Source organism: Miscanthus floridulus, chromosome 4, assembly GCF_019320115.1.
Source record: "Miscanthus floridulus cultivar M001 chromosome 4, ASM1932011v1, whole genome shotgun sequence".
Classification (NCBI taxonomy): domain Eukaryota; kingdom Viridiplantae; phylum Streptophyta; class Magnoliopsida; order Poales; family Poaceae; genus Miscanthus; species Miscanthus floridulus.
The window spans coordinates 30,348,104-30,420,192 of record NC_089583.1 but is presented as its reverse complement, the minus strand read 5'-3'; the positions used below and the strand labels follow the sequence as shown (position 1 = coordinate 30,420,192).

At 44.0% G+C, this 72,089-nt stretch overlaps 3 protein-coding genes across 5 annotated transcripts; 2 read left to right on the top strand and 1 right to left on the bottom strand.

The window, feature by feature from the left end:
* The first annotated feature begins 5,325 nt into the window (after window positions 1-5,325).
* On the top strand, window positions 5,326-12,639 carry LOC136549572 (pentatricopeptide repeat-containing protein At3g29230-like). Of its 3 annotated transcripts, none has more exons than XM_066540897.1 (4): window positions 5,326-7,564; window positions 9,407-9,608; window positions 9,687-12,088; window positions 12,166-12,639. In XM_066540897.1, the coding sequence occupies exon 1, from the start codon at window positions 5,333-5,335 to the stop codon at window positions 7,238-7,240; it is 1,908 nt and encodes a 635-aa protein (XP_066396994.1). In that variant the 5' UTR covers window positions 5,326-5,332; the 3' UTR covers window positions 7,241-7,564; window positions 9,407-9,608; window positions 9,687-12,088; window positions 12,166-12,639. The 3 variants fall into 3 exon arrangements, with proteins under 3 accessions (XP_066396994.1, XP_066396993.1, XP_066396992.1); XM_066540896.1 differs by having other exon boundaries at window positions 5,326-9,608; window positions 9,687-10,460; window positions 11,632-12,088; XM_066540895.1 differs by having other exon boundaries at window positions 5,326-9,608.
* Window positions 12,640-19,242: 6,603 nt separating this feature from the next.
* On the top strand, window positions 19,243-23,496 carry LOC136549571 (BTB/POZ domain-containing protein At2g13690-like). Its single transcript, XM_066540894.1, has 2 exons — window positions 19,243-20,205; window positions 22,365-23,496. The coding sequence occupies exons 1-2, from the start codon at window positions 19,438-19,440 to the stop codon at window positions 23,292-23,294; spliced, it is 1,698 nt and encodes a 565-aa protein (XP_066396991.1). The 5' UTR covers window positions 19,243-19,437; the 3' UTR covers window positions 23,295-23,496.
* A 29,288-nt stretch (window positions 23,497-52,784) lies between these two features.
* LOC136548330 (uncharacterized) lies at window positions 52,785-53,444 on the bottom strand. The gene has a single exon (XM_066539898.1). It carries the CDS (start codon window positions 53,442-53,444, stop codon window positions 52,785-52,787), a length of 660 nt encoding a protein of 219 aa, XP_066395995.1.
* Between the last annotated feature and the right edge of the window lie 18,645 nt (window positions 53,445-72,089).

Sequence of the window (72,089 nt, the reverse complement as noted above, 5' to 3'; positions counted from 1 at the left end):
TCGCTCGGTGCACCTGGTGCGCCATAGACCAAAGGAAGGAGGGAGAAAGGGTGGATGTGGTCCACCATGGACCATGCCTGCGGTCCATGGACCCGCATGGCATAGTCCACCATGAGCCACGCCTGTGGGCGTGAGCCCATTAGTAGCCCGCCAGCGCCATGTGGCTGGCCTAGATGAGTGACACGTGTAGGGCCTGGCCCAGCCCAGATCAACCCAACCTAGCCCAAAATCTAGCCCGCTAGGCCCAGTCTGAGCCCAGTCAACATTGACTGTTGATCGGTCACCGCTGACCGTTGACCGACCCCACCTGTCAATGACTCATCCGCCTCACCAATCAAAGCGCGCCACATGTCAAGCCTTGGAATTTACAGCCCTTTTTCTTTTTTTGAGAAATTGATTTAAACTTATAAATTCATAGTAAATTCATCCGACCTTAGAAAAATATGAAACCACTGTCTAAAATTTTCTAAAAATAAGCTCTACATCATAGGCTTATGTTTGAGTGCATTTGGATCTTTTGAATTTCTGTTGCTTCTTGGTGATCTTCTATAGGAGTCGCTTATCGTGGCTATATGCCTGGTTTCACAACCCCTAAAGAGCAGAATCCTGAGGAGGACGACTATGACTACACAGAGGAGTTGCGAGACAACTTGCCTGTAGGTGCCATGTCCCACCCAACCTCGTAGAATCCTACTAGACATGCAATAATGTAGTTGCTAGTGCTCTATTTTTATGCAAATTAACTGTGATAGGTTGCATGGTAGAATTGCTTGAAGCCTTTACCTTGACACAACCATTACCCATGCACACCCACTGTTAGGCTAGATGCTCGCTTCCTGCTTACTACTTGCTTCTACTATGCATTATATCTGTGATGTGATGCTTGGTGGAGGATTGTTTGTGAGTGGATAAGGCACTTGGTGCCGATAATGTGGAAATAATGTGATAACAACTTGGGAAGATCTTGGCGTGCGTCTTGGGTGTGTGGTGAGGGTTGAATCGACCGAGTAGGATCTATGACGAGCTGTTGAGCGAGTCTTGCCAGAGTGTGACTTGAGCTCTCCTTGAGAGTTGTACCTATGATGGGTACCGATTTGAGGTATAGACTCTAGGGAGGAGTGTTCTTCATGGGACGAATCCCCAGAGTAGAGGTGTTGTTGAAGCATAGGGTGCCGGAACCCCTTTTGTGAAGATGTCTTGTTCGGTCACCCTAAGGACTTATACGTTCTGGGAACCGGTTCATAGGAATCCTTGCACCCCATCCGTTCCTCTCTAGGGAGGAGATGGTTGTGGACTAATCTGGGCGATGCCATTACTGCTAGGTTGTAAGTTGATAGTGTGGGGGTGAGGATGTTAGATTCTCAAACCCTTATAGGTGCGTATTACCACTTGTGGGGGAGGTATTTACGTTTCATAGTCACAGCGTGTCGGAGAAATCCGGGGTGCCTCAAGGCTGAGTGGTAGGATGGTATCGTTCCAAACTAGAAAGAAGCCAGAATTAGCCTAGATGACGACGGTCGTCGATGACGGAGGATCTGATGGTAGTGTAAACCTCTGCAGAGTGTATGGTTGATCGATCGATACATATGTCGTCTTTTCGACTATGGATCTTTCCTATGTTACTATTTCACTTGACTAGTGAGCAGAGTCCTTTCTTCTCTCCCCCTGGGTTTGTTGGATTTTGACTTTTAGCCGATAACGCAAGGTATGAGAGGGAGTTGTCCTTGTAGCCTAGAGAGTGAGAGTGTGGTGAGATGTGTGTGATGGGATGGGTAAACGTGTGGATGAGATGGGTTAAAAATTGATGAATTATTATAAAACTTTGATTATACTCGCATAGGAAACCACAACCATAAATAGGTCTTTTGCTCTACCCTTGCATTCCACCTACCACAAAGCAAATGCAAAGCATAGGGTGGGAGCCGGTGGCCAGTACAAATTGTACTGATAATTGTTTGGAAGGTCCCGAGTCTGAGTACGACTACCAGGGAGATGGTTGGGAGGATTAGAAGTCTTGTCCTTCGCTCAAGTTCGGTTCGGAAGATGAAGTCTACGCCCGTTGCCGTTCTACATGATGTTGTTCCAGATGTTGTGTGCTCTGAGTGATTCCGCCAAGTGGCGATGTAATAATGAGTAAAACTTGCTATTTGTACTATCTCTAAGACATGTATTCGATGTATGACTGTGATATCGACTGTTATTTGATAATGTGATGGGATGATCAACTGGGACTATCATGTTATACTTCGAATCTGTAGATTTCCCTTCGTGGAAATCGGGATCGTTTCGGTCATAATCCATAAGCACATAAGGGAAGGCGAACAATGTATACACATATAGCCCCGTGTCTCCTAACAATCTTAATTCTTACTGTTGTCGGGGGGCTTCACAAAATAGCTCTGAACATATTTTGATGCAAAGTGCAACCATGATTATGAATTAACGACACTTTTTAAATTATCAACCATTTGTTGTCCTTCCATGTTAGAAAGATTGCTCAACTATATTGTCACTTAAGTTTTTAACACATGCAAAGCCCTACATTTCTAACTCCAGGAATCAACATCCTAACAAGCGCAATAGAATTACCGCAGCAACGCGCTGGTTCCACTGACTTTCAACTTCTTAATACAAGCTACCCAAATCGTCATCTTCACTAAATGTAATTACTACTTTAATATAGCTAATCCTCACTACAAAGTTTTATTTCAGCATGCAAGACATGCGCATCATCTCCAACTAACAATCCACATTAGCCATATCATATTTCACTAACTTTTAACCTCTTAATGCCAGCTATCCATGTCATCACCATTAAGCGCAATTACTAGTTTTAATATATTAGAAATATATAAGGCTATTTGTTTTACCATATTACAACATCATCCTATAAATCTATCTAATTCTATTACTCCCTCCATCTAAAACAATTAAATTATAGAATTCGTGCAAGTCATATTAGCTTAACTTTGACTAAATTTATAGTAGATAGTATTAATATCTATGTATCCAACTAAGTTTATTATGAAAATGTATTTTGTAATTAATTTCATGATAATTTGTTGTATCATAAATATTAGTACTTTTTATATGAATTTAGTCCAACTTTAAATCGTCTTACTCCTCGAAATGTAAGAATTGGATTAATTTTTTGGACCAATGGAGTAGTCTTTTATTGGTTTCTTTCATTGCCTTGCCCAATTTTAATGGGAGCGATGTAACAATATGTAAGTTTAACTTATATATACTACGGTTTTACTTCTAAAAAAATCCCGCGGCAATATATATATATATATATAAATAAATAAATAAATAAACCTAGTGCAAAAGATGTCTAACTGGACACATAAAGCGACCTCTAAAAATACTAATTGCGTTGTCTTCTTTCTTTGATAGTCCATAACTCGATAGAGCTTGAAAACACATTGAAAAGATGGCAAATGAAAGGGATGCATACAAAGAACCTCGCCATTCAAAAGTTTAAAGACCCCAAAAATCACTCGCCCACTAGCAACATGATCTATACCGAAAAAGCATCGTCCCAAGGAACACAAGCTTACAAACATTCACCACTAGAACAGAGTTTCGGAGAAACCGGATCTTTGTCGTAGAATAAACTAAAAGAAGAGATCAAAATCGCTATATCGAAAGCCAACCAACCGCTTCCTTTATAAATACACCAACTGCCAAGATTTGTAGGGAGCTAACAGATGTAACAGAATATACTCTCGCTGGCCCTTTGCTGTTATTGTCACCACCTTGTAAATGACGCTACAAACTTAACCCAAGATGAAACAAGAAATAAAGAAAGAAAGAAAATAAATCTATTAAGAGAACGAGTCCCTACTCCTTTGGCCACCCACGAGGTCATCGGTAGAGAGAGAGGAGGGGACCCTGGCGATGGTGGCGAGAGGGCCTAAGCTGTAATGATCGAATGAGCAAGGTTTTTTGTTTGGAGGAATCCTACTTAAAAAGTTTGTATTGTGTACCTTGTCCAACCACCTTGCACTTTGGGCGCTATCCTTCCATTCGATCGAATGCTGCTAGTCAGTACTGTTGTTATCAATGGATCTTAGTGATGATATATTTCCATGCATTGATAGTACGACTACACACACTTAATCATCATAAGATAAGATCTAGAAATGATTATAGGCAACACTGTGAGACTTTGAAAGGATCGAATGGCTTAGGAGGACGGTTGAATTAGGTTTAAAAAATTAAAGCAATAATAAAAACTTCAACATATGCAAATCTATTTCACATACTTGCACCACCGAGGCACCTAATGCTAAAAGTATCACACTAGGAAGTCCTAGGTCCGTAGCTTCCATTGCGGAGATGGGGAATGAGAAGAGCCTTCGGGTTGGACTTGGCAGAGCAACAGTGTCAGGGACGACGGTTGTTATGAGTTGAGATGCGGTGTTGCCCTTTACCAAGACACCGTCAGGAACAAATGAGGATAAGAGTATGACAAACTCGGTCGGTGGCAAAGTGGAAGTTTAGGTCCTTATTTGTGAAGAAAATATTTAAATGTCAAAGAAAAAGCCTCAAAAGGCATTCCAACACATGTTTAATAGAAACACGTGGCATTTTAGCGAAACCCAACTTTTATAGTGGCAGATTCCTAAGTTTCTCTCCCCACATCTTGGGAGATAAAATTTGACGAGCCTAATTCTCTTACCCTTTAGAGAATCTGGAGCAGGAGGAGCTCTACCAAATTGTCGTGACGAGCCTAATTCTCTCACCCTTTTAGAACATCTTCAAGAGTATTCAAAACTCACTCTCGATCTTGACTTTTTAGCAAGATTCAAAAATATCTCTCCAACAACTCATTATCTCAACTTACAATCTTTCCGCAGTTAGGAAAATTGATCCAATTGCGTAGAAATACACGCTCATATCCATCGGTCCATTTTCCAATGCAAATAAAAGATAGAGAAAGTATAAAAATGACTACTGTGATTTGAAAATAGTTCGGAATTTCTGATACAAAATTCCCTTCTAAATGAGACAGTAGAAGTAGTTGGAGAAAGATAAGAAATAATATATTTCCTACTTTTTTAACGACTTAAAAAACTTATTGATTTACCAACTGGTTTTCCAGGAACTATCGGAGATGCCTTTAGTGCTTGTTTGGAATTAGTTAACCCAAGAAAATTTCTATAAACCGATGATGTTAACATTAACTATATGCTAATGAAAACGTTGAGCCAATGTTCAGTTTAATGGCGCCGTATTTTTTCAGTTAAAAATTAAGAAAAAAGAAAGACGGCAGACGGGAAGATCAGGGACATTCAAAAATCGCCTCCTCCAACACACCGAGTCACCAATGGAGCAGGAGCTGCTGAAGATCCTGCGCGGCCTCAACCTCAAGTCCCCGCGCCACCTGCTGCAGACCCACGCCCAGCTCCTCGCCCGCGGCCTCTCCGCGAGTCCACGCCTCCTCCCGGCCCTCGTCTCCGCCGCGTTCTCCATCTCCTCCTCGTCCCCGCGCCAGGCAGCCGCCGCGGCGATCCTTCGCGCTGCCGGCGCCAGCGCCTCCACCGTAGCGCACAACACCCTCATCGAGCGCCTCGCCGGGCGCGGCGGCGGCGGCGGCCGGGACTGCTCCGCGGCGGACGCGTTCGCGGCCTACGCCGCGATGCGTGCGGCAGGGGTGTCCCCCAACGGGTTCACCTTCACCTTCCTGCTTCGCGCGTGCGAATCACTGAGGCGGCTGCCGCTGTGCCGGTGCGTCCATGGACAGGTCTTGAGGTGTGGGTTCGGCTCCGACGTTGTCGTGCAGAACGCTCTCCTCAACGTGTACTACAAATGCAGCGACCGGGGTGATGTTGGGGTCGCTCGCAAGGTGTTCGATGAAATGGCTGAAAGGGACGTGGTTTCATGGAACTCCATAGTTGGTGTGTACATGTCGAGCGGAGATGCGACAGGGGCCATGGAGTTGTTTGAGGCGATGCCGGAGAGGAACGTTGTCTCCTGGAACACCGTTGTCGCTGCATTTACGAGGGTGGGGGACATGGTGTCGGCACGTGCTGTGTTTGATAGGATGCCGATCAGGGATGCCATTTCTTGGAATCTCATGATCTCAGGGTATGCAGCAAGTGGCAATGTTGAGTCTGCAAGGTCACTTTTTGATCTAATGGATCGGAAGGATGTGGTTTCGTGGACAGCTATGGTCTCTGCCTATGCAAAGATTGGGGATCTAGATTCAGCTAGAGTGCTGTTTGATCACATGCCTGATAAGAACTTGGTTTCGTGGAATGCAATGATAACAGGGTACAACCACAACTCAAGGTATGATGAGGCACTGCGCACGTTTCAGCAGATGATGCTTGAGGGAAGATTCATGCCTGATGAAGCAACATTAGTAAGTGTCGTCTCAGCCTGCGCTCAGCTGGGCAGTGTTGAATACTGCAACTGGATCAGTTCTTACATTAGTAAAAACAACAGTCATATAACTGTTGCATTAGGAAATGCTCTCATGGACATGTCTGCAAAATGTGGAGATGTAGGAAGGGCACGGTTAGTTTTTAATAAAATGAAAACAAGATGTGTCATTACATGGACAACAATGATATCTGGTTTTGCTTATAATGGACAGTTTAGAGAAGCTCTGTTGATCTACCATGATATGTGCAGAGAAGGAGTCACACTGGATGATACAGTCTTTGTTGCTGCACTTGCTGCTTGTGCTCATGGAGGTTTGTTGCAAGAAGGTTGGAGCATCTTTAAGCAAATGGTTGAGCACTATGGGATTGTGCCAAGAATGGAGCATTATGGATGCATAGTGGATCTACTTGGTCGAGCTGGTAAGTTACAGGAGGCAGTTCGATTTATTGAAAGCATGCCTCTTAAGCCTGCGGTTGTCATTTGGGTAACTTTGCTTAGTTCTTGCATTACACATGGTGATGCAGAGTTGACAGAGTATGTCAGTGCAAGGGTAGTTGAAATAGAACCTTTTAATTCTAGTTATCAAGTGTTGGTTTCCAATTGTAGCGCCCTAGAGGGAAGGTGGGGCAGTGTGATGGATGCACGCAGAACAATGCGTGACCGGGGAGTTGAGAAAACACCTGGTAGTAGCTTGATTCAGGTAGGAAATGAGGTACATGAGTTTTTGGCTAAAGACACAAGGCACAAGAAAAGGAAAGAGGTATATGAAACTTTGGATGGTTTAATAGCCCTCATCAGACATACAGAGCACACCCCTTGGATAAGTTATTGCAGCACACTTGAGTAACAGAGAGTTCTTTGAGTAGTTGCAACCTTACTAAGTCAACAATAAGTTCCAGGCTAATTCCTGTGGGAGGCCTTTTGTCTAATAGGCAATCAAGGGCTGATGAGCTTTGTAGCCAAGATTGTGATTAGATCAACAATTTATGCCATCATTGACACCAGCTGAGCATGTGCCAATCTTAAAGAGGAAGTACCTACTTTGCATCTCAGATGTTTCATTGAACTAAGTTACTGACTCAAAGTTGTCTTCTTAATTATAAATTCATGTATGCAGAGACCCAGTTTCAAGCTTTTCTAGTTACTTTTGGCCCCTGGGATCCCTGCGCAGGTAAGCAGCTAGCTTACCAGCACACACACACTCAATTTGGCTAGAGGTAGAAGAAGGGGTTGAGCACAGCACACACGCAGCTGAGCAGCAGCTTTGCTGCTCTGAATGTTGCTTCAGCTGAACTGAGTATTGCATTGCCTAAGGTGTAGTATATATACAACTCTTGTACCAACTATAAGGTACACAAGAGTATGGCTGGGTACAGCCCCATCTACTCCTAGTACAGCAGGTACCTTGCTTAGATCAGCCCACTACCAACATGGCTGATGTAGTTTCTACCAACTACTAGTACTAGATGGCCTATTGCCTTACAAGCTACAGCACTAGAGAATGGACAGCCATGCTGACCAGTTCCAACTCCTAATCTGCAGCAAAGAGAGATTTGGGGAGCAGCAGATTATGTCTTACAGTTACAATAAAAAAATTGTTGAGGATTATTTTCCACTGATGATCTACCTGGCTCATTGCATCTTGTTGAATCTTGTATCCTCGTTCCATCAAATTGATGAGATGTCTTGCTTTCAACATCTTAATACCTTTTAAAACAAGAACAAAAATGCTAAAACATAACCATTCAAAGAGTTTACTGATGATGTAATTTTAGTCCATTTAGTGCTAACACAAGTTACCATGTTCATATTGAAATGGAGTTCTATCCTGTTGCTTCTACACCTACATTACTATGTAGAGTAAAACTATCTTATCATTTTAGGTATATTCACATGGTTTTCATCTCAGGGTTTACAACGAATTTGCATATTGTTGTCATTATTGCTCCAGTTTTGTATTAGTTTCACACTTTATGTGATGTTTCTAGTTTTGCGCCTTAAGGGCAGCTGTCGGTGGTTGGGCCTTGATAATTTTGCTCTTTTTTCTACTCCCAGTTGTTTTTTATTTGATTTCCTAGAATCCTTGGTGTCAAACTTTATAAGGTTTGACCATTGATAGGTCTGAAAATATCAATATTGATTAAATGAGAATGATATAGCTTATGGTTAGATTTGTCTTCAGGAATGCTTTCAAATGTTTAGATTTATTAGAATATATATAGTAATATAGTGATCAAAAGAAACTAGTCAGAGTGATGTCTCAAAAAACAATAAAAAACCACAAGATAGAGATAAAGGTCAAATAAGAAACCAGAAAGTATTTTGTGAACTTGAATTTCTCCCTCTAGTGAAAATGCATTTTAAGAGTAAAAGGTTGGTCCAGTGTTGAATCTTCATTCTGGATGTAGGCTCCCCTGTCTTTCCTATTTTTTGTGACCAAACTTCGATAAATCAACCTCAACTCATCGTTTGTTATGCTGCTGTGGTTCCAGAAGGTTCAGAGTGCTTTGGTATCATGGTTTTTTTTTATCTTTAGAGGAAAGGAAACCAATACTGGATGTCTGGATCATCCTGTTTCATCAGTTTCTTACTGTCCAGCCTTTTTCATTTTGCTCCTCTGTTGCCTCAAATTTTTATATTGTATACTGCAGTAGAACTGGCTATCCTTGAATTTGTTCCACAATAACACCATATACCATATTACATTTACATGTACTTGAGTACTTCTTTTGAACAAGGCATCCATTGGATCCTCCTTTTTGTGCAGGCTGGGGAATTGCATTGATATCTTAGGACTCGTGCTTGCAATTTGCTATATTTAATATACTTTCCCCACAAAATTGTAGTCCTTTATACTGCAGCTGTGAGCATATCTTACTTTGGTGAAGTTGAACGAGTTTGTTTGCAATGTGCTTTGACCTTTCAAGTCTGTAAAATTTTCCAGAACTAACTTATATTGTAGATCCTCCATGTGCCCAGTTGTTCATTTGACACGTTAGATTTCTGGATGCAGTTGCTATCTTCTGGTCCCATAAATAATGGTACTCACATCACACATGCTGGAACCCGGAAGCATCACTTCATGTCCAACCACCCAAGAGTACTACAGTGCTGGGTGCTGCTCAACTAATTGCGGTGGTACTTCTTGTGTTTGTCATGTGTACCTAGGACGATGCATGGACAGCCTTTAGAGCAAATGGCCGTGACCACAAGAGGTAATCTAATCTTATATTGTTCATAGCTGCAGGAATGGTTAATCGTAAACTGTTTCATTTACTCTGAGTGATCTGCAGGCAGATTCACAAGAGAGAACTGCCTCCGTGCATAGTTGATAGCTCGATGCCCTAAATGGGAGCAAAGTGTGATTGATGTCTCCAAATTTTGGTAAGACAAAGACAAGCTTCGCCTCTTTTTGGCATGGTTGAGTTGGCAACCTGACTGGGCCAGAGGCATCAACGAGTGTGTCAACTGTCAACTCTTCTATGTGAATTCCTCTGTTTCCTGACCAGTGTTTGGATCCAGAAGGACATTGGCTCTTCAATTATCTTAATGAATTATGATTATATTTCAGTTCGTTGCAATTATCCCTTTGTTTCACAAAGCTGGAGCAGCACACTGAAGCCGTGAATGTGGGTTGTTGTCTAGCGAAGGCAATGGTTCGCTGAATTTCTGTAGTGTTGGGCCATTCAATAATCATGATGCCAGTGAGGCACTGCCGCATTGGAGATACCTGAACAAAAATCACTGGATTCAACAACAAAATAGAATGAATGTGCATGTGCATGGTTAAAGTCTATAAAATACAAATTCATGGATTTTGCTCATATTCCATGTCAGAATGTCAGATGAAAGCTGATTCAGCTATCGCCTATTATGATCTAGAATATCATGGAACTGGGGGGCATCAAATGAATTGCAGTTGCAGTATATTGGCCAGTCATTTCCATTTTGAATAGAAAATGAACTGTGTTTTATTTAAGATTGATGAGGCCACCATTGACATGAGCTAACCATGTGCCAATCTTAAAGAGGAAGAACCTACTTTGCATCTCAGATGTTTCATTGAAGTAAGTTACTGACGTAAAATAGTCTTCTTTATTATAAATTCATGTATGTAGAAACCCAGTTTCAAGTTTTCTAATTACCAACAGAAAAATTGTTGAGGATCATTTTCCGCTGATAATCTACCTGGCTCATTGCATCTTGTTGAATCTCGTATTCTCGTTCCATCAAATTGATGAGATGTCTTGCTGTCAACATCTTAATACATTTTAAAACAAGAACAAAAAATGCTAAAACATAACCATTCAAAGAGTTTACTGATGATGGAATTTTAGTTCATTTAGTGCTAACACAAGTTACCATCTTCACATTTATTGGAGTTCTATCCTGTTGCTTCCACACCTGCATTACTATGTAGAGTAAAATTATCTTATCATGTTACGCATATTCACATGGTTTTCATCTCAGGGTTTACAATGCCTTGAGGGCAGCTGTCGGTGGTTGGGCCTTGATAATTTGCTCCTTTTTTTACTTCCAGTTCTTTCTTATTTGATATCCTAGAATCCTTGGTGTCAAAGTTTTTAAAGTTTGACCATTGATAGGTCTGAAAATATCAACGTTGATTATATGAGAATGATGTGGCTTATGGTTAGGTTTGTCTTCAGGAATGCTTCAAAAATTTAGATTTATTAGCATATATAGTAATATAGTGATCAAAAGAAAGTAGTCAAAGTGATGTCTCAAAAAACAATAAAAAAACCACAAGATGGCGATAAAGGGTCAAATAGGAAACCAGAAAGTATTTTGTGAACTTGAATGTCTCCTTCTAGACGCATTCTAAGAGTAAAAGGTTTGTCCAGCGTTGAATCTTCATTTTGGACGTAGGCTCCCCTGTCCTTCCTATTTTTTTGTTACCAAACTTTGATACATCAACCTCAACTCATCGTTTGTTATGCTGCTGTGGTTCCAGAAGGTTCAGAGTGCTTTGGTATCATGGTTTTTTTATCTTTAGAGGAAAGGAAATCAATACTGGATGTCTGGATCATCCTATTTCGTCAGTTTCTTACTCTCCAGCCTTTTTCATTTTGCTCCTCTGTTACCTCAAATTTTTATATTGTATACTCCAGTACGACTGGTTATGCTTGAATTTGTTCCACAATAATACCATAGTACATTTACATGCACTTGAGTACTTCTTTTGAGCAAGGCATTCATTGGATCCTCCTTTTTGTGCAGGCTGGGGAATTGCATTGGTCTCTCAGGACTCGTGTTTGCAATTTGATATATTTAACATACTCCCCTCACAAAATTGTAGCAACTTTGATAGAATTGAGTCTCTTATGCTGCAGCTGTTGAGCATATCTTATTTTGGTGAAGTTGAACGAGTTTGTTTGCAATGTGCTTTGATATTTCAATTCTGTAGAATTTTCAGGAACAAACTTGTAAATCCTCCATGTGCCCAGTTTTTCAGTTGACATGCTAGATTTCTGAATGCAGTTGCTATCTTCTGGTCTCATAAATAATGGTATTCTCGTCACATATGCTGGAACCAGGAAGCATCACATCATGTCCAACCACCCAAGAGTACTACAGTGCTGGGTGCTGCTCAACTAATGGCTGTGGTACTTTTTCTCATGTGCACCTTGGACCATGCATGGACCGCCTTTAGATCGAATGGCGGTGACCACAAGAGGTAATCTAATCTTATGTTGTCCATCTCTGCAGAAATGGTTAATTGTAACTGTTTCATTTACTCTGAGTGACCTGCAGGCAGTTTCACAAGAGAGAACTGCCTCCGTGCATAGTTGATGGCTCGACGCCCTAAATGGGAGGAAAGTGTGGTTGAAGTCTCCAAACTTCGGTAAGACAAGCTTGGCCACTTGTTGGCATAGTTGAGTTGCCTACCTGCCTGGACCAGAGGCTTCAACGAGTGTGTCAACTGTCAACTCTGCCATGTGAATTCCTCTGTTTCCTGACCAGTCCTTGGACCCAGAAGGACATTGGCTCTTCAATTATCTTAATGAATTGTGATGGCATTTCGGTTCGTTGCAATTATCCCTTTGTTTCACAAAGCTGGAGCAGCGCACTGAAGCCGTGAATGTGGGTTGTTGTCTAGCGAAGGCAATGGTTCGCTGAATCCCTGTAGTGTTGGGCCGTCCAATAATCATGATGCCAGTGAGGCATTGGGGATGCCTGAAAAAAAAACACTGGATTCAACAACAAATTAGAATGAATGTGCATGTGCATGGTTAAGTTCTATAAAATACAAAATTCATGGATTTTGCTCATATTCCATGTCTGAATGTCAGATGAGAGCAACAAATAGGCAGCTACGACACTTTCTAGCAAATACTATAATCCCAGTGTTGACAAAGATGGCTAATGTGTGAGGGATATTCATACGATTAATTCATGTGATGGTACTTGAATTAGGCCCTGTTTGGTTACTCCTCCTATAAGTTTTAGGAGCTAAAATCTGGATAGAATCTGTTTAAAGAACCAAACACCTCCTCCTAAAACCTTCTAAAAGTTTTAGGAGGTTGGTTTTTCTTTAGGAGCTCCACCCCTTCCTAAAACCTCCTAAAGTCCTTCCTGGACCCTCACTACCCCTTATTTATTGCCCTCTCCTTCTCTCCCTCTCCTAAAGAAGGGTAAAAGTGTCTTTGTTCAATAACATTTACTGCTTTTAGTCAGTTTTATGAGGTGAACTAAACACTTTTTTAGGAGGTTTTAGAATGCTGCCTAAAACTTTTAGGAACTAAAGTTTTAGGAGGTCGAAACCAAACAGGGCCTTAATAATATAGACCGTGTGTGTCAGAGTGTGACCCACATCCGGACCAGATTAATTTGTACCAACGTGGTATTTAATTGGAGAAAAAGAAAAGTTTTCCGCTGCTAAAGAAACTGTTGATTCTCCAGTTATTTTGAACCAATGTGGTATTTAATTGGAGAAAAAGAGTTTTGATATAATTATGATGTTGTTATTTTCTGACCAACGTTGTTAATAACAATATCGTAATGTTAATGATTTATGCATTAATTCTGCTTCTGCCCAACGGTGATGTAGAATTAGTGTATAAGAAAAGTTGATAATTTTAATGATTTATGCATTGATTTTACTTCTGCCCAACGGTGATGTAGAATTAGTGTGTAAGAACAGTTGTCAAAGTTAAAGATTTATGCATTAATTCTATTTCTGCCCAACGGTGATGTAGAATTAGTGTATAAGAATAATTGTATGTTTTGATTTTGACCAACGTTGGAATCAAGGCATGCAAATGATGTGTTATTTTATGTTAAGAAAAGTTTTAACCTGGTTTTCTCATCTTGTCTAAGGTGGACTGGGTAGTCACCTCACCGTATTCCACTGAGTTTGTGGCACCGGTGAGGGAGACAAAAGATGCCACTTGGACAACTAAAGAAAGGGATTTTGAATCTCAAAAGATCTCCTATGACTTTTGAGCATAGGAAGTGGGTCACTGCCAACAAGAAATGTTTGGCTGTGATAAAGAACATGATTAAACCTGTAATTGTGGGCTCAATATTAGAATGTGACACGGTCACTGAGTACCACGATAGAATAAAGAGTCAGTTCACTGGCACTTCAAAGACATATGCTACTCAGCTGATAAAGCAGCTGGTGACAGAGTGTTACTCTGGAAATGGTGGCATAAGAGAGCTCACGATGCGTTGTCAAAATTATGGCACTGTCGTTTAGGCCATATTTCGAGAGGGGAATAGAAAGACAAGTTAAGAATGATATTCTTCCTCCATTAGAGCTCTCAGATTAAGAACAATGCAGAGACTAAGAAAGATGCTAAATGAAGCGCATGAATTTTATAGATTATTCACACAGACATCTATGGTCAGCTTTCCTGTAAAGAGTGTATATGGTTATGATTTGTTCATAACATTCACAGATGATTACTCCCATTATGGCTATATTTATTCAATCAAAGAAAGAAAAGATGTATTGGATAAATTTAAGATATTAAAGATTAAGATAGTCAGGTCTGACCGTGGAGGAGTACTACGGTCGGCATATCCTAAAAGAATGACATAGTAGCCCAGTATTCTATACCGGGTGAACCTCAGCAGAATAGAGTAGTTAAAAGAATCAATCGTACCCTGATGGATATGGTGGGCAGTATGATAAGTTACTCCACCTTATAGTTGAGCCTGTGGATGGAGGCGTTAAAACCTCCATTTATATTCTCAATAGAGTATCAAGAAAGTCGGTGCTCAAAACACCGTATGAGTTGTGGACAGAAAGAACACCCTCACTTAACCACTTGCGTGTGTGTGGGGAGCCCTGCTGAGGCTAAAGTGTTTAACCCAAATATTGGGAAGTTATATCCCAAAACAGTAAGTTGTCATTTATTTGGCTACACAGAAAAGTCAAAATGTTTTCGTTTCTACTGTCCAGAGAGATATACAAAGTTTGTGGAAACGAGACATGCTGTCTTCCTAGAGGACGAATTGATGAAGGGGAGCATGGTAGCTCGAGAAATTGACCTTGAAGTAAAGCGGGTGTAAGCGCCCACTCCAATGATTCATGAGCCAATTTTCTCACTACCTGCTGTAGCTGCACTGACAGTGCTAGATACTGTGGTGCCAGCACCAGTTGTTATCTCATCTGTGGCAACAATGAATGAAAATGAGGAACCTGTTCTTCAGGATCCAATAGAACCAATTGCCACACATGAGGGGGAGCAACAACAGCCTTAAACAGAAGATGTGCCAAAAGTGGAGGCCCCTAAAAGATCTCAAAAAGTTAGAAAATCAGCTATTTCTGCTGATTATGAAGTGTATAACACTAAGTAATTTCAAATGGAGGATGATCCCACCTCATTTGAAGAAGCCATGAGAAGTGATCATTCATCAAAGTGGCTTGAGGCCATGGAAGATGAAATGAAAACAATGAATGTCAATAAAGTTTGGGATTTGGAAATAATTCCTAAAGGAGTCAAAACAGTAGGCTGTAAATGGGTCTACAGAACAAAACTTGGCTCTCAAAGGAATATAGAGAAATATAAAGCGCGACTTGTGGCAAAAAGGCTATATGCAAAGAGAAGGGATTGATTACGATGAGATATTTTCTCCAGTCTCATGTAAAGTTTCCTTTAGAATCATAATGGCATTAGTGGCACATTACGATTGAAAATTACATCAGATGGATGTAAAGACGGCATTTCTCAACGGAGACTTGGAGGAAAATGTTTACATGGCACAACCGAAAGGTTTTGTCATGGAAGGAAAAGAACGAATGGGATGCCGCCTAAAGAAATCTATTTATAGATTACAGCAAGCTTCAAGACGGTGGTACTTGAAGTTTGATCAGTCAATAAAGAATTTTGGGTTTTAAAGAGAAGGTAGAGGACAATTGTGTCTATGCAAAGTTTAAGAATAGAAAGTTTATCTTCCTTGTCCTGTATGTAGATGATATCTTACTTGCTAGTAGTGATGTCAGTCTACTACTGGAAACAAAGAAATTTGATATGAGAGATCTTGACGAAGCCTCGTTCATTCTAGGGATCGAGATTCACCAAGATAGAAGAAAAAGGGTATAAGGACTGTCACAAAAGACATACATGGAAAAGATCTTAAAGAAATTCAGTATGCACAAATATAGTCCATCACTTGCTCCTATAGTCAAGGGCGACAGATATGGGGATTCTCAATGCCCCAGGAACCAATATGAGCTCAATCGACAAAGTGAAAGTGGTTCCATATGCTTCAGCTGTCGGAAGCTTGCAACATGCTCAAGTATGTACACGCCCTGACTTTGCATTTGTTACCGGGTTTTACTTGGCAGATTCCAGAGCAATTCTGGAATAGAACACTAAAATTAGTAAAGAAAGTCTTGCATTATTTGCAAGGAACGAAATGCCTCATGATGACATATGGAAGATCTGATTTACTCCACATGGTGGGATATTCAGATTCTGATTATGCGAGAGTGAATACATATCCAGACGTGGATTTTCTATCATCTCGCAAAGAGGAGCTATTTCATAGAAAAGCTCAATGCAAACTGTCACTACATCGTCCATAATATATGACAGTTTGTAGCGTGATATGAGGCAACGGGCAGGTGAACTAACTAACGAAGTTCATACCCGGTTTTGAAGGTGGTTGACGACATCTATAGACCACTAAAGTGATACTGCGATTATAATCTGGCAGTACATGATGCTTACAACATAAGTCAAGTGGTGCTACCAAACACATTGACATAGAGTATTATGTTGTGAAAGATTAAGTCCGGGATCAAGTCATAAGTCTTGAGCATATAAGAACAGAAAGGATGCTCGTGGATCCGCTTACAAAAGGCTTACCACCCAACATGTTCAGAGGACATGGTGTTCAGAGAACATGTAGCTAGCTTGGGTTTAAGGGAAAGCCTAAAATATTTCTGGACAAAAGAAGGCCCAAAGATAAGTATCTATTTCAGAACAGAGTAGTGAGTTGTAGCTGTTAAGTCTATCGGCAATGGACCGTGACGATGAGACATGCTCTATGAGCTAATCTGTAATGGAATGAACAAAAGCAAATGATATGAAAGTGAAAGATGGAATGAGATCAAGTGGGAGAATGTTAGTTGATCTCCACCAATAGGCCCAATGGCCTATTGGGTCCTATCTCTACTCCCTGATCGGGGGAGCCTAACCCTAATTCGGTTGGAGGGCCCCTGTCGCACAGCACACATAAAAGGAAGGTGGGAGTGAGGGCTTGGACTACGAGGTTGACCAGAGCCGCCACACCCACCCACAGACAAACCCTAATCCGATCCTAAAGCGTGCTGCCAGCGAAAGGATGTGCCCGCCACCGCCTCTGCCTCGCCCCTGCAGGACATTGCCGGCGTCATTGGACTTCATCTCGCCGGCGCTGGACGTCTTCTACACCGCGGCACCGGCTGCGGTGCATCTACAGAAAAGGCGAGGAGCCTACACCGCGGCACCGGCTACGTTGCATCTACAGAAAAGGCGAGGAGCCTATCCGGATATACGGGTTACACAGAAAGGTACTCACATCGATCCTAACAATTAGGTCCCTACATTGGTCACATGCTTTGCCAGTTTTTGCTCCCTTGTTCTTTTTCTTACGGAGAGAAGGAACGTTGTGCACTTTCCCTACATTAGTCACATGTGTCTTCTCTTCTTGTAAATTGGTGACACTGTTTTACAAATAAAATAGAGTTAATACGCTATTACAATTGTAAGGTCTCCACTAAAAATGTTTCACATAATCTTACAAATCGAACAACAGAAAAAACTACCAAGATTCGAAGGTTGATGGAGCTGTGGCATCTTGATCCAGTGTGTTGGACCCATTGGCATCTAGCTTAGCCCTTTTTTGGCCTTTGATTTGATGAAAAAGCACGAGAGGCCAATACTAATTTTTTATTTTATTATTATATAAAATATGTACAGAGAGTTTAGACGGACCGTAAGCCCAAGTAAAGATCCTAGAACTGCAAACATCAAAGAAAGCTGCATATATATATATATATATATATATATATATATATATATATATATATATATATATATATATATATGTATGTATGTATGTATGTATGTATGTATAACTACTTTTGTAACACCTCTTCCTAGGAAGGGTTTATGCAAAATGAGAGCAAATTCTTAACTGAAGAAGCCTCCATCCGATCAATCCAGAGACCACGTCAGAAATGATGGCGAGGTACAGTGATTAGCTCAGCCCTTAACATGATGGCGAGGTACATTACGCGTCCGAGAGTGCTTGTGAAATATATTTATATTTAGTATATGATAAGTATAAATATTTTTTACACATCTCCTATTCTATAGGCGTCTGAAATTGTGATTGATTTCTGGCATCGTTCTCCCCGTGCCTTTTTTGGCGACTAGTTTGCGGTGGAGGTTCGCAGGGCGCTTGACTTCGTGTCCACCACTAAGTTAAGCGGCCGATGCTTCTGTATGATTAAGTCTGGAAATCGGCGGTTATGGTGTAAATTAGCATGAAAAATTGTTTTACTGCATTGTAGGTTAAGACTCTTATAAAAAACAGACTATCCTTTTTCTTTAAGCACCTCTTTTTGCATTGTACGTGGCCTTAGAAAGGGGCTTAGGGGAGGTAGACTGGCCAGACGGAGGAAGCGGACACAGGGGGATTGGCAAGGCGGCAGGGTCGCCGCCAACCATGGTGATGGAGGATGATGGTTGGGCCAGAGAAGGGCGGAGGAGGCATGGGTATGGGCCCACGATGCTAGGTCAGCGCGGTGGGAGGAACGGGGATAGATAGTAGACACCGTGCCAAGGAAATCGCCATCACCATGGATGGGGCAGACCGGCGGGAGGTAGAGGCGAGTTGACTGAAGGCTTAAGATGATTATGATGCCATAACACGACTGCCATTAGTCGCTTGATAGAAGTAAAAAAAATCAGGCACCTGCTGACTATTGTATAGTGTTTCCCATATTTTTATATGAGTTTAGTCTTAATTAAGATAGTTTAATTGCTCACCGTCCTGGATGCTGTCCTGCTGCGCGCCGATCACCAACACGGCCGCAAAGCCAGCCCAAGCGGCCAATCCGTAGCACTCCCGTCCCGTTGCTTGTTTCCACGTGCGCCGATGACGCCACGGGACGCTCAGTCCGCAGAAGATCCCAACCGCCGTCGTCTCCGGCGTCACGGGGTATCCGAGGCAGGCTCATCGGTCGCCGCGCCACAGGATCGCGGTGGACCCCAGCGGCAGTCATTCCCATGTCCATGGACCGTGTCCACGGAGCGACCGACCGCGGCGCCAGACTGGCAGAAACTGCCAGTGCAGCACACAGCTCCAGTCAAGACAAGAGAGCGGAGAGAGCTTTCACTGGACTGCAAAGCAAGCTACTGCCGCCACTCCTCGAACCCCTCGCCCTTGTGCCGTGTCCCTCCTCCCAATGGTCGCCGCCTCCGCCTCCTCCTCGGCCCCATCCGAACCCTAGCGCCGCCGCCCACCACCAGCAGCTCGCTCCGCTCCAGATCCCACGCCGCGCCAGGCGCCACATCACACCACATGGCGGCGGCGGACGCGGCGCAGCAGGGCCCGCGCGGCCACCGGAGGCGCGGCGGCCGCGCCACGCGCGTGCGCCCGCGCGCCTGGTGCTGCTCCTTCGGCGGCGCGCCCGACAGCCCCGACCTGCGCCCGCTCCCCTCCTCGGCCGCGTCCCCGGCGGCGGCGGGGCCGGGGAGGAAGCTGCCGCCCAAGTCCCCCTCGTCGGCGGCGACGTCCTTCTACGGCTCGCCGACCTCATCCAGGCTCGCGGGGCTCGGCGGCCTCATCGACCCGCGCCGCATCCTCTCGCCCGGCCGCGTCTCCCCCATCGACCCCGACGCCGGCGCGGTCCCGCCGCCGCCCCTCCCGCTCCCGCTCCCTCCTCCGCCGCCGCCGCCCGCCGTTGGGGACTCGGCGGCTGTGGGCCCCGCGGAGCAGCCGGCGGCGGTGCTGCTAGCGTCGGCATTGCCGTCGGCCACGGTGGTGGCCGTAAGGGAGGAGGCGGACGCGGGTGGCGTGCTGGATCTGAGGCTTTTCCTGCGGGGGAGAGACGGGAGGTGCGTCCTCATGGAGCTCGACTCCGGGGTGCTGTGCGGCTGCAGCGACTTCTTCGCTGCCATGGCCCCGCGTGAGGACGCTGCTGGTGCCGGTGCTGGAGGGAAGAGGATCGAGGTGGACGGGGTGGAGAATTTGGATGCTTTCAGGGCCGCGGTGGAGCTCATGTACGACCCTCACCCAATGCGGTGTCTTGCGGCTGCCGGCGTGTCGAGGGCCATAGATGTGCTTGAGGTGAGGAAGACGAATTGCAGGCCTCTCTTGTTTGTTACATTCAGTGCTTCTTGTTGATATGGCAGCAGTGAGACAGCGTCTGATACTCTGATTCAGTTACTGACCACTCAAATTTCACTGTCTATCAGTGGGGCAATTAAGCAGTGTTGCCAGCAAAATGTTTGCTCCTTCATGGTATTTAGATTAGGTACCCTTTTCTTAATGGCACATTGCCTGGTATTAAGAATGTTGTGCAGTAGCTTTACTATATCGTCCCCTCTCCAGGCTGTGAACAGTTGCAAGTGTTGTTACTTTGTTGGTATAAATAAAGTAATTAGATTAGATGCGTTAAGTATTCTAGGACAACATATCTAACACAGGCTATAGGCATTGTATTTGGTGTTTATCTAGTAATGCTTTCATCAAAATCTGTTACTCCATGCTTTTCTATTCAATTTATGCTAGTTGCCACATTACATGCTTTGTAAATCATGCAGTGTGAAAAATGATTATTTTTTAGTTTAAGTGTGTGCAGTCAAAGTTTTAAAACTCTGACCACTAATGTACCTGAAAGCATCAAGATTTATCTCATGAAAATGTTACAAGTAGATTTATGATGAAAAACACTGTCAAATTACTATTTTCAATGGCTTTCCTGAAGACAAACGCTTAAAAAGTAATGGCTCAAGCCATGTATTTGATAGCATGTCCTTTTCCAAAGAATAGAGGCAGAAGTTATTCACTACAGATATAATCTCTTTTCCAACATTACTACTATGGAATGTGGATAAGGTAGTACTAGTATCACTTGAGAATCTAGGCACAAATGTCATGCTCCAGAACAACAACATATGTGTTATTTTCAGATATCCATTATTGTTCTATGGTCCATGGGCCTCTCTAAGTAGCCATTATTGTTTCCAGTATCCATGTAACACCTTTCTAAGGTTAATAGCTTCTAAGTAGCCGTTGTTGTTGCATTGCTATTTCTCTACTACGTAGAACCACCACAATTTCACTCCTGAATCAGTGCTTTATACTCTGTCAATGTTACCTGGTGTCTGATTAATTGTGATTAGTCAGGCTAATTGGTCCTAAAACTTTGACTAGGCACTGGCACTGCAACTCGATTAGAGCAACAAGAATCTAGTCCTATGTTTAGTTGATGGATGACTAGTTGTACATTGTAAGCTGGGCTGCAGGCTGGTCACCGGGCCACTTTGATTCCTTTCTTTTGGCCCAATAGGGTTTCCCTCACATGCACATCTTCACAACAGAATGGAGGCTGCCCCCTTCCCATATCCATCGCACAGCTGCCAGCCGCTAGGAAGCTCATGTGTCCAGGAAAAGCAGAACTGCAGCACTTTTGGCTGCCACTGCACTGTTCTCTGCTTGCCGTGACCTCCTCCAAGCTGCTGCTGCCTCTCTTCCTTGCGTCCACTGGCCAGCAGATCTCGCGGCACACGGGGGTAGCCACCGGCTCCCCTGGCCACCTCAGGCGGGTTAAGAACTGTCCGGGTTCAGAAGCTGCCGCCACCGGGTCACTGCTCCAACAGTCCAGCTCCAAGGGATTACGAAGATGAGCTTCTCATCAACTTTAACAAGAATTTGCTGCTCTAGTGCTTTTATACTTCTGCTTCTTGATTTATAGTATACACTTTATAGTATATATGCCATAGAATATTCTGGACGACTATATGGTTGACTAGGCCCAACTAGACGGGCTGGTCTTGACTGATTGCAATTAGTCTCCCGGGGACTAAGATCGACTAGATGACCAGATAACATTATCTCTGTATTAGATATATTTCTTAGTTGGATGAGTTTTGTGGACATGCTACATGGTAGCATGATGGCAATGCTTCTTTCATAAGTAATATGTTCTTGTGTAGTCCCTGCCTGAGTTTTGTGTAGTGAATTTGATTGGACTGCAGAGTATTTTGAATGATAATAATCAATATCCAGCGATAGTTTTCAAAATTTACAACTGGTGCTGCTTAGGTCTGAAGTTTTGCAAATACATATCTAAGTTATATACTTGAATTAAATTTGTGTCGAACCATGGAACTATAATTATAAGGGCACTAGCATCTTTCCTTTTCTATTAACTTCTTTAATCAGGCTACTTAAATGTTGATTACGCATGACTTTACTAAGCGATGCTCTGTTTTGAAACGTAGGTATGTTCCTCTATCATGTTCAGCAAGGGAATGAAATCATGTTTGACATACATAGAAGCTGTTCCCTGGAATGAGAATGAGGAGGAGAAGCTGAAGAATCTCTTTGCAAGATTCACTTTTGACGAAGCAATATCCCAGGATATACTGGCAAGATTGCGGCCACACAACTGGAAAAACTCAGATGACCTCACTGTACAGCTTATTCAATCTGTCACTAGCAGCACCAGCACTGTGGCCAGAAAAGACATGCAATCTTTGGTAAATGGTCTTCTAAGCAAAAGTTCAGTCTATCAAAAGGACTCGTCAGGGCTAAACAAGGAGAGCCTGTACCAGATCTGTTATTCATGTCTGGAGTCACTGGTTGATCTCTTTGAAGAGGCCAGAGAACCAACAGATTATACAGGTCAGGCTGTGGCAGTTAGAGGGAGTAAACCACTGATTGAGCGAGTCTCTAGGCAAGCAGAGAACCTCAATTGGCTCTTGGAGATTCTAGTAAACAATGATATTGCAGAAGAATTTGTAGAACTGTGGGCGAAGCAAGACAGGCTCATTAGGATGCACGAGCAAGCATCAGCGATGGTCAGGTATGAGCTAAGCCGAATATCAGCTGGTGTGTTCATTGCACTTGGTAAAGGAAAAGTGCAGTGTCGAGGTGACGTACGAAGCCTCCTCTTTCATGGATGGTTCAGCACAATGTTGTTGGATTTTGGCTGGCTTCAGCGCTGCCCTAAAGGTCTAGACCTAAGATCACTGGAGGAGAATTTAGGGCGAGGCCTTTTAACCCTCCCTCTCAGGCAGCAGCAGTGTTTGTTCGAGGAATGGTTCCAGTTCTATGCGACCAAAGGAGCTGAGTGTCCGAACCTTATTAGAGCTTTCCAGGTATGGTGGCGAAGGTCTTTCATTAGATCATTGGTAGAACCTCAAAGCTAAGGTTTTTCTTGATGTACTAGTGTGTGTTGTGTGTATGATTTGTAAAATTGGAACTGTTGTGATGACTCGTAGAGTTAAATGTTTTTTTTTCTTTTGTAGTTTAGCTCTTCCCATTGTATGTGAATAGCTGGGTGAATTTGTTTGAGGATAGCAGCTGTGATGTGTGGTTTATCGGAGATGGCATATTGGCATGGTTCTTAAATTAATATATGTAACTACATCCGGTCTTATGTCGAACATTTGTATTAGAGACCTCAAATCTGAGAGTGTAGTCAAATCTCCGTGGCCCATCCTAAAAAACAGGCCTTCTTGAAGTCCATTTGCAAAAAGCGAAAAATCTCCATGGCCTGGTTCACTCCCATGGTTCATTCCGACGGGGGATGCAGCTACCACGCCTGTTTTGTAGTGGCATTTGGTACATGAGGTGCATTACTTCACGGTGGCTTGCACGGAAGCTCGGATGGACGACATGAAAGTCTGCAACTGCTATTATTGTAAATTCGAAATATAAAGCAAAAGTTCCATTCTCAATGTACCACATTTTCTACAATTATGTAATTCATTCAAAAAATATATATATAGTTCTAATATAAGGTCTCATTTGGCATGACTACGGCTCTTTGCAAGAGCCCCGGCAAACATGCATCTAGAAAAACAGCTCCTTGCAAGGAGCCTAGAAGAGCCATGGCTCCGAAGAAAGTAGTTTCTTCTGGCTCTTTACAAATCTAAAACAAATTATTATATAACTACTATCGGAGTTATTTTGGCCAAACATTTTTTAAAACGGCTTTAGCTTCACGTCTTCACTAGAGAAGTTGCTCCACATGCATAAAGAGTACAACAACGTGGACGGGTTGATGTATCTAAATCCTAGGAGCAATACGTATGTGTTACCTCATATTTTCCTCATACATAGAGGTAAAGTGCACATGTGCGTTTATAGGGGATACATGTATGAGTCTACACCTGTATTTGCAAAAAAAAAAAAAAAAAAAAAAAAAAAAAAAAAAAAAAAAAAAGACGTACTAGTTACTATCCTTGTTTCACATGGACTGCGTCTCGCTAGTAGCCCATGATGTTAGATTTTAATTGGGCTTGGCCCATTTTAATTCAGTTAAAATCAAATAAATGTTAAGACCCATACTAACTGTTAGGTGCATTAAAGTCTTAGTCCACGGAGGATTTTGAGTAAAGGTTAAATCAATTTAAATAGGTGACTTCAGTGTTCACTGGTTGTGAAATTGACGGAGAGGAATGATGTGCGCGCCCCAGGCCGAGCCGTGGGCAATAATGTGCGAGTAGGCTTGGTCCTACCATGATGTGGTAAGGCGCAGGCTAGTTGTATCATTCGGCTAATAATACTCCCTCCGTTCAAAATTATAAGTCTGCATTAAGTGTTTTAATACATCTATTTACTATGTATCTAGACAAGTATATTATGGCTCCATTCGCTTCGCTGAAAAAACATATCGAAACACTGCTGAAGGGGATCGTGACGCCTAAAAGGGGGTGAATTAGGTAACTTAAAATTCTAACTCTAAACTATAACATCTTTTTCTAATCTTAGCAAAAACCTATGCAAAAGATAAACTATCTAAATATGCAGCTACGGTTTTGCTAGTGTGTTGCTATCTCTACCGCAAAAGGAGTAATACAATCAATGTAAATGCGGAAGCTAAAGAGCAAGATAGAGATATGCAAACTCCCGTCGACGACTCCGGTATTTTTACCGAGGTATCGAGAAGCGCGTAAGCTTTCCCCTAGTCCTCGTTGGAGCCCCTTGTAAGGAATCCCTCGCAAGGACAAAGCTCCCGGTCGGGTAACTCCGTGGATAGCCTCGGGCCTTCCCCACGCGCAAGTGGGTCTCCGATATGCCTTCCGGCAAGCCTCTCCCGGATGCTCCCCGCCGTCTTCACTATCAAGCTTCCGCCTGAAACGCCACGGGCCTTGTTCCCTTCGGTACATGGTGGCGGCCACACCACAAACGTGGTTGGTGTGATCTCACAAGACTACAAGCCCCTCTGATGTACAACAATGGTGCACGCAAGCACCGAGTGGTAAGAGGTATGCAAACCTCACTAAACACTAGGCCTAAACCTAGGGCAAGTGCATAAGTGGTGGTCTAATCAACCTAAGCACTTCGCAAAGCACCTACGCTAATCACCTAATGAAACACTAAGCACTATGTAAGTGGAGATCACTAAAATAGTCTATCAACACCCTAGATATGTTTTCTTAGTACCACACCTCTCAAATGGCCAGTTGGGGGGGTCTATTTATAAGCCCCACTGAGAAAGTAGCCATTGGGACGAAATCCCGCTTTTCTACTGTAAGAAAAATGGACCCTTAGCCCATTTACTTTGAATTTTGGTGCTTGATGACCAACACAACCAAATTGGACTAATGAATTTGCAAGTGTTTGTTTTGTAGCTCAATAGGGTGCAAGACGTAACTTGGACGAAGGCGATGTGATGATCCAATGATCAACACCTCAAGCAAGACTTTAGGAGCACAAGAGAAGACCCAAGAGATCAAGCAAAGTCCAAGCATGAAGATTGGAATCAAGCCATATGCAAGATCACGAAGAAATAAGCTCACTGTGGTGACCGGATGCAGGACCGGAAGCTGGGCAAGTGGCTCGGTAGACAGGCGACCGGACACTAGACTGGACGCTGGCGGCAACCGACCGGACACAGGACAGCAGCGTCCGATCGATTACAGTAAGGTTCTAGAGCGGCAAATCTGCGACCGGACGCGTCCGGTGGCAGGCGACCGGACGCTAGTTAGCGTCCGATCAGTATTTTGCCGGCTCAACGGTCGGGACGACCGGACGCTGAATCTTCGTCCGGTCAGGACGATTCAGCGTCCGGTTAGTAGCAGTTTCTCGGGAATCCAATCCCAATGGCTACTTTCTCAGTGGGGCTTATAAATACAATCCCCAACCGGCCATTTGAGGTGGGTGGAGCTAAGAAAACATACCAAGGGTGTTGATACACCATTTTAGTAATCTCCACTTGCATAGTGCTTAGTGATTCATCAGGTGATTAGCGTAGTTACTTTGCGAAGTGCTTAGGTTGATTAGACCACCGCTTATGCGCTTGCTCTAGGTTTAGGCCTAGTGTTTAGTGAGGTTTGCATACCTCTTACCACTCGGTGTTTGCGAGCACCATTGTTATACATCAGAGGGGCTTGAAGTCTTGCGAGATCACACCAACCGTGTTTGTGGTGTGGCCACCACCGTGTACCAGAGGGAACAAGGCCCGCGGCGTTTCGGCTGGAAGCTTGATAGTGAAGACGGCGGGGAGCATCCGAGAGAGGCTTGTTGGAAGGCATGTCAGAGACCCACTTGCGCATGGGGAAGGCCCAAGGATATCCATGGAGTTACCCGACCAGGAGCTTGGCCCTTGCGAGGTATTCCTTGCGAGGGGCTCCAACGAAGACTAGGGGGAAGCTTGCTCGCTTCTCGATACCTCGGTAAAAATACCGAAGTCGTCGATGGGAGTTTGCATATCTCTACCTAGCTCTTTAGCTTCCGCATTTACATTGTTTACATTACTTGTTTTGCGGTAGAGATAGCAACTCACTAGCAAAACTATAGTTGCATATTTAGATAGTTCATCTATTGCATAGGTTTTGCTAGAGTTAGAAAAAGAGGCCATAGTTTTGGAGTTAGATTTTTAAGTTGCCTAATTCACCCCCTCCCTCTTAGGCATCACGGTCCCTACATCTACTACTGATCAGATGTTGATCACGTCCTGACTGGACGCGTCCGGTCGTCCCAACCGTTGGAGCCGCAATCCATTGATCGGATGCTGCCAGCGTCTGGTCACATGCCACCGGATGCGTCCGGTCACATTTTCGCCGCTCTGGAACCTCTCTGTACTCGACCGGACTCTGCTATCCTGCATCCGGTCGATCTGTCGCCAGCATCCAGTCCAGAGTCCGGTCATGCCTATTAGGCGTCATGGTCCCTACAATTGGTATCAGAGCCGGTTGGCTCATATTTAGACCTTTGGCTTAACCGCTGTTGAGCCGACGCTATTGTAGAGTAGTTGGGATGGATACCGCTAGGCCTCCACATTTTGATGGCACTAACTTCCCGTACTATAAAGCTAGAATGGCTTGCCACCTTGAGACAGTTGATTTGGGTGTATGGAGAGTCACTCGTGACGGGATGAAACCCGTTAAGAATCCCAAAAAGCCCACAAAGAGTGACAAAAAAGAAATGCATTTTAATGCTAGAGCTAAGAACTGCTTGTTTGAATCTTTTAGCATGGATGTGTTTAACCAAGTGTTTACCTTAAATACAGCGCATGAAATTTGGTTAAAACTCCAAGAGCTCCATGACGGCACAAGTAATGTCCGTGAGCAAAAACATTGTCTAGCTAAGCAAAATTATGATTCTTTTGCTATGAATGATGATGAGCTTATTCATGATATGTATTCTTGATTGAATCTAATCATCAATGAGCTCCATTCAATAGGATTGTTAAAGCTAGATGATGCCAACATCGTGAGGAAGATCATCTTCATTCTACCACAAAAGAAATATGCAAGCATCATCACCATCCTTCACAACATGGAGAACATGAGTACTATGACCCCATGCATTGTCATTGGCAAGCTAGTGGCATTTGAAATGCATGTAAGATGGGTCAAGGAGAAGCATCTTCATCAAGCAAAGGCAAAGCTCTCGCTTGTAGCGAGAAGAAAAAGATGAAGGGGAAGAAAGTTGAGTCAAGCTCAAGCTCAAGCTTCTCAAGTGAAGAAGAAGATGAGGATGATGATGATGATGAACAAGAATCAAGTGATGATTATCAATCTTCCTCCTCCACCTCCGACCTTGATGAAGAATCAATCAAACTTATCAAAAAGGTGGAGAAGATGATCGTAAGGCTCAATGTCAAGGGTACGCCCATCCAAATTCAAGACCTCATTTTCACTAATCAAAGAAATGAGCAAAGAAAGAGAGGATGCTATAGATGCGACGAGTTGGGGCACTTTATGGAAGTTTATCCAAACAAGCCCACACCTAAGACAAAGAAGAAGACATGCAAGAACCAAGCCCTCACATCAATAAGATCATAGGATGATTCTTCAAGTGAAGAAGAACCCCATCACAAGAGGCGAGGCCGCAAGCACTCATCATCAAGCTCTTCTCATGTATGCCTTATGACACGAGGTAACGAAAGCTATTCCTCTAGTGAGAGTGATAGTGATGATGATATGCCTTCTTATCATGAACTTGTGCAAGAAAATCTTAATTATGCTAAAGCTTGCACTAGTCAACAAAAGAAGCTCAAAAGTTTAAAAGAAAAGCTAGATAGTTCACAAAAAGCATACAAAACCTTGCTTGAACAATATAAGAACTTTGCTAATCTCAATGTTGAACTATCTACTAAAATTGAGAAACTTGAGACTAGTACAACAACAAATGCATGCACAATCAATGATGAGCAACTCTTAAAGAAAAATGAAAAATTAAAAGAAAAGTTAGCTAGCTCACAAGAAGCATATAATAGTTTGCTTGCTAAAATGGAAACCATGTGCAAACATTGTGATGAGCTAACTAATAAAGTTGCTAATCTTGAAGCCGTTAGCACAACCCCCACCAAGGCATCTAAAAAGAAAAGTTCTATCCTTAACATGTCTAAAAGGGATGCCTCTACTTCTTGTAATGATTTATGTTTAGACTCACCTTTGTGCAACTAAGTTTGTGTTGAGAAAGTTGTTGTAGATACATGCACACAAGAGGTTGCAAAGGAGAATGAGCAACTCAAGCAAGAAGTAGCTCGCCTCACCAAGGACTTGACTCAAGTGAAAGGCAAGGCGAAGCAAACCCAACTTCATCAAGATAACACCGTCAAGGGAGTGAAGAAGCTTGATGAAGGACAAACCATGGTTTGTTACGTGTGCCACAAGGAAGGTGACAAGTCCTATGAGTGCAAGGTGAAGAATGGGGGAGGAGCAAAGAAGAAGGAGAAAAAGCAAACAAGCAAGCTCTCCAACACCTACACCAACAAGGTGGACAAGAAGGCCTCCACACCTTATCTCTTGAAGAAGAAGAAAAATGACAAGGTGGTGGCCATCAAGGTGAACAAGCAAGCCAACAATGGGGTCAAACGCTTTTGGGTGCCAAAGGAAATCATTTCAAACATGAAGAGCACCAAGAAGGTTTGGATCCCAAAAGGGAAGTGAGAAGTCCATCAGACAATGGGGAATTTGGAGACTTGGCAAAGTATGGGTGCATTTCATGGGGTGCATCATAATGGATAAAGTAATTGCCAAGTAGGTTAGTGAATACTATGGACCCAAATTCCCCCTCCCATGTTAGGGTAACTAGATGTTATTACTTTTTAATTGGTATATCTTGCAATTAGATTTTCTTACAATTGGTATCTTTAAGCATCTAGTCACTCTTCATGCCTAGGTTTGTATTTGCATGCTTATTTCTTTTGTCATGTATACACTAGGTATATCTTATGGTAGGCTTGCTTGGTCTCATTTTAACCCATGGAGCAAACCTACATGGTTTAAAATTGCTTAGAAGCACGGCACATAGCTTGTCTTACTTTTGTTTATCTAATATGTGCCAAAGTCCAAATTGTAGATAATCTCTCTCAAATATCATCTTTCAAGTGGTATTTTGATACTTAAATCAATGTGCACAAATTTTACAAGTATTCAACACTTGTGTGCACAAATTTAGGGGGAGCTTAATCTACAACTTGGATGCTTTGAGACTAACACTTTTTCAAATTGTATCAATTTTTTCAAACCTATCACATGTGTAGTAGTCTCATTGTAAGGAAATTGGAGTCCCCGGAGTTAAGCATCATTCTTAAATTGGCATCATCATGTTGATTTCATTTTATATTTATATGCTTTCTCCATGCATTATATAGATTAAACTCTCTTGTGCAATAAATTGATAATTATGCATATTCTTTGCTTTCTACCATATGCATGCATATATTTAGGGGGAGCTTAGTCTATATAATGTGAGAGTCAAATTTTGTGATCCATCTCACTCTATACACAAAGGATCACGAAATTTGACCCTCCCTTGTGCTACTAATGTCTTCCTTTTCTGTGTTTGATGCCAAAGGGGGAGAATTTGAAGGACCAAAGGCAAGCATCAAGTTGATGTCTACAAGTGAAAATGGTCTGAGAAAGGGAGGAAAGTGAATTATGGATTAGTCTAAGTAATGGGAGAATTTTTTTTGAAAAGCTAGGCTTTAATCCACAATATCACATGGGGACATTTGCAAGGGCAAGACAAGTTTTTAAGTAAAGTTTTAATTAGTATCTGTCAATTAGTATCATATAACCTTGCCCTTTGCATTGCATCCTAGCAAGTAGGTAGTTTTTAACTTCTAAATTCTTATTATTTGCTTGCTTTGGTCGTGTTGGCATCAATCACCAAAAAGGGGGAGATTGTAAGGAAAATGGACCCTTGGCCCATTTACTTTGGATTTTGGTGCTTGATGACCAACACAACCAAATTGGACTAATGAATTTATAAGTGTTTGTTTTGTAGCTCAATAGGGAGCAAGACGTAACTTGGACGAAGGCGATGTGATGATCCAATGATCAACACCTCAAGCAAGACCTTAGGAGCACAAGAGAAGACCCAATAGATCAAGCAAAGTCCAAGCATGAAGATTGGAACCAAGCCATATGCAAGATCGCAAAGAAATGAGCTCACTATGGTGACCGGATGCAGGACTGAATGCTGGGCGAGTGGCTCAGTAGACAGGCGACCGGACACTGGACCGGACGCTGGCGGCAACCGACCGAACATAGGACAGCAGCATCCGATCGATTACAGTAAGGTTCCAGAGCGGCAAATCTGCGACCGGACGTGTCCGGTGGCAGGCGACCGGACGCTGGTCAGCGTCCGATTAGTATTTTGCCGACTCAACGGTCGGGACAACCAGACGCGTCCGGTCAGGATGATTCAGCATCCGGTCAGTAGTAGTTTCACGGGAATCCAACCCCAACGGCTACTTTCTCAGTCGGGCTTATAAATACAACCCCCAACCGGCCATTTGAGGTGGGTGAAGCTGAGAAAACATACCAAGGGTGTTGATACACCATTTTAGTGATCTCCACTTGCATAGTGCTTAGTGATTCAATAGGTGATTAGCGTAGGTGCTTTATGAAGTGCTTAGGTTGATTAGACCACCGCTTATGCGCTTGCTCTAGGTTTAGGCCTAGTGTTTAGTGAGGTTTGCATACCTCTTACCACTCGGTGCTTGCGAGCACCATTATTGTACATCGGAGGGGCTTGAAGTCTTGCGAGATCACACCAACCGTGTTTGTGGTGTGGCCGCCACCGTGTACCGGAGGGAACAAGGCCCGCGACATTTTGGCCGAAAGCTTGATAGTGAAGACGGCGGGGAGCATCCGGGAGAGGCTTGCCGGAAGGCACGTCGGAGACCCACTTGCGCGTGGGGAAGGCCCAAGGCTATCCACAGAGTTACCCAACTAGGAGCTTGGCCCTTACGAGGGATTCCTTGCGAGGGCTCCAACGAGGACTAGGGGGAAGCTTACACGCTTCTCGATACCTCGGTAAAAATACCGGAGTCGTCGACGGGAGTTTGCATATCTCTACCTTGCTCTTTAGCTTCCGCATTTACATTATTTACATTACTTGTTTTACGGTAGAGATAGCAACTCACTAGCAAAACCGTAGTTGCACATTTAGATAGTTCATCTATTGCATAGGTTTTGCTAGAGTTAGAAAAAGAGGCCATAGTTTTGGAGTTAGATTTTTAAGTTGCCTAATTCACCCCCGCCCCCTCTTAGGCGTCACGGTCCCTACATCTACTACTGATCGGACGTTGATCACGTCCTGACCGGACGCGTCCGGTCGTTCCGACCATTGGAGCCGCGATCCATTGATCGGACGCTGCCAGCGTCCGGTCACATGCCACTGGATGCGTTCGATCGCATTTTCACTGCTCTGGAACCTCTCTGTACTCAACCGGACTCTACTGTCCTACATCCGGTCGATCTGCCGCCAGCGTCCAGTCCAGCGTCCGGTCACGCCTATTGCCGAGCCTCTTGATCGGAGTGTCCGGTCACTTTCCTACAGCGTCCGGTCACCTCTGTGAGCTTGTTTCTTCGCGATCTTGCATACGGCTTGGTTTGTATCTTCATGCTTGGACTTTGCTTGATATTTTGGGTCTTCTCTTGTGCTTCTAAGGTCTTGCTTATGGTGTTGATCATCGGATCATCATGTTGCCTTCGTTCAAGTCACGTCTTGCATCCTATTGAACTACAAAACAATCACTTGTAAATTCATTAGTCCAATTTGGTTGTGTTGATCATCAAACACCAAAATCCAAAGTAAATGGGCCAAAAGTCCATTTTCCTTACAACTGCTCCGATTGATTTGTCATGAGAGAAAAACACTGTTTCAGCTAAAAAAACAAGCTGAAAAGTACGGACTATAAGACAAGCGAATAGGATTTATATCTAGACATATGACAAAATGAATGTACCAAAAAAGTTAAGGCGGCTTATAATTTGGAATGGAGGGAGTAATTAATGGTGCTTGGGCTCAATCAAAGGAACTATTAACAGAGTAATTCCTAGTGCACTGTCGTTATTATCTATTACATGGAATGACGCTGAGTGACACCTTTTGAAAAAAGGTAAGGCTGCTTATAGGTCATCCGTCCATTCGAACGGACCCGTATAAGTTGCCCACGCCACCCCCGCACGCATTGCCTGCTCACTTAGCGCGCCTCTACACCGGGACAGACCCCGCCCTCGGCCACACTGCCCGCGCCGTGTGCCCCTGTCTAGACTCGTGCCTCTCATCGCGACCATGCTCCATCCACCTGCCCCTACCCTTGAGGTCCATGCCGCCGCCGAGCTCCACACCTATGATCTCCCACCACTCTGCGGCATAGAGCTACACGTCGACGAGTGTGGGGGATATGACCCTTGGTATCCATAAGACAAGACATGGCCGCACCATTAGAGGTGGCCCAGTCCACAAGATCAAGGCATGCATGACACTGGTCGACGTGCACCACAAGATATTGTATAGTACCAAATATGATACTTTCCTTATAACTCTACCCCTCTAGAGTATATAAGGAGAGGCAGGGTCCCCTAGTCGACATCTACATACATCCCATATTCAATACAATACAACAAAGACACAGGACGTAGGGTATTACGTTGATCTGATGGCCCGAACCTATCTAAATCGCTGTCTCTGCGTCTTGTGTCACCATCCGATTCCTGATTACACGCACCCCCACTGACAAATCTACCATCGCGGGATACCCCTCGGTGGACTGCCGAGCATCTTTTGTCGACAGTTGGCACCCTCCATTCATCCAAGTAGCAAGCAGATGCTATGTAAAAGCACATGTTGTAATAATATGTTTTAAGTATTTCGTATGTTTTAGAGGTATGTTGCAAGTGTTGTATATTAATGTTGCAAAAATAGATCGGAATATTGCACATGTTGTAATAGCTATACACATATGTTTTAAGTGTATGTTCCAAATGTTTCATCTGTTCTAGACGAATGTTGTAAGTGTTTTATCTAGATGTTGCAAAGATATATCTGGATGTTGCATATACATGCATGTTGTAAGTATATGTTGCAAGTGTTTTCAGGTGTTTCATATGTATGTTTACGAGTGTTTTATCTAGGTGTTGCATATGCTTGCGATGGTTTTCAAATGTTTTTCAGGTGTTTTTTCGCAAACATTTTAGATGTTTGTTTCAAGTGTTTCATTTGTTTTCTTTTGTATGTTGCAACTGTTGTATCTCGATGTTTCAAAAGTAGATCGGGTGTTGCACACACTAGTAGAGAAATGATCTTTGATCCCACCTCGAAATTTAGCTTTAGTCCCGGTATTTTTCGTGCCCGGAACTAGAGATACCTGTAGTCTCGGTTTATAGCTCTAACTGAGACTAAAGGTCCCTGCTCAACGGCTACTGCGGCAGGCTTTTGCTGTAGGGGACCTTTAGTCCCGGTTGATGCCTCTAACCGGGAGTAAAAGTCTACTCCCGGCTAGAGGCTCCGTCCGAGACTAGGAAGGGACCTTTAGTCCCGGTTTCTGTCTCCAACCGGGACTAAAGGTACCCTCCTATATAGTCCTTGTTCCTCCCCGAGCCCGAGCCACTTTGAGCTCAGTGTTCTCTTGCTATCGCCGGCCTCTCTTCTTCCTCATCACCGGTCACAAGATTTCTTCCATTCCTCCATCGGTTCTAAAGGTTACCAACTTTATACTCTTGTGTTTCATCTGTAGCTTATTTCATTTTATGGACTAGATATATGTGGTTTTTTTATGGTAAATTTTTTTATTTATGTCAGCCATTTAAGCTCAAAATCACTTTAAAGTTTGTGTATTTGGATGAAGGAAGGTTAAAGTAGTTATTCAAAACTAGTATTGAGCTTTTATTTCTAGCATGCATAGCACACTTCATGCTTTAGATATATAGAGAATTTTAGAGTTTTTTTTAATTTTATTTGTTTATAAAATGAGAAATTTATATTATATTAAAAATGAGTATAGAGAGTAGATGGCAACTGCTTCTGGGTCCTCGGCCTCTCATCGGGTTACAAAGCGTCTAAGGCCGGACCTTCCTCTCATTGCATGCGGCAAGTGTGAGGAGAAGATTGTGATGGAGTATCGGGTGAGGAAGGAGTGTCCCAACAAGGGTCGTATCTTCTACAAGTGTCTGGATCGCAATGTGAGTTATTTTGTCGCATTTGATGATTATGGTTAATTTATACTTATTTTTATGATGATTGTAATTAAAGTTCTAATTTTTTATTTTAATTTCAGTGGGATGGCACTGGATGTTCAGGTTGGTACTGGGAGGAAGAGTATGTTGAACACGTGCAAAACTCTCTTGCACAGGCAGCTACGGTGGCTGATGAGGCAGTGATCCTACAAAAGAAGCCCATAGATGTTGAACAAACGCATGATCTATCTGTTTTAGTTGGGATTGGTCGCAAAATCCTTATGTTGCTGAAGTGCATTTTAGCTTTAGTTTTTTGAGTGGTAGTTGGGATTGTCTACATTATAGCGAGACTTTCATAAATTAATACCTTGTGTGGTGGCGTGCATGTCGTATAATTAACTAATTATGTTCTAGGTTTTAATATGGTATGTACGTCATGTAATGCAGATGAGCCGGCATTGGATATACAATGCTGATCGCCGCTCCCAAGAGTTCATTGAGGGCGTGCATTCTTTCTTACGTGTGGCCGAGGCAAACAAGCGCGATGGTTTCATGTGCTGCCCATGTGTCATATGTAAGAATTTGAAGGAATATGCTAGCTCAAGGAGTCTTCATTCACACTTGTTGAAGTCGGGTTTCATGCCAAACTATATTTGTTGGACGAAGCATGGAGAAACTGGGGTTGTAATGGAAGAAGGTGAAGAAGAACAATGGGACGATGATGACATTATTGCTAAATATGGTGCCTTCAATGATACTGCAATGGGGGAAGCTGAAGAAGAGGTAGTGGCAGAAGATGAGCCCGCTGATGATCTTGATCAGGCCATTCATGACGCACAAAGAGAATGCAAAAGTGAAAAGGAGAAGATCAAGTTTGAGCGCATGCTAGAGGATCACAAGAAATTGCTATACCCAACTTGTGATGCGGGACAGAAAAAGTTGGGTACCACACTGGAATTGCTGCAATGAAAGGCAAAGAATGGTGTATCTGACAAGGGATTTGGGAAGTTACTAAAAATCCAAAAGAAGATGCTTCCAAAGGATAATGAATTGCCCGTCACTACGTACGAAGCAAAACAGGTAGTCTGCCCTTTGGGATTAGAAATCTAGAAGATATATGCATGTCCTAATGACTGCATCCTCTACTGTGGCGAGGAGTATGAGAAGTTAGATGCATGCCCGGTATGTCATGCATCGCGATATAAGATCAGACGAGATGACCCTAGTGATGTTGAGGGCGAACGTCCCATGAAGAAAATCCCTGCCAAGATTATGTGGTATGCTCCTATAATACCACGCTTGAAACATCTATTCAGAAACAAAGACCATGCAAAGTTACTGTGATGGCACAAAGAAGACCGTAAGGTAAACAATATGTTGAGACACCCTACTGATGGGTCCTAGTGGAGAGCAATCGATAGAGAATTCTCAGAGTTTGCAAATGACGCAAGAAACTTAAGGTTTGCTTTAAGTACAGATGGTATGAATCCTTTCGGGGAGCAGAGGAGTAGTCATAGCACTTGGCCTGTTACTCTATGTATCTACAACCTACCTCCCTGGTTATGCATGAAGAGTAAGTTTATTATGATGCTAGTGCTCATCCAAGGTCCAAGGCAACCTGGCAACGACATCGATGTGTACCTGAGGCCACTAGTTGAAGAACTTCTACTTTTGTGGAATAGACCAGGTGTACATGTGTGGGATGAGCACAAATAGGAGCACTTTGACCTGCGAGCATTGTTCATAACAATCAATGATTGGCCTGCTCTAAGTAATCTTTCAGGACAATCAAACAAGGGATATAATGCATGCACACACTGTTTTGATGACATTAAAGGTATATTCTTGAAAAAATATCAAAAGGTCGTGTACCTTGGCCATCATCGATTTCTTCCTACGAATCACCCCCTAAGAAAGAAAGGCAAACATTTTAAAGGTAAGGCAGACCACCAGTCCAAGCTAGGCAACCGAACTGGTGAGGATGTACTCAATATGTTCAAGGATGTGAAAGTAGTATTTGGAAAGGCACATGGCAGCGAACCTATTCAGAACGACGCCGACGGTCACGCACCCATGTGGAAGAAGTCCATATTTTGGGAGCTACCCTATTGGCAAGTCCTAGAGGTCCGTAGCACGATCGACGTGATGCACCTGATGAAGAATCTTTGTGTGAACCTGCTAGGCTTCATGGGTGTGTATGGGAAGCCTAAGGACACACTTGAAGCACGATAGGACCTACGATGTTTGAAAGAATGAGACAACCTACATCCAGAGAAGACAGATGATGGATGCCATTACTTAAGTCCTGCCAGCTACACTCTTAGCAAAGAAGAGAAGGAAAGCATGTTTGAATGCCTAGCAAGCATCAAGATACCATCTGGATTCTCCTTGAATATAAAGGGTATAATAAATATGCTAGAGAAGAAATTCCTAAACTTAAAGTCCCATGACTGCCATGTGCTCATGACGCAATTGCTTCTAGTTGCATTAAGTGGAATTCTACCTCCAAACATACGTCTAGCCACCGTGAAGCTATGTGTATTCCTCAATGCAATTTCTCAGAAGGCAATCGATCCAATGGATCTAGCTAAACTACAGAATGATGTGGTTCAATGTCTTATCAGCTTTGAGTTGGTGTTCCCTCCTTCCTTCTTTAATATCATGACACACCTCCTAGTTCACCTGGTCAAGGAGATTAGCATTCTCGGTCCTGTATTCCTGCACAACATGTTCCCCTTTGAGAGGTTCATGGGAGTCCTAAATAAATATGTTCACAATCGTGCTCGGCCAGAAGGAAGCATCGCCAAGGGCTATGAAACAAAGGAGGTCATTGAGTTTTATGTTGACTTTATTCCCGACCTTGACCCGGTTGGTGTTCCTGAATCACGACACGAGGGGAGACTAAGTGGAAAGGGGACACTAGGGATGAAAACATATATTGGTACGTAGGACAATTATTTTAATAAAGCACACTACACAGTTCTACAAAACTCCTCCTTGGTGGATCCGTATATCAAGACACATAAAGAGTTGCTTCGATCTGAGTTTCCAGGGAAGTCTGAAGCTTGGATTACACGTCAGCACATGGAAACTTTCAGTGACTGGTTGCGAAAAGAATGTCAGGGTGATGAGAGTATTGATGAGCAACTATATTTGTTGGCTAGGCAGCCATCGTGGCATATTCTCACATACAAAGGATACGAGATAAATGGGAATATATTTTACATAGCAGCCCAAGATAAAAGGAGCACCAACCAAAATAGTGGTGTCCGCATAGATGCCATCGACCCTAATGGAAATAAGCAAACATATTATGGCCGCATAGAGGAGATATGGGAACTAAACTATGCACCTACTTTTAAGGTACCTTTGTTCAAGTGCCAATGGGTAAAGGCGACTGGAGGCGGGGTAGCAGTCAACAACCAGTATGGAATGACAACTGTGGACCTCAATAATATTGGGTACAAAGACGAACCATCCGTCCTTGCTAAGGATGTGAATCAGGTGTTTTATGTCAAGGACATGTCTACAAAACCGAAGAGAGGGAAAAACAGCGATGACCCAATCTATGAGCCAAAGCGCCACATAGTTCTTTCAGGGAAAAGAAACATCGTCGGAATTGAAGACAAGTCAGACATATCAGAAGATTATGAAAAAGGATGACCGAATTCCACCCTTCATAGTGAATAAAGACCCAAGCATCTAGCTAAATGATGGGGACACTCCATGGTTACGACACGATCATACCCAAGTTCACTACTATGCCCGCTTGATATATTTAGTGATGTATTATACCTATTATGTAATAATTGTGACTTTAGTTTTTTGTCATGTTTTCATATTTTCTACGGTTTAAATAAATTTTCTGCTAGGCGGTGGATTTCCCATGGAGAATGTGTGATGAAAAACCAAATGATCAACGTTAATAAGATGTGAAAACTAATTTCTTGTCAAAAAGCAATAGTTTTAATGATTTTAATTAAGTATTATATTTTTGCATGGTGCAAATTGTAATTATTATTTACACTATGTCAAATATTCATACAGTAAAACAAAAGAGTTTAGATTACAATTTTTTGCTGTGTATAATAATGCAAAACCAAGTCCAGGATTTTTTTTATAATTTTTTGGTAATATTTTATTTATTAGGCAATTAATAACTCGATGCATTTTTATATAAAAGAAATATATAAAAAAGAAAAAAACTTATGGAAATCGGAGAAAGCCAACTAAAGACCACCTTTACTCCCAGGCCTAAAATGCCCTTTACTCCCGGGCCGTGGCTACACCCGGGACTAAAGGTGGGCTGCGTTTTCGCAGCCCGCCAAAATGACCTTTACTCCCGGGCCATGGAGACACCCGGGACTAAAGATCAGACCTTTAGTCCCGGTTCTAATCATCACCCGTGACTAAAGGTGGGCTACGTTTTCGCAGCCTGCCTAAATGACCTTTACTCCTAGGCCGTGGCTACTCCCAGGACTAAAGATCAGACCTTTAGTCCCGGTTCTAATCATCACCCAGGACTAAAGGGTCTTTAGTCCCGGTTCGTAGCGGCAGCCGAGACTAAAGGTCTCCCTTTATAAAACCTCTCTGTCTCCGCAAGCCTCATCTTCTCCACCAGATCGATCTAGCAGCGCCGCCGCCCCCAGGCCACCCTAGCCTCGCCTCACGCGCGCATGCTGTCACCGGCCGGCCAACGCACGCCTCGCGTCGTCCTCGTCCCCGGCCCACCTCGCCCCAAGCAGTCTTCTCCAAGATCCGCAGCAGACCACCACTACAGCACGTCTCTAGGTTTGGCCCCGGTCTCCCTCTTCCTCTGCACTTCCCTTGATGATGCCATAGTTGGTGTTCCGACGACGATGGAGATCGCCGGGCTAGGTTGGCGTGATGTGCCATAGCTATGGCATGATGTGCCATAGCTGTGGCGTGATGTTGCGAGATGATCAGTGCTGTGCATGACAGTTGTGTGTGTTGCTATTGTTCGGATAACGTATTATATTTATGTACTAATCTTTGTTCTATTTAAGGTGCTAAATGCCCTGATCATGTTTCGTCATCAGGTTTAGTTAGATTAGACTAAAAATGTGGTAGCATGCTCAAGTGTAGAAGGGCCTCATCTTCTCCACTAGATGATCATGTTTATTAGAATTATGATTTTATACATTTGTACATACTTGTTGCAAATGAGCTTTTGTATGAATCTAGAATCTAGGCAGGAGCTAACTTTGATCTGGTAGGAGTTATGGCTGATATCATGAGCTTTTGCAATTTCTATAAGTCATAAAAAAGATGCTTCTATATGAATCTAGAATCTGTGCATGATCTTTGAAGTTTGGATTGGAACCTGAGTGGTAGAAACTTTTTGCGACAAAATCTCTATGCTGATGAGAGCAGCATTGACAATGGAAGCATTTTTGAAGATATAGTGAGATGCTTGCTTTTGCATTTGTTTTGTACATTTTGCTATTATAAACAATAGTCTGCAGATTTCTATTAGTATCAATTTGGCTCATCAATTTGGTGCATACTTCTGTAACATGTTTTTTTTAGTAAAGTCTAAGTCGCTAACATGTTTTTTGGCTACAGGAGCTGGACCTCGCGTTTGACACCTTGGACGTGAGCCACCGGCACCACCATATATAATTTGTTTATGATGGATTAATTGCTCCAACCTTTTGTAATCAGATGGATGCGTGTGCCAAGCCCTCATGCCGGCAATCTTGTAATACGATTTTGCGCTGAGCCATCGAGCTCAGTGGAGCGCGGGCGCGCCTGGTGTCTCGTCGTTTCCTCCTTTTTGCGCGGTAGCTTATGACGACTAGTTAGAAAATTGTAGAAAATCCATACTAGTTGAACTTGCGGACCGTGTTCAGCTCGATGAGCATGTTCTCTACCGAGCGGTAATGGACATCAAGGAGGAGCTTTGATTCTACGAGGGAGAGCAGCAACGGTCATGGAAGACCGTGTTCCCTTTCTCATAGAATCAGAGCTCTTCCGTGGCCAAGTACGGTGCCGTCCGGTGGAGAAATGCTCGCCGAGATGATCACGTAAGAAAGGTCAACTAGTATGGATGGTTATTTATTCACATGTCCCAATATCGTCGCAGTAGTCTGTCAATCACCGTACCCAAATGTAGTATATATATAAATATAAACGATAATCAATTGTTATGTGTGTACACTCCTATTCTTCTGTTAATTTGCGGAAATATCATGTGAATTACTTACCTACCGCAGTAAAAGACGAGAACACAATGACCATGGCCACGGCCATGAAAAATGCCAACAACACAACACTAGCAACTTTCTCGATAAGCAGAGTAGTGTTAAACGCTCTGGAAACCTTTAAACTTTGTCAGTTAAGATTTCCCCTTCAAATAAGCTAGGCACTTAAATAAGGCTTATGCTAGATTCTATCACTAGTACAGATACAAAAATGATTTTTACAAATGTTACTATCCTTGAGGTGGCACGTCTTGCAGGAGTTCATTTTATAGATATAGTTTTTATTTTTTATAGATATATCTGGTGGTGTAAAAGCTAGATGGCTGCCCCGAGAGACAACATGGATGAAGAAATGATGAATATTATCAACACCGACACTCAATTTGCCAATGGTGTCCAGCAGGATGTAGATGACGGGAGTCAATACCTGGCTCTTGAAGATAACCAAGAAAAAATTGTGCAAGAAAATACAGGCGAGGTATATATATTTATATATATATTTGAATATTATATATATATATTTGAATATCTATCATCTATTATATGTAGCCCTCTGGATCGACGACAACAACGGCGAAAAGCAAAAAAATTCATGGCCCAAAAAGCCATTGGAGGGGCGCTACATAATATCAGAATTCAATATCGAGACAGGCGAACCACTTGGTCCACACGCAAGGAAATTCGTGCAACATTGTGGGTGCCTTGTAAGGGACAGACTTCTGATCAGTGCCCATGAATGGAAGCAAAAGATCAACGAGCCTCATGTTAGTTTTGTCTCTGATCTTGATAAGAATTTAATTTGGGATGATATTCTTCAACATTTTACGTTGCAAGCGGATGATTATGATGCTATCAACGATGATGAATTGAAGGAACTAGTTCGAAATTGGGCTATGAAGAAGATGGCCACACAATTTCAGACTTAGAAGAAATCCCTATACATGAAATACGTCAAGAAGAATGTAACGCCCAATTTCAATACTAGTGGCCCGCTCACGAAGTTGAGGCCCTACTGAAATGATTTTGTACAGTACAAGACATCGGAAGAGGGTGAGGAACGGGTGAGAAGGAACCAAGAGAATGCCCAACATAAGGTATACCAGCATGGCATGGGATCTGGTGGCTATGCGACTGCCATTCCCAAGTGAGAAAAAATGGAAGTGGATATTCTTGCCAAGGGTATCACACCAGAATCACTCAATTGACCCAAACACGCGAAGAATTGTTTTTTCGCTCATGGGGGAAGACTGGACCTAGAGACTAGGAAGCTGGTTCATGGCTCAAAACTCGAAAGAGCAACACAAAGATTATCTTATGCTCTACAAGCTAAACCTATTGGTGCGTTCAGGCCCAATAGAGAGAAGGATGAACTGACATATGCCCTCGAGACCATTGAACACAGTGGCCGAACGAGAGGTTTAGGACGGAATATTTCTTGGGAGCATGGTTTTCCTAACGATAGAGATACCTATAGAGGCCGATAGAGAAGGAAGGATGAGGATGCAGCGCGGATCAACAGGTTGGAGGAATTGGTTCGTGAGTCATGGGAGACGTTGCTTCAAGCATAGGAGCACGAAAAAGACATGCAAGCTAGAATGCAGGACGAAATTATAAAGCAAGTGCAAATAGCAATGAGTGCCCAGAGGCAGGCATCAGATCCAGGAATGAACATTAATATTAGCCCTCCTGATCAGTTGAAAAGCAGTTGCGCTTCCATGGAGTTGCCAAATCAAGATGACGCAATGCTACTGTTTCCCCGTGGATGACATCACTGCACCATTTATATCATGTGAGCTACATATTCCAAAAGAGAATGCCACAATCATGGTGGCTCTCGGTGTTTTTTCTCCTCCAGATCCAACCAAGACACCAAGAATCCATGGGGCAATAATACCACCTGGATATGTTAGCATCTCAGTTGATAGAGTTAACAAAGGTTTTAGTGACCTGCCTCTTGACATTCCAGGAGGTGATGGGGAGAAGACTCTAGGAGAAGCAGATAAAACATTCATACTATGGCGCAAGCGCTACATCATTATTCCCGGGGGCTCTAGTCCATCGCCACTTCCTCAACTGCCAGACAATAGGTGCGAAAAAAGTGAACGAAACAATTTTTTCACAAACTTTCTATTGACATGCATGATTAATAATAACAATTTCTTATACATAATTATTCTTTTTTGTAATCACACAGCAGGGCCTCTGCCAACCTAAGTTCAATTATTCAATCTCCAGATCATCATAGTGCTCTGGGCAATCAGGTGGAAACGCCGCCACCGCCGCCACCTCCAAGGAGGTCTCCAACGCCTCCAAGGAGGTCTCCAACGCCTCCAATGGCTACCCCACCTCCCTTGATGACTAAGAGGAAGCCAGCTCCTAAGAGGTCCATCCCGCAAACAAAGTCGTTGTCCCACTAGCCGGCAAAGAAGAAAGCCTCATCTAATCTAGTTATTCCCCAAAAACTATCTTTTGAGAAAAGTGAAAAGGAATTAAAAGCTACAGTAAAAAAGATGTGGACAGTTTCTTCGAAAAAGTAAAAACGCAACGAGAAGAGAGGGAGAACTCGGAGAAATCATACTTCTACCTACCTCCAGATCTTCTAAGAAAGAAGGTGGACCAGAAAAAGCGGAAATCTCAAAAGACCCGGCCAAAATCGGACTACGACCGCTCTCTCACCAAGTCATTTGAGGCGGCACAGAAAAAGACTAGACCAGGGAAAGGTGTTGCACAACTCGGACAACAATCGCAACAATCAGTCCCCCCTCTTGTCGTTCATAATCAATATGGTTCGAACTTAGACTTAGACGTCGATTTTGAGGAGCTGGCTCGATTTTACGAGGAAACTGGTTTGGACCTTGCCTAAGTGCTCGCTAAAGGACCATCTGCTCCGAAAGTGGATCCTTGGAAGAAATTTGAATATGGAAAGAGTCTATACAACCCTGAGACCTTAGGTGAACTGGGTACACAAATGTACCTACTAAACAAGTGGTACATGGCGGCGTGTGAACGGGGAGAGCCCTTTGTTACTGTCAGAGTTAGAAACCAACATTACTTCCGTGGCGATGACGTTATATATGTCGAGTTTGAAGAATTACACCAACTATGCCACTTGGACTCTCTCGACAAAAGTCTTATTAGCTGCTATTGTCTGTAAGTGTGATTATTTTCTACTATTAAAGTATGTATATATAAAGCTACATGTATATATATACATTATATATCCTCACACTGTATTTTTATATATGTAGATATGAGATGACAGAGCTTAGAAAGAGAAAGGATAATGATGTTGGTTTTGTTGATCCAAATGTCGTATTCAAACACCCTAATCCCCCGCCTCAATGGAAAGCTAAACTCGAGAAAAATCTCATGAGGTTCTTAGTGAACCAACAAAATAAGGACATACTCTTCCCCTACAACTTCAAGTGAGTGTTAAATAATTAATGTCGATCATATGGACATTTGTTCAATTATTTGCTTACTAGCTAAGCTATCTCCCATATATATACATATATGTTGACTCTAGTTAATGTCGATCATATTTGTGTATAAAAACATATGCAGCAATCACTGGATATTGATGGTCATCGATATGGCCAATAGTCGGTTGAGAATCTTAGACTCGTTAAGAAAAGAGCAAACAGAGTACCAAGACATGATAGATATTATCCAAGGGTAATATGGTCTCTCTAGCAACTATATATACCCCGATCTCTTAACTGCAACAATTATTAAAGACCAAATTAATGTTTTATTTTATTGGACCCAGTGTTTGGAAAAGTTTCATTGAGAATCACCACATAAAACATTGCAAAGCGCCACTGGATGTAATCACACACAAAGTAAGTACTATCTACATTTATATATATATAATTCAATTAACACAATGCATGTTTTCAATTCACCGGATCTTTTTTCTCGTAAAAGTGGGTTCTGAGATAAGAATAGGAGAACAACTACTGCGGATACTATGTTTGCGAGTTTATCAGGGGCGTACACAAAAAGAACTCCTGAAGAGATCCTCAAAGTATGTTATATAAATATATTCATATATTCACAATTTCTTTTGTTGCTCATATATATAAGTAATCAAGTGACTGACACACACACACACACACACACACACACACACACACACACACACACATATATATATATATATATATATATATTAATACTTTTCCTTTAACTTTTATTGAAGACTCTATGGTTGAAGGAAAAAGTCATACGACGTGACCAACTGAAAGCAATTCAAGAGACCATAGCAGGATTTCTTAATGACCAGGTCCTCAACCCCGCCGGCGAGTTCTACAATGATGTCAACGAAACAGGGAAGCTAAACTAGATGGAGTGATTTTGTTATCCTAAGGATATGATAGAATATACAATGCAACCTTTATTTGTAATATATACATATATATATATATATATATATATATATATATATATATATATACACACACACACACACACATACATACATATTATATATACATAAAATAACGTACAATATATGTATATGCATGTAATATATACGTTAGTTTCATACTTTAATTTGTACAAAATGTTCGAACATTATAAACGTGTAGAATACGTATATTATTAGCAGCGTAGAATGCGTATTCGAAAACCTATTCGAAAACCATAACGAATCATCAATTGAAAATAGAAATTAAAAAAAAAGAAAAAAAGGAAACCTTTAGTCCCGGTTGGTAATACCAACCGGGACTAAAGGGCCGCCCCACGTGGCCAGGCCGGGAGGCCCTTTAGTCCCAGTTAGTCTTACCAACCAGGACTAAAGGTGCACCTTTAATCCCGGGCGTGAAACCGGGACTAAAGGAGGGGACTTTTAGTCCCGATTTGGCACTCTTGGTTCTAAAACCGGGACTGAAGGCGGTTGAGAACCGGGAGTACAGCCTGTTTCTCCACTAGTGACATGGGATGCACGTAGAAAGTGGCCAGTGGCACGGATGATGTTCGAGGCAGCGCGGACCCACTGCTGCTGCGCTCCCTCGCGAGCCTGATGCGCTACGCGCTCTTTTGCTCCCCCTACGCGACAGCGTCCGGACACTGTCAAGTCCGTTTGAAAAAATCATCCTAGAGCGCACCTGTGCCCAGGTAAAATGTGTCGTGATTTTCTCGACGAGGTGAAATTTGCTGAAAATAAGCATATAAGAGGAATCTCCAAAGGTCGCCCGACCATCCAATTAGGCCAAATCGGCTTAACTTTGCACACGTGCAAGAAAACGAACGAAATGCATCTACGCTTAACAGTATTTGCTCTGTTGTTTTTTCTCAATAAATAAAACCAGTGGGCAGCTCCCCGTCCCGTTTGGTTTAAAAAAATGCATATTTTATTTATATTTACAAGAGAAAATTTAAGACGCTTGGAAATAACGAGAGCCATCTAAATTGGATGGTTAAGAAACAGGAGGAACCTTAAGCTGTGGGTTGTTAAAATTTAGTGGATTTAGAACCAGCTCTAATTAAATCATGGAGGATAAAATGGTACTCTCTGGTAGCAACGATATTACGCTCGTTCGACCCTATCCGATAACTTGACAACTCTAGCCTGCGTGGATTCAGTGCCAGCCCTAGGGGTAGGACACGAGTTGCGACGGCTGAGGGTCCAAATGGAGGAGAGGTCTAAGCCCAAGTATACAAACTCTCAGGTCGTATAGTTTATTAGGCATTAGCAAACTAATGAGAAGAAAAATATAGAACTGGCCAGGCTGTCAAAAAAAAAAAAACAACATCGGCATTTCTTTTCTAATTTTCTTTCCCCATGGCCCTCGAGTATAGATGAGGTGAGGAGTCACGCTGCACACACACATTCTGATCATGAGTTTGGGGCGTGCGCCTTACACACGCGGAGCTGGCGAGTCGTGCCACCGCGAAGAGCTAGACTACCGGAGACATGGACACGGCGCACGAGGACGGCGACCAGGCAGGGCTCCACGACGATGACATCTTGATTCTTGGCTTCTTACGAATTGCGATCACCGATCAGTTGTTTAGGCCCAAAGTATCTTTTCTTTTTTATTTTTAATCCAAATTAATTATTTGTATAGTATTCTATACTTCTAGTACTTTGTACCCATATAGTCATATTTTTCTTTTAATTTAGGTGTTAGAATTTTAGAATGTTACCTAAGAAACATTTGTCATAGGTGAGAAAAAAAAACGAATATATTATTTTTTAATCTATATTGTTCCTCGATAATTATCATATATCTACAAATATATTGTTTAATTTATATTGTTCCTTGATAATTATCAGGTATGTTAAATTAAAAATATATTCTTGATTTTATTTTTATTTTGCAAATAAAATTAGTACATATATATTATAAAATTTTATACATGGTTACGTTGTGAGGAGATCGCAGAGGGCCCTTGAGATCCGACCGGCACTGGGTGGATTCACTTGCCATGGATAGGAAAAGCTGTCTTCTTGACATGCGACGTTGCGGGCATAGTGGGTTTGGGTAATGCCTCCGAAAGCCATGCAAGAGTGCAAGCAGATTGGGGTGTCCAGTCGGCCAGGGGTGCTCTACCTGCTCGGCTGCACACGGATGAAGCGCGCAACCCAGAGGAAGTGTATGAGGGAGGTGGCGGTGGATCAGATAGACAGGGTAGAAGCGCGAGGCGGGCCAATTTCCGACGAGGCCCTGGGGGCCGAGCTCTGGGCGGATGGGTGCTCCGGTCCTCTGTCTCGCAACGCACGCCCTCTTCTTCTCTCAACTCTCATGTCTCCTGCAGCTCCCTCTCCTAGCGCGGGTAGGCTCCACAGCGTCAACAGCTAGAGACGGCACACGACGCGGCCTGCGCCGCGAGCAGCCTGACAGCCAAGTTTCAGAGCCTTCTGCACGCAAATTTTCTGATGATTTCGTGTGGTGGCACTACTCCCATCCGTGAGCAGTATTCCAAGTGGATCTTTAACTCACATTTCCCATTTAATGACCCTTGTATTTCCATCGATAGATTATTAGGAGATAGAAGGGTTCTGAAATTGGTCTGCCTGCGGATTTGTCAAGTGCATGAACCGAGAGCTACGAGGATACTACGATGGTCTGAATGTGCAGGCTGCTCCAGAGTCCCATAGTTGCAACCTAACCTTGCATGATAAGATTTCAGAAGCCCGCTCTTTATCTGATCAGAATACTGGAAAGAACAAAGTTGACATTCAGAAACGTAGTTGCAACATATCTGTTACAAAACCTTCATAGGGTGGATACAAAAAAGCAGCAAAAACAAGATTCAAACAAGCAAAACCGTTGGGAACAAGCTGTTCGGCTGCATGTCAGCAACCTGGACTCCACCCAGGCCGCCGCTGCTGGGACTTCGTCAGGCTCGCCCTCCTCGACTCGGCCCAATAGACAGCGCCAGCCCAGCTCAAGAGATGCATTGAACAATTGTAACTGAATTCGTATTTCCAATTAAGAACTCCTCCTCCCGTATCTCTCTCTCGCCCTGCTCCCCTTCTTCTTCCTCCCCAAGTATCATTCCCTCACACTGCAGCAATAAGCTGCTGTTGCTGCAGCTGCAGCTTATTTCTCTCTCAGATTACTGTAGCGGCAGCACCAGTTTCAGGCCCTTTCGTCCCATAACAGTATCAGTGGATTTGCAGGTTTCGTGCTTTTCTGCTGTCAGTGAGTGGCAAAATTCCACTATGCAGTCAAGATCAAGAAGTCAATGATTCCTTTGGGGTCTTACCAGAACAAGATTTAATGCATAGAGTGTGGAAAAGATGGCCAGCTGCTGCAATGTAACAACTGCTTGTTATCTGTTCATGACATCTGTAGGACCTATTTGCCTAAAATCTGAATGAAACCAACCCAACCCATCTGCAGAGTCAATTGACGGTTCTATTAGGTATGGGCTGGGAGCCGGTTTTACTTTAGTGAACCGTAGGTAAATGTAGCGTCCGGTTTTAAGAACAAAACCAGATACGCACTATATGTGAGCTTAGGAAGTCAAATCTCACATATAACTACAAATAAGGGTAATATCAATAGACAATGCTCAATATATAATGTACTTAGTATAAAGAATATAACCTTAGATAGGAAAACAGCGAAAAGACAACTTCGTTCTTCGGGTGAAGACTTCAATTCCACAGGGACATCTGACTGGTTGATCACAAGCCTAATTCCTCAAAACTAGCAATCTGGTACCCATCCGGGATTTTTATTCAAATATGTGAAAGATAAAGCAAGCGTAAGTACATGTCGTACTCAACAAATATAACATGGGGTTCATGAGGCTCAAAAAGCTGACGCTGGTTTAACTGCGATTATTTTTTAATTGTCATAATTTTAGCATATGAGTATCAACAAGTTTATCACAAGCCCGTATAAACATAGAATAATGAATAGCATAAACAATTAACCATTAGTGAGCATCTTCATCATCCATATCCATTAGTGTTCATCATCATTAACCATTAATGATCATATATTCCGTAAGGGTTCTAAGGCCGCTCGTGACCGTGAGCACGGCTGATATACCAGTTTTACACTCTGCAGAGGTTGTACACTTTCACTGTGAGTCGTGATTTACCCTTTCGCCCGAAGTCGCGAGCCTCTTAACCCACTACCAAGGAAGGTCGACAGGGTTCACTATGAAGCCTTTCAAAGGTTCGTCTAACAAGTTAGTGCCGCTAAGGTTTCTTCATCAATAAGTATGAGCCCCCCTCCAAGGAGTGACTAACAAAATGCCAAGAAACCAAAGTGCACCCTCTTTGCAGGCCGAGATCATACAAATCAGAGCCCCTCTTGCGTCATAAAGATAACCACTAACAAGCTAGAAAATGTCCTCATACTGAGCTAAAGCCAGAGCCATATAGCCCTCACAGCTGTACTGTAAGTCCCGGATGATCACTTACAGATAAGTCCTTAGGGAGAGGAATCTAGAGCATTTAGAAAGTAGTTAAACACTCCAGCCCCCTATTTCCATGTTGCTAAAAAGCATCTTTTAGTGTTTATTGCATATACCATTAGTCAAGTTACCAGATCATAGTCGTAGTTGAGCACTAGCATCATACTACCCAATGCATAAACCCCATAGGTATCAAGGCACAAGGTAACAAAGTACTAGGAAATTCTTAGTGGTAATCAAGGTAAACACATGCAGTATGAATTAAATCATTAAAGGTGTATAGGACAACAAGGATGATCCCGCGCTATACTTGCCTTAAAACACCGATCCTTCGGTAAGCTTTAATGTTCAACGTTCTTCTTCTTCTTTTTCTTGATCACCTATATCTCACCGACTGGACGTAATCATAAAGCACCACACAAACATCCATACAATCATACATGAAGCAAACAATAGAACTAAATCAGAACAGTACACTAATTATAGAAAAATAAGTAAAAGAGGTTGAAACATGATTCTACGCATCGCTACGAACACACAGTCGCAAGAAGCACTCTAATCGGAGCTACGGTTCAAAAGAGACTACTACCAAAAGATTTGCTTTATACGTGGAAAAGAAAACTATAGGCTTTATTTATTTTAATTATATAAATTCATAGATATTTTATAAATATTATAAGTTGAATTAAGTCAAATTTAGATTTGAATTATAAAACTAAAGTAAAACAAATCATATTTTATTTATAAAATCTAGTTGCATAATTATTATTCAAGTTAGAGTTTAAACCACAAAATTCTAGAAATAGTGACATGATAAACGTTGTTACAAATGCGTAGTTTATGTTATTACGAATCCAATGCAACTACAATGGGCTAAAACGGAGTTAAATTATAGAAGATATAAAATAAACAAGATTTCCTTTATTAAAATAATAGATTAAATCTAACCTCGAATTTCAAAAGTTGAAACCTACTTAACAGTAGTATGAACATGTAGATTATAAAATTACGAACCTAACGCAAGTTGAACGGATCAAATCGGAGTTAAAACAGAGAAGTTATGGCTAAAACAAAATCAGTGGCAAATCTGTAAATAAGTGAAAACGTATTTTGGATCTAAACCGAAGAAACTACGCTTTCCAAAGAAGAAAACATAATCTGTGATTGCGCCTTGGACCGTGGGTTCTATTTTAAAGAAACTGAGGGGGTCTTTAGAAAGATGGCATGCGAAGGGGTACGGGATGATCTAGACCACCAAATCAGAGATGGACGACTCAGATAAGATCGAGAAGAGAGAGGGAGGAGGCTGCCGGCTGGAACAGTAGCTGGCACGGTGGTCGGTCATTGCCGATGGCAACGAGGTTGCCGCCGAACACGGAAATCAACCTACAGGCCACGAGAGAACACACTAGGAACACAGGGAGAAGGAGAAGGAGATGGTGAACACACCTAGGGGGATTTTGGCGGCGCGGAGCAAGAGAAGGCGGCGCTGTGCTTGGCTGGGCGACGGCGGACGACGACATGAGCTTGCTAGGGCAAAGGCGGCGGCTGTGGCTTGCTCTAGGGCTCGGTGGGGGACGACATGGGTGCGGAGGCTCACTATTTATGAGCCGGACAGCCTTAGGGCACAAGCTATCGAGGGGGGCGGCGTAGCGGAGCCGAACATGGACTCCCGCAAAGGAGTCTGGGTCCGTTATGTGGGTAGGAGACGAACCTGTCATGTGGGCTAGGGCTATCGGTGAGCGCAAGTGCGGGACCTGCTGTCAGAGACAGAGGAAGAAAGGAGAGCAGGCGGTGTCCGCGCGGATTGGGCCAGCGCTCGGGGTGGGCCACGGGGCAGCACTGCTGGGCCACGCGGAGAAACGGGGAAAGAGAGAGAGCCAGGCTGCGAGGGAGTAAAAGAAAAATGGGAGCTGGCCGGGACAAGCGGGGAGGAATGAAGTGAGGCTGGGCCGAACGCGGAAATGAAACGGAAGCAGGCCGGCTGAGGGAAGAACCAAAAGGGGAGATGATTTACTCTTTCCTTTTTCCATATTGCTTTTCCTAATACTTTTTTTTCAAATAGAGTTTGAATTCATTTGAACCTTGGTCCAAAACCAAATTTCAAATATTATTTCAGATATACTTTTCAATCAAAATGGAAAATCTTGGTAGCTTTTCAAAACAAATTTTGCAATCCTCTTAAACTCTTTTATTTTCTTTCTTTTACTTCAAATCTATTCTTAATTTATTTTTAAAAGCAATTTAATTTTATTTTGATTTTTTTGTCAAAACCACTCAACCAAATAAAACAAATGCACCAGCATGTATGCACATACATGTTGCTACCTTATGATAAATTTTAAATTAATGAAAATTATTATTTTCCTATGTTTTCATGAGCACAAAATTCAAAAATAAATTATTTTAAACCTATTTTCAAAAGAGGCAAATTTTAGGGTGTTACAATTCTACCCCCTTAAGATAAATCTCGTCCTCGAGATTCAAAAGATAGTGATAAAAGAGATATGGATACTCTGCCTTTATTCAATCCTTATTTTTTCAAGTTATATCTTTCATTAAGAGTCATTCTAAGATCCTGGTTGGCTAATCTGCATAAACATGATCGTCTCTCGTATTGAGATCCTCCAACGGTGTTTTCTCCTTCACACTAACATCTGAAAACTCAATCCACATTACTATCCTCACAGGATGCACCTTCTAATAGGTCATTCTCATATTCCTTAGGTACAGGTTGAATACCCTCATACTCAATTCTCTCTCCTGACGGTGTGGTTAGAAGCACTGAACGCTGGGCATACTTAATCACTTCTTTGCATGCAGATAACCATCCATTTCCAAGGATAACATCAATGCCCATTAACTCCAAGACTATAAGGTTTGCCTTGAAGTTCTTCCCTTTTATGTTAAGACTAACTTTTGGGCATAAGCAGTTTGCCTTCTTTTCTCCTCCTACAGAGTTAACTATTAAGGGTTTCCTCATCGGAAGCATAGTTATCTTATGTTCTTCCACATATTCCCTAGAGATGAATGAATGTGACGAACTGGGGTCAAATAACACCATAGCAGTGTCTGAGCTTACTACAATCAAACCATAAACAACCTCCTTAGCTCCATGACTAGTATTCAGATCCATATTGTTCAACCAGCCTTGAATGTAGTTTTGCTTTAACTTATTGCCTTGCACCTGCTCCTTATGGACGTTCTGTTCTGACTCCTGCTGCTGTTGATTCTGGCTTCGATTACTCTCAACAAACTTCTCAAAACAATCATTCTTATAGTGTTCAATCTCACCACAATCATAACCTTCCTTACTAGTAGACATATTTGTCGTTATCAAGGTGATAGTGTGAGATGACAGACATGGCTCTTGAGAACTAAAATTAGGTTGCTGATACTAATCCTGGTTTGTACTCCCAAGCCGATTCATAGGGTGTGACTGATATTCTGGTTGTGTAGCGAAACAGAGACGAGTATTCCTTAATTGGCGTTGAAGGTCACGCTTTCTCTTCTTCTCTTCCATCTCTCGATGCTTGTTCTCAATTACAATTGCTCTGTCCACCAATGTTTGATAGTCGGCATACACCACGGTCATCAGCTATAGTTGCAAACCATCATTCAGTCCTTGGAAAAAAGCATTTTTGTTTTTAGCATCACTATCCACCTCTTTTGGAGCATAATGCGACAATTGAGTGAACCAGTTATGATACTCACACACTGACATAGATCCTTGCTTTAAGTTGAGGAACTCTTCTTGCTTAAGTTCTACCTCACCTAACGGGACATGGTAGGACCTGAAATTCTCCTTAAATTCCTGCCAGGTGATAGCAGGAGCATTGTCGGGTCGTCCATACTCAAATGACTCCCACCAATCTTGGGCAGTTCCTTGCAGTTGATCGGAAGCATAAAGCACCTTTTCATGGTCATCACACCGAGCTATGTCCAATTGTTGCTCCATAGCTCTAAGCTAGTCATCAGCTTCTAGTGGTTTGCTTGTATGAGAGAATATCGGTGGGTGTCCCTTCATAAATTCACTACACTTGTCAATAGGTGGTGCTTGTTGTGGGTTGTTCAACACACTTTGGGCAATAGTCTATAATAACTGAGTCTGCATCATCAAAGCTTGCTCTATAGATAGGGAATTGGATGGCGGTGGATTAGAATTGGTAGGATTCCTTCCAGCACCTTGTGAAGCACTTCTCCTGGTAGCAACCATCAGTTTTCAACATGTATGAATTAGAACTCAGTTGTTCATAACATCCTTAATTATAGCTTCAAGAGATGACAAGATGGGATTGATGGCAATTGAGACAAGAGAACACCAAACCCTAGAGATAACTAATACTTCCAAACGAAGCGCTAAAATATAAGAAACTTCATCTTACAAATCCATTAGGGGACACAAAAAGGGTAGCTAGCACCTTCTTCCAGATGAGCTAACTAGTAGCACGATGTCCTTACATCCCAATGAGACTCTTGTGTATGGGCAAAAACAAGAAATCTGAAATTCCTCGCGAGCAGAAAAACAGCAATGCGGTAAAACAACTATAACTCTCATTCCATTAATCCAATGAAGTTGTAGATTATACCGTTGGAAAGCTTATAAAGTTTTCCACAACTTTCTCATAGAACACGTTTCCAAATTTTGCAGTTAACTTAGTTGAAAATAGTACACAACAGAAACTACTCTAGATTTTAGACAGCACGGTTGCATCGTCTTGTGATTTTCATATCTCCACAACCAAAATAGATATTAGGCTAATTCTTGTGCTCAGAGAAATATATTGAAGTCTACTATCATCTAGAATTTTTTCATAATTTATGATCCTCCAAAATCAGAGATGTAAGCCAAAGAGTGCAAGCTGCTCCGAAACAACAGGATAGAGGACACAGAAGAAAACCATAACCCAACTATTTATTGTACTAATCCTTATGCCTTAGGTCTATAAACTAATTGAAATTTTGGGAACATCCAACAAGATCATTGTAGTCATTACAAAGATTCAAAACAAGCAGAAGCACAATGACAATTAAACAAAACACTAAAGGTGCACAATTCAATCATTGACTCAACTTGCGATACTATCGTCCTCATTGTACTAGGGGTAACATTCCTAAGACTCATCTTAAGATTACGCAAGAAGGAGATGAGGAACAGTTCTAAAAGCATATTAAATCAAGGAGTGGAGATGAGAACAAAGACTTCAAAATAAGAACCAATGTAGAGATGAATAGCAAGGGTAGAGATATAGTAGAGAAGAAAATATCAAGGTTCATAGAGCAAGAATTTTTGTAGCAACTTCTAAACCTTAGAACGACAAGTTTCTACTAGGATTGCATTCTACAGTCAGCATTGCTCTGATACCACTTTGTAGCACCCAGTTTTAAGAACAAAACTAGATACGCACCATATGTGAGCCCAGGAAGTCAAATCTCACATATAGCTACAAAAAAGGTAATATCAATAGACAATGCTCAATATATAATGTACTTAGTATAAAGAATATAACCTTAGATAACAAACAGCGAAAAGATAACTCCGATCTTCGGGTGAAGACTTCAATTCCACAGAGACATCTGACTGGTTGATCACAAGCCTAATTCCTCCAAACTAGCAATCTGGTACCCATCCGGGATTTTTATCCAAATATATGAAAGATAAAGCAAGCGTAAGTACAAGTCATACTCAATAAATATAACATGGGGTTCATGAGGCTCAAAAGGCTAAAACTGGTTTAACTATGATTAGCTTTTAATTGTCATAATTTTAGCATAGGAGTAGCAACAAGTTTGTCACAAGCCAGTATAAACACATGATCGGGTAAACGTGAATAATGAATAGCATAAACAATTAACCATTAGTGAGCATCTTCATCATCCATATCATTAGTGTTCATCATCACTAACCATTAATGATCATCTATTCCATAAGGGTTCCAAGGCCGCTCGTGATCGTGAGCATGGCTGATATACCAGTTTTACACTCTGCAGAGGTTGTACACTTTCACCATGAGTCGTGATTTACCCTTTCGCCCGAGGTCATAAGCCTCTTGACCCACTACCTAGGAAGGTTGGCACGGTTCACTATGAATCCTTTCAAAGGTTCGTCTAACAAGTTAGGACCGCTAAGGTTTCTCCATCAATAAGCATGAGCCCCCCCTCCAAGGAGTGACTAACAAAATACCAAGAAACCAAAGTACACCCTCTTGGCAGGCCAAGATCATACAAATCAGAGCCCCTCTTGTGCCATAAAGGTAACCACTAACAAGCTAGAAAAGGTCCTCATACTGAGCTAAAGCCAGAGCCATATAGCCCTCACAGCTGTACTATAAGTCTCGGATGATCACTTACAGATAAGTCCTTAGGGAGAGGAATCTAGAGCATTTAGAAAGTAGCTAAACACTCTAGCCCCCTATTTCAATGTTGCTAAAAAGCATCTTTTAGTGTTTATTGCATATACCATTAGTCAAGTTACCAGATCGTGGTCGTAGTTGAGCACTAGCATCATACTACCCAATGCATAAACCCCATAGGTATCAAGGCACAAGGTAACAAAGTACTAGGAAATCCTTAGTGGTAATCAAGGTAGACTCATGCAGTATGAATTAAATCATTAAAGGTGTATAGGACAACAAGGATGATCCCATGCTATACTTGCCTTAAAACACTGATCCTTCGGTAAGCTTTAATGTTCAACGTTCTTCTTCTTTTTCTTCTTGATCACCACATATATCTCACCGACTGGACGTAATCATAAAGCACCACACAAGTATCCATACAATCATATATGAAGCAAATAATAGAACTAAATCAGAATAGTACATCAATCATAGAAAAATAAGTAAAAGAGTTTGAAACACGATTCTACGCATCGCTACAAACACACAGTCGCAAGAAGCACTCTAATCGGAGCTACGGTTCAAAAGATACAACTACCGAAAGATTTGCTTTATACGTGGAAAAGAAAACTATAGGCTTTATTTATTTTAATTATATAAATTCATAGATATTTTGTAAATATTATAAGTTAAATTAAGTCAAATTTAGATTTGAATTATAAAACTAAAGTAAAACAAAACATATTTTATTTATAAAATCCAGTTGCATAATTATTATTCAAGTTAGAGTTTAAACCATGAAATTTCAGAAATAGTGACATGATAAACATTGTTACCAATTCTTAGTTTATGTTATTACAAATCCAACGCAACTAGATTGGGCTAAAACGGAGTTAAAACATAGAAGATATGAAATAAACAAGATTTCCTTTATTAAAATAATAGATTAAATCTAACCTTGAATTTCAAAAGTTGAAATGTACTTAACAGTAGTATGAACATGTAGATTATGAAATTACGAACCTAACGCAAGTTGAACGGATCAAATCGGAGTTAAAACGGAGAAGTTATGGCTAAAACAAAATTAGTGGCAAATCTGTAAATAAGTGAAAACGTATTTTGAATCTAAACCGAAGAAACTACGCTTTCCAAAGAAGAAAACATAATCTATGATTGCGCCTTGTACCGCGGGTTCTATTTTGAAGAAACCGAGGGGCTCTTTAGAAAGATGGCATGCGAAGGGGTACGGGATGATCTGGACCACCGGATCGGAATGGACGGCTCGGGTAAGATCGAGAAGAGAGAGGGAGGAGGCTGTCGGCCGGAACAGTAGCTGATGCGGTGGTCGGTCATTGTCGACGGCAACGAGGTCACCGCCGAACGCGGAAATCAACCTACAGGCCATGAGAGAACGAACTAGGAACACAGGAGAAGGAGAATGAGATGGCGAACGCACCTAGGGGATTTTGGCAACACAGAGCAAGAGGAGGTGGCACTGAGCTTGGCTGGGCGATGGCGTCGCGAGCTCACTTGGGCAAAGGCGGTAGCTGTGGCTTGCTCTAGGGCTCGATGGGGGACGACACGGGTGCGGAGGCTCACTATTTATGAGCCAGGCAGCCTTAGGGCGCAAGCTACCGAGGGGGCGGCGTAGCGGAGATGGACATGGACATCGGCAAAGGAGTCCAGGTCCGTTACAAGGGTAGGAGATGAACCTATCATGTGGGCTAGGGCTGTCGGTGAGCGCGAGTGCGGGGCCTGCTGCCAGAGATAGAGGAAGAAAGGAGAGCAGGCGACGTCCGCGCGGATTGGGCCAGTGCGCGGGGTGGGCCGCGGGGCAACGGTGCTAGGCCACACGGAGAAACAGGGAAAGAGAGAGAGCCGGGCTGTGGGGGAGTAAAAGAAAAATGGGAGCTGGCTGGGCCAAGCGGGGAGGAATGAAGTGAGGCTAGGCCAAACGCGGAAAAGAAACAGAAGCAGGCCGCCTGAGGGAAGAGGCAGACCATGGGCCAAATTGGGAGATGATTTACTCTTTCCTTTTTCCATATTGCTTTTTCCATATGATCGGCAGTCTACATAGGGGTATGCCCAAGGTAGTAGATTATTAGCAAACAGATGTGCAAGCTACAAACAAGATGGTGACGCAAGACAGACACGAGGTTTTATCCAGGTTCGGCCACCGTGAAGGCGTAATACCTACGTCCCGCGTCTGATTGTATTGCTGTATGTCCATGAGAGATGTTTTTGAGAGGGGTCCCCTGCCCACCTTATATAGTCTAGGTTGTAGGGTTACAGATCTGGAAACTAATCCTAACCAGTTACAATTGCCATAGGTGGCCGGATAAGGACCCCTTTTCTAACTGACCAGGATCTTGCTTGATCTCCAGGTCTACCTTGATTCCTTGCGTGGGACTCCAAGCAGATTGGCTGGGCCACGCGTTGTCTTCTAGTGGGCCAGACCCCCTGGTCCAGGCTGGCCCAAGCCTAGCCGTAAGGGTATAGGGGTTAATACCCCCACAGCTAGTCCCCGAGCACCATGTATTATGTTGCGACACGCCGTTCGATCTTCTTCGACTAATGCGATCTATCTTCATGTCATCTCCAACTGGCTGAAACATTGACCAAACAAATGTGCCAGTATTCTGGTCAGCACAAAGAGCAGTAGACCACAATTATAGCCGAAGATTCCGGTTGTCCAAAGAATGCATGGTGCTCTAAAGAAAAAAGAAAAAGATTTCTTTCCTGATCAAGTGTGCCCACTTGTATTTCTAAAAAGAAATGTAAGTGACCCTTGTACAATAGTAGTTATGGCCAATAGTCAGAGCGTAGGTGTCGATAAAATAAGCACATTCACCGCAAGGTGAAGTGTGCCCACTTAGTCCCTGAGCCTGGTAGTAGGTGACGCAGGCACGTGGTGCCAGAGTCTAAAAAGAATTCCTAGTTAAGTTGAGAATCCAATCGTCGTACAAGTGATACGAGATGCACCGGCAGGTGCATCGTATCGATGTAGTCCCCGAGCTTGCTGGAAGGCAAGGTATTAGCCTTGTAGCAAGGTCTATGTGAGAAAAATTAAATGCCTCTCAACTGTATGTGAGTACAAATCACATGTAGCCGAGGAGAGCGGTCTCCGAGCAATGGTCGGTGAGTGGTCGGGGCAGTCCCCAAGCATGAGAGTGGTCGGAATAGTCCCCGAGCACGATGGTGGTCTGGACAGTCCCCGAGCACAAGGATAGTCATGACAGTCCCTAAGCACGAGGGTGGTCGAGACAATCCCCAACCACAAAAAGTGTGGAAAAAAATCATATGCCACTTGTACTATTATTTTATGTATTTATTTATTTACTTGTTCTATCAAGTCCAATCTGACACGTCTGGTCAAAAAAGTAGATGGGTATAGCACGTCATACTGCCTTTTTGTCTTATCAAGCAAACAGTTGCGTGGCACGTGTCAGTAGGTGCGTTAGCATGGGTTCTCCCAAACTAGCAACGAAGAGGCGCATATACTAGCGTAGATCTCGAGGCTAAGTAATGCTGCAAACGTGAAAGCAACCGTCTGCGGCGTGTGCACACATCTTCCAAGAATCCCAGGCAGACAAAACGGCGTAACTCTTAGGTTAAATACGGTATATGATAGGCCAGTTACTATTTACTGAACCCCATTGCCATTCGCAACCGTAGCTTTCTTCTTCCTCTCGCCAACCCTAATACATCTGAAATCGCCACCAATCAATCCGCCGCCATTTCCTCGTTCACCAGCAAGGCCGGAGTCATTGCGAAAAGTGATGCGTAGAAGAAAGCAGGGGTCATGGCAAAGGAATGGTGGAAATCGAGAAGCAACGAGCAGACCATTGAAGACCTCGTCACCATGGGGGTACTCCACATCAAGGAGCTCATAGGATGGCATGCGCCAGAGGGCGAGGGGTACCCCGATCCACAACTAGGTGAGATCATGGTGTTCGAGGATTTCTTTAAACGGGGATTTGGGGTTCCGGTACATCCGTTTCTTCAGGGGATCTATCTTTACTACGAGATTGGGATTTGCAATCTGCATCCCAACTTGATCCTCCTTGTCACCACTTTTATACATCTCTGCGAAGCATATGGTGGCTTCCAGCCCCATTTTGATTTTTCCACCATCTTTTCTGTCTGTGGAAGAAAGGAAGCGGTGGTTCGAAGATAGCCGGGGGTGTGTACCTCAACCTCTGTGATGGCATGAAAGCTCAGTACCTGCACTACCCATGGAACACATCGCTCAATGACTGGTATAAGAAATGGTTCTACATCCGTGAAGAGCTAAACACGATCACGCTGTGCGACGTGGGCTACATTCCGGAGAAGAAAACAAGCTGGTCGGAGAAACCCGAGCATCTGGGACAGATCCTAGAAATATTTGGAGTGATCCCATGGAAAAACTGGATAGTCCAAGCGTGGTCAGGAGCTTCATCAGCCGACGGATCCAGCCCTGCTAGAGGAGGATACATCCTGGCTATGAGTATCAAGGGAGCGTGGACCCAACGAGGACGAGGCAGGGGGCGCTTGACAAAATCGAAGTCAAAGCCAGAATTGGCGAGCTATTTAACTTAGCCGATCCAAATTATGCCAGACTGAGTGATATCGAGCATGCTTTCAAGCTTGCCCAACCTCCCCCAAAGGTAACTCATCTTGCCTTGTACCCGTAGTCTTATATTGTGGTAGGATAAGTGGAAACTTACTGTGTTCACTCCCTTTTGTTACCTAGGTTAATGGTCAGGATAGAGCGACATGTTTGTGTCGCCACCCCCTGGAGTAGAGTGGCCACAGGGAGCTGATCCCATAACCCAGACCAGCATCGGGATCGAGGATGAGGACGTCGACTGGGCGGTGCTTGGAGCTAGATGGGAGGCAGCAGCCAAAGCCACTGGTAAGCAGCCGACTGCCCCCAAACAGTCAAAGAAGAGACTAGTAACCACCCTACTCACTAGGGGGCACTAAATATCAATGAGCCCGAGGAGGACCTAGAGGAGAACCCGGCCAGCAAGCGTCGGAAGGCGGTTTTTGCCTGGTTGGACGATGACGCAGAGGAGGAAGAAGATGCAAACACCTTTCAACTTGTCCCTTGGAAAAGGAGGAAGCAACTGGAGTCAAAGGAGCAAGGTGGGTCCTCTATGCCTGTGGAACTCACATCGCCAAAGGTGAAGGATGTAGCCGGGTCAATCTCAGGAGTTCCTAGGCGAGGAGCGCGACCGGCGATGGGAGCAACAACTCAAATGAGCACACCACCGACCACTACAGCATGAAGGACAAGCGGTGGAGGAGTCGAGCACTAAGGCCCAGTGAAAGTGCTGGATCTAGAGGGAGACTAGGAGTCACCCGCACAGCACGTGGAGCAAGTACGGCCGAAGAGATGCACCTTCTTCACATCATTCCATGCTTCTAACATGTAAGTATTTGTAACCTTGATATAAGTTAGCAATTTGCATTCCATATGATTGCCTTCTGAACTTATCTTGGATGTACTAGCTCGGCGTCCACAGAAAGTCTGGACCAGCTAGCCGAAAGTGGCATGGCTCCGCCAATAAGTTCAGAGCAGACTACCCCGCACCCGACCACCGAGGAAGCCATAGTAGAAGATCTGTTAGGGCCTCAGCAAGCGAGCAGTCAAACAACAGTCCCTGAGTAGGTGGTCGAGGGACCAGCTGAGCCAGGCATGAGTGCTCCGAGCGCTAAACCTACTAAGGGCAAGACCTCAGCATCGAGGGTGATGGAGCAGACCAAGGAGCAACATCCGGTGGTGAGAGCGCATCCCACATTTACCAACGCTGCAGCTCATGGGAAGGCTGTGGCAATCATAGGTGCTGCCGACGCCGGGCCAGCACCAGGACTCAAAGAAGAGCTAGAAGAGGATGAGGTGGAGGAGGTCCTAGGCCATCTGCAAGACAAGCGCCAACATGTGTATGTGTCGCGTTGGTGGAACGACCAATGGGTTGTCCATGAGGAAATCCTGGAGGTCGAAGAAACCAAGAAAGTTGAACAGGCAGCGAAACGGCTTGTGACGGAGGTGCAGGTAAGCTTTGCTTCACCCCCTGGTCTTGCTATCTAGTCGTAGTTGTCTTGCTTAGTTATCTACACATAGGACTTAATGAAGACTGCAAGGTATCGCAAGAAATGCTTCGACTAGATCGACGAGATCGCTGCAAGCAACAAGGAGCTGACGGCAGAGGTGGAACGCTTGCGCCAGCGACTTGAAGCCGCCAATCATGAAAAAATGGTGCAAGAGTCCTAGAACCAGAACCTGGTCATCTAGCTCAGTAATAAAGAGCGGGAAAGAACAAGTAAGTAGCCATTTTATCATACCGACTACTGACAAGTGTTGTTGCGTTGTTGGTAGTAACAGCTGTAGTGCAGGCTTAGAAGCTGAAGTGATCCGTCTCTAAGAGGAGAACAGTCATGCTGTCGTGGAGTGTGATCGCCTGAACGAGAACAACAGAAAACTAGTGCAAGACTAGTCGTAGCTCCGGGACCACATGACCAAGATGACAGAGGAGCTGAAAGGTAAGTTGTCCAAACACCTTTGCTCATTTTTGTTGCCTACCGTAGTTTGGCGTGGTCTGACGTTTTAATAGCGTGTGCGGTTTGTAGTTATAAAAGTCAATGCAAAGAAGCATCTGGAGGCCATGATGAATGACCGTGATGGCTGGAAGGCGCAATGCCAAGAGATCACCAAGGACCATGACACCTAGAAAAGCCGGTGCCAGGAGGTGGTAAAGGGCATTTTGCTGGTGCTTAACCTCATCGATCCGGTGCTAGTAGAAGATGTGCCAAGGACGCCGCAACTGGGATTGATCGAGAGATGCCAAAAGGCATGGGGATGGTTCTAGGAGTTCATGAAGGAGGCAGGAGAGTATGTAGGTGCACATGTGCTAAGCATGGTACATGCTCACTACCCCCTGATCGATCTTAAGCGCCTGGAGGCTGGATACCCGAAGGAGGTAGATCTAGACAAGGCCAAGGAGCTACAGATGACCCAGCTGGACTTGTCGGCAAAAATAATTGGCGACATTAACCTGTGTGGAGGTGTGACACCACCCGTACAAGGAATGTCGTCAACAAGTCAGCTGGGAGCGCCTTTATTTTCAAGCCAACCGGTGAAGCCTACGGTCTCGACTAGCCAGGCATCGGCGGAGCCATCTTCTTTAGCTCGATCAATGCTAGAGTCCCCGAGACCTGAGCACGATGTCAGGCCCAGCGAGCAGCAGGTGCCGCGTGCCCCGACCAGCCATTAGTGTAGGCTATAGCTGTAGAAGAAGATGTAGTTGTGTTATTGTAAACTTGGACCTTTTTAGGCAAGATTGTAATAACGTAACTGTATTTCAACATGAGCTTGTTTGTTTTGTAGAAAACATGTTTAAGCTCGGATATCATGCTGATGTAACTAAGTTAGAACGTGTTGGCGTTCTGTTTAGTTGTACCAGTTTAGTCGACACGTCATCCTAAAAGGTTTGTATGGCCCTAGTTTGTCTTGCGGTCGGAGTGTGAGGTGCGTTGCTTGTGCACATGTAGAAACACACAAGTCAAACCAGCGAGCACCTGCCGATCACCCATAGCGTAGAGAGCGGATCCCATGCACGCGTTGGGAGGAACCAGAGACAGGGCCTGCTCCAAAAACCCGAGAAGGAATGGTGGTCGGTTTTAACTGGTAGAGTTAGAATAACAATAGACTTCAAAATGACACATTAGAGTGGTCGGAGAAATCATAATAGCTTTATTGAAATAAATCAATAGTACAAGAGAGATACATATCTTAGTAGCTAAGCATAGAAACGCCTAAGCTTGTCAATGTGCCAGGAATTGGGTACGTCTGTGCTGTCTAGGCGAGCTAACCTATAAGATGTAGGGCGTGTAACCTCCTTGATCATGAAGGGTCCTTCCCATGGGGTTGCGAGTTTGTGGACACCAGCCTGATTCGTCTTCCACTTCAGGACTAGGTCCCCAACCATGAAGAACTGCTCCTTGACGTTCTTGTTGTAGTACCTGCACAAAACAACAAGGTATTTGGCTGTACATACGCAAGAATCGAGCCGCTTCTCTTCTGCACTATTCACTTCTAGCTCCCGTACTTCATTGGCCTTGTCTTCGTTGAAGTTCTCTACCCGTGCTGATCTGAAGACTATATCTACTAGGAGCACTGCCTCAGCGCCATAAACCATAAAGTATGGTGATACGCTGGTATTGCGACTGGGCTGGGTTCTGAGACCCCAGACCACGACTGGTAACTCTTTGAGCCATCTTCCAGGAGCTTTATCATTCTCTCTGTACATACTATTCTTGAGTGCATCCAGGATCATACCATTTGCCCACTTGACCTATCCATTAGCTCTAGGGTGCGCCACCGAGACGTATTTTACTACTATGCTCCTTTCATCGCAGAAGTCCCAAAAAGCGTTCCCGGTGAACTGAGTACCCAGATCAGTGATGATGCTGTTGGGTATGCCAAAGTGGTGGATGACCTAGTCGATGAACGCGATAGCCTTTTCTGAAGATGCATTCACCAGGGGCATGTACTCTATCCACTTGGAGAATTTGTCGATCAGCACAAAGACGCATGTAAATTTCCCATGGGCCGGTTTGAAAGGCCCGATCATATCCAGTCCCCAGCATGCGAAGGGCCAAGAGGCTGGTATAGTCTGAATCTCATGTGATGGTACATGGATTCTCTTGGCGAAGAACTGACAACCTTCACAGTGGCGGACTAGCTTCTCTGCATCGGCTATGGCTGACAGCCAATAGAATCCTGCTCAGAAAGCCTTGCCAACTAGCGTTCTCGAGGCCGCGTGGTTACCGCAGGAGCCAGAGTGGATTTTATCCAGGAGATGTTCACCATCCTCCTAGGTTATACACTTCATCAAGATTTCCTCATTCGCGTTCTTGAGCCACAACTTGCCATCGACGAGCAGATACTGCTTACTGCGACGCATCAGGCGTTCGTTTTCTGTCCGATCGGTGTAACCGCTACCATCTGTCAGGTACTTGATGAAAGGTACTCTCCAGTTAGGCTCCTTAGTGGTTGGAGGTGGTTTGGTGGTGTTTGACTCTGGAACCGCAGCCACCAATAGCTGGTCTAGAGGCTTGTCGACCGTGGGATCTTCTTCTTTGATGGAGGGCGTGAGCAGGTCTTGAACAAATACACCATGTGGGACTTTGGCTTGGGATGATCCTAAGTTTGACAGCGCATCTGCTGCTTGATTTTTGTCCTAGACCACATGTGTGTACTCGATGCCATAGAACTTGCCTTCCAGCTTTTTGATCGATTTGTAGTATGCGTCCATCTTTTCGCTGGTCGTATCCCAGTCCTTGTTGAGTTGGTTGATGACCAGAGCCGAGTCTCCATAGACATAGAGACACTTGACACCGAGTTCGACCGCGATGCGCAGACCATGTAGGCATGCTTCGTACTCGGAGGCGTTATTAGATGCCGAGAAATGAATCTTGAGGACATATCGGAGCTGCTCCTTGGATGGTGATACGAAAAGGACTCCTGCCCTACACCGTCGATGTTGAGAGAGCCGTCGAAGTACATCTTCCAATACTCGATGGGGCCCTAAGAGGCAGGTGTGCTTAAGTCTATCCACTCGACGATGAAATCGACAAGTGCCTGAGACTTGATTGTAGTATGGCTTGCAAATTCCAAGGAGAAAGGGCATAGCTCCATTGCCCATTTGATGATGTGCCCGTTCGCATCCTTGTTGCGAATGATGTCTCCCAGAGGGTACTTGGTCATGACCACCACATGATATCCGTCGAAGTAGTGTTTAAACTTTCGAGATGTAATTAGTATGGCGTAGATCAGTTTCTAAATCTGTGGGTACCTGGTCTTGCATTCATTGAGCACCTCACTGATGAAATAGATTGGTCACTGTACCTTGTAGACGTGGCCAGGCTCATCACGCTCGACCACCATGGCAGTGTAGACCACTCGATTAGTTGCCGCAATGTAAAGTAGGAGGGTTTCGTCTTCTCTGGGAGCAGTGAGGACCGGAGGTGATGTAAGGAATTGTTTCAGCTATGTAAAGGCAGCGTCTGCTTCCTCCGACCACTCAAACTTCTCAGATGCTTTGAGCAGCTGGAAAAACGGTAGTCCTTTTTCGCCTAATTTTGATATGAAATGACTGAGGCCAGCCATGCATCCGGTAAGCTTCTAAACATCCTTCACCTTTTTGGGCGGCTTCATGTCCAAGATAGCTTTTACTTTCTCTGGGTTTGGGCGTATATCGTGACTGACGACATTACCAAGCAGTATACCAGATGGAACACCAAAGATGCACTTCTTTGGGTTTAATTTCCACTGGTATGTGTTAAGGGCTGCAAAGGTACGCTCAAGGTTGTCAACAAGGGTGAACGCTTCCTTGGTTTTAACGACTACATCGTCAACATAAGCCTCGACGAGGTCATCTTTTATTTCGTCTTTGAGGCAGGCCTGTATGGCGCATTGGTAGGTAGCCCCGGCGTTCTTGAGCCTGAATGACATGGTCATGTAGCAGTAGGCGCCGAAAGGCGTGATGAAGGATGTCTTGATCTGGTCATCCTTTTTGAGAGCGATCTAGTGATAACCAGAGTAGCAATCGAGAAAGGAAAGCAGCTCACAACCGGTAGTTGAATCTATGACCTCATCTATGCGAGGTAAGCTGAAGGGGTCTTTAGGACAGAGTTTGTTGAGATCAATGTAATCAACGCACATTCTCCATTCCTTATTCTTTTTGCATACAAGAACCGGGTTGGCTAACCACTCTGGATGATACACTTCTTTCATAAATCCGGCTGCTAAAAGCCATGTAATTTCTACCCTAATAGCCTCCTTTTTGTCACGAGCGAACCATCATAGCTTCTGCTTGATGGGTTTGGCCTTGCTATCGACATTTAAGGAGTGCTCGATCAAGTTTCGAGGTACACCGGGCATGTCAGCGGGTTTCCATGCGAACACACTCATGTTGCTTCTTAAGAACTTGACGAACGCGTCTTCCTATTTAGGATCCAGGTTGGCCCTGATAAGGGCTGTTTTGCTAGGATCGCTGTCGACTAGCTGGATCTCTTTGTGCTCTTTGGACTTGATGTTCTTGCATGGGGCCTCGAGCTCTGGGATCTCCAGGTGATTGGTTGGGGTCTTCTTGGCGTCGAACGTGGTCTCGGCCATGCGAATAGAGAGGTCGTGAGCCTCTGTTATTTTGAAGCTGTCATCCTCATAGGTGTAAGCTGTGTATATGTTGCCCCTAAGAGTTAGAACCCCCTTCTCAGTAGGCATCTTGAGCACCAAATACCTGTAGTGAGGTATGACCATGAACTTGGTGAGCACTGGTCGACCAAGGATAGCATGGTAGGTGCCTTCGAAGTCGGTGACCATGAAGTTGACGTAGTTGGTGCGGAAGTGGTCTGGGGTACCAAATTGCATAGGTAGCATGATCTGCCTGAGAGGTGTAGAGCTCTATCTAGGGAGAACACCCCAGAACTATGCCTCATATGGCTTGAGATCAGCCTGGGTTATCTTTAGGGCTGGCAAACTGTTCTTGAACAGTATATCGATGGAACTGTCACCATCAATCAACACTCTATCGAACTGAACCTTGTTGATACATGGATCGAGAACCAGAGGAAAACGCCCTAGCTCAGGTATTGCGGCCCATTGATCCTTTCTGTTGAAGGAGATCTCACGGTGAGACCAAGGAGGGAGCCGTGGATCGGCGATGAGGTTGTCGATGTTGGCCACGTTCAAGCAAGCGCGGGTGAGCAGCTTGCGCTCTCGCTTGGTCTCGATGGACACTCTACCCCCAATGATGGTGTGGACACGGTCGGTTGGCTTGACATACTTGTGACGAGGATCTGCGTCTTCATCATCGTTGTCCTCGTTACGCTGCTCCCTTGCGTCGTTAGGCTTGTCGGATGTATCCGGAGCCTGTTGGTGCATGTAGATGGATTTGAGAACCCAACAATTCTCCATGGTATGGTTTGACTTGGGATGGAGCTGGCAGGGTCCTTTCAATGCTTTGGCGTAATCTTCTTCGTAGTTGCGACGTCCGCCACCTTTTTTGACGGTGTTGACTTCGCCGTCATCTTCCCGAGCATGCTTGCCCCTATAATCGTCACAGTGATTACGCCGCTGATTACGTTGGTCGTAGTGGTCGCGGGAATCGTTGCGCTGGTTGCGGTGATCAAAATTGTCATTCCGACCACGGTTGCCATGGTAGTCGTCGTGGTGTGGGGGACGGTCTGAGCGTGGAACCCTTGCTGCTTCTTTGATGATTATCTTTTTAGCATCATTGGCATCCGCATATTTTTTAGCAGTGGCTAGGAGCATTGTGACTAATTTAGGTCTTTTGTGGAGGAGCTTGTCCCTTAGGGCATCGTGGAAACGGAGACTAGTGATGAAAGCTTCGATTGCCTCGTTGTCGGAGATTGATGGGACCTTGATGCGCATCTTCGAGAAGCGTCGGACGTACTCGCGCAGTGGCTCATCTTTGCGATCTCGAATCCACTGCAGATCATATTTGTTGCCGGGTTGTTCGCATGTAGCAATGAAGTTGTCGATGAATGATTGCTTGAGCTCTTGCTAAGAATCAAAGTAGTTTGCCAGCAAGCTAACCAGCCATTGGTGGCCCGCATGGCCGACGGCGACCGGGAAGTAATTAGACATGACGTGCTCATCAACCATGGCTGATCTACACGCGGTTTCGTAGAGCATGACCCATAACTCGGGGTTCTCCTTGCCATCGTACTTCTGGAGTTTTTCGAGCTTGAAGTTCTTGGGCCATATGACTTGGCAAAGGTGAGGAGTAAACTGCTTCAAACCCGAAGGGCCGTGGGTAGTATCATATTCCATACAGCGATAGCTTTCGTGGGATGCATGATCGTTGGCTCTTTGGTTAATGCGATCGCGCAGATCGCGTTCTCTGAGGGAATGGCGGAGATCGTTATTGCCATCACGGTGATCCGGATTGCCATCCTGGTTGACCCTATGATCATGGTTACCACGACGATTGTTGCGGTTGTCTCGTCGGTTATCGTCCTGGTTGTTGCGGTGGTTGTCATCCCGACCACCATCATGACCACTGTTTCTGCCTTGACGGTTGTCTAATGGGTCATTGTTGCGCGAGCCACGTTGGTTGGGTGACTATGGGCGACTTGAGTACTGGCGACTATGGCTTGATTCGACTGAGATGGATGGAGCCCGGGCTTGGTTTGCAATCTCTGTGGTCTGGGCCATAGCAGCTGTCAGATAGGCTTGTACATCATCATGAATTGCCTGGGTTTCCGAGGTATTGGGTAGTCGTTGCATTGTTGCCATAGCAATAGCTATGTTGGCGCTTGGAGTCCTGAAGACCTGCTTTTCCCCTACCCTATCAAAGGCATTGTTGAGGTCATGTGGCTGGAACCTTATGCGTCGTGCCTCCTCTTCCGCCTTGGCTTTGGCTTGTCTACGATTAAACCGGTCAATATTGCGTGCTTCGCGTGGTAGCCTTTCTTGTTCTATTTCACCAACTGCTGGTGGTTCATCATTACTGATGACATTGATCAAGCCTCCTCACCTTGGTGGGAAGGATGGGAATCGTGGGAACCCCGGGGAGTGGTCTAGGATATCTAGATCGTATTCAACTTCTTCATTATCACGATGCTGGAGCTTAGTGTGGACGGAGCCATTAGATGCGATGCTGGACGGGGAGCTAGAGCCGCCCTCTTGAACTATGTGGACCGATCCTTCTTGATACTCCTCAATCTGAACCATGTTGATGAAGTTACGCAGGCCGTAGGGCTGAGCCTAGTAATTCTCCATCGAGGCTTCGCACTCGGAGAGCCGGAGACCCATTGCGAGGGCTGATCGGCGATGAACGGAGCGCCCTTCAGGAGTAGACGTGACCACAAGATCCATACCAAGTCATGCAGGATGACTAGCCCAAGCTGGTCGGGTAGATCTATTGTGGGTAGTGGTTACCTGCTCGGTAGGTTGATTTTGAATCGAATCTACCAGAGCTAGGGTTTTAGCAAGCTTGGTGCCGACTCGATTGATGGAGTCGAGCAGGTCGGTGTTGTCGATCTGCCTCCCTTTGTAGCGAGGAAGCGAACGACGGGTTGTCGGCATAGCTGAAGATGATGCTGGTGTTGCCGGAGCCAGGTCCAACATGGTCGGAGCCATAGCCGATGCTGGTGAAGCAATGGTTGACGCAGATCGGATCCACGCCTCCTCCGTGGTCATGGCGATGAAGTTGTCAGAGCCAGTGGTCTAGGTGATCTGGCCGATGGTGAACGTGAGGCCGTTCGGCGTAGCCATGGATCCAGGGATGATGACCATCTTGTTCTTATGGGGAGCAGTATGCACACCCCCTACCTGGCGCGCCACTATCGACAAAATATGGTCGACAGTCTACCTAGGGGTATGCCTAAGGTAGTAGATTATCAGCAGACAGATGCGCAAGCTACAAACAAGATGGTGACACAAGACAGACACGAGGTTTTATCCAGGTTCGGCCACCGTGAAGGCGTAATACCTACGTCCTACGTCTGATTGTATTGCTGTATGTCCATGAGAGATGTTTTTGAGAGGGGTCCCCTGCTCGCCTTATATAGTCTGGGGGGGGGGGCAGGGTTATAGATCTGTAAACTAATCCTAACCAGTTACAATTGCCATAGGTGGTCAGATAAGGATTCCTATTCTAACCGACCAGGATCTTGCTTGATCTCCAGGTCTGCCTTGATTCCTTGCGCGGGACTCCGAGCAGATTGGCCGGGCCACGTGTCGTCTTCTAGTGGGCAGACCCACTGGTCTGAGCTGGCCCAAGCCTAGCCATAAGGGTATAGGGGTTAATACCCCCACACATAGCAGCTGCTAAGAGCCCACAACACCATAGTAGCTTGCTATGAGCCCACAACACCACAACCCCTTCCACACCAACCCAAACTACATTTCCCTCCCTGCATCCCCATCCCCACGCGACACACTCCCGGTTCCATGCTTCACAGTCGTGACTCATGACCTTGCTCCTCGCGCCCACCTCCGCGCTTGGCCACGGACGTCGGACTCCAGCGGCTCGAGCAGCAGTGGCCTCCTCCGTGGCTAAAGGAGAGCACGTCGTCTGCCTAGCCTTGCTCCATCTAGCTCGGTCTTCCACGACCACTTCCCCCACACGGCCGATCGTGGACGCCGGATCCACCTCTGTCCAGCATGCCTATGCGCGGATCTTATGCCGGCCAGCGGCTCCTCGACCTCGCGCCTCTCCACTGCCTCCACGGTTGGTGGCCTGGCCTCCTCCATGCCTCGAGTGCCACCGCCCTCCTCTCATCCCCTACTGAACCGAGCCTCGGGATGGCCCGGCCTCCTTGGCAGGTCGTCTTTTTGGGCCAGCCCGACCAAAAAATTGGCTTGACAGGCCATGACTAGGCCATTGGCCAGGCATGAAGGCCCAAGGTGGCATGGCCCAGTGGCACGGCAGGCCTAGCCAGGAGGCGGGCGACAATAACACCAGCAATGATCCAGTTTTGAGGATTCTATTCATGAGTCGATTGGACAAGTCTCTTAAGAAAAGTACTAAAGTACCCTTAAATATAAGAGAGTATAACTAATTGATTTTTTAATCATCAATGGCTGCTGATTTTTTCCTTCACTGGTTCCTCCC

What these genes read in the sequence shown, in the direction of transcription:
- LOC136549572 (XM_066540897.1), top strand. Translation starts at nt 5,333, where the DNA reads ATGGAGCAGGAGCTGCTGAAGATCCTGCGCGGCCTCAACCTCAAGTCC.
- LOC136549571 (XM_066540894.1), top strand. Translation starts at nt 19,438, where the DNA reads ATGGCGGCGGCGGACGCGGCGCAGCAGGGCCCGCGCGGCCACCGGAGG. An exon ending in GGGCCATAGATGTGCTTGAG is followed by an intron (nt 20,206 to 22,364) that starts GTGAGGAAGACG and finishes TTTGAAACGTAG; the next exon opens with GTATGTTCCTCTATCATGTT.
- LOC136548330 (XM_066539898.1), bottom strand. Translation starts at nt 53,444, where the DNA reads ATGTCTACTAGTAAGGAAGGTTATGATTGTGGTGAGATTGAACACTAT.